At 43.0% G+C, this 72,089-nt stretch overlaps 1 protein-coding gene across 1 annotated transcript; it reads right to left on the reverse strand.

Moving 5' to 3' along the window:
• Positions 1–2,094: 2,094 nt before the first annotated feature.
• On the reverse strand, positions 2,095–39,459 carry LOC311228194 (uncharacterized protein; the record flags this gene model as incomplete). The annotated part of the gene is made up of 15 exons (XM_084314105.1): positions 38,501–39,459; positions 37,822–37,995; positions 37,500–37,673; positions 37,192–37,365; positions 32,984–33,157; positions 19,276–19,449; positions 11,538–11,711; positions 9,306–9,479; positions 8,988–9,161; positions 6,561–6,607; positions 5,117–5,744; positions 4,827–5,000; positions 3,057–3,230; positions 2,925–2,971; positions 2,095–2,624 (listed from the first exon to the last, which is right to left on the reverse strand). The coding sequence occupies exons 1-15, from the start codon at positions 39,442–39,444 to the stop codon at positions 2,095–2,097; spliced, it is 3,936 nt and encodes a 1,311-aa protein (XP_084170231.1). The 5' UTR covers positions 39,445–39,459.
• Positions 39,460–72,089: the final 32,630 nt, after the last annotated feature.

Below are 72,089 nucleotides of genomic sequence, written 5' to 3' on the forward strand. Positions count from 1 at the left end.
CCAATCCACCAGCTGCCAATCAGGGTGCAGCGTGAGCAGAGAAGGAAGTTATGATTTACATTTGATATACTAACTATCTATTATTCTCTTGGCTTTAAAATGGCGCTCACCACCTACAAGGCTTTAAAGGGTGAAGCTCCAAGCTACATTAGTGAGCTCAGCATGACCCCCTACTGCCCCAGTAGGGCTCTCCGCTCCTCAGACCAAGGGGTGCTCGACTGCTCGTTGTCCCCCGGACCAAACTTAAGACCAAAGGTGACCGGGCTTTTTCAGCCGTAGCACCTAAACTGTGGAATCAGGTCTGCCGATAGTGTGGAGTCCTTTAAACAGAGTCTTAAAACCTTTCGATATAGTCAGGCCTATAATTGATCATGTATTTGGTGTAACATTTGTGTATGTGGTTGTTTTTAATTAACTTATTGTAAAGTATTTTTTACAAGTTTGAAATTGATATTATATGTGATGTAACGTGTGACATATTGTGGTTATGTTATTTTGATTAACCTTTTACTGCCTGTAAAGCGCTATACAAATGTACCTTACCGTTTGGAAATGGCATTACATTTGTAAAGAATGCATTAGGACTTGTTTAGGACTGGAAACCCAACGTTTCAGACTTGTGACTTGCTTGAGACTTGCCAGTCTTGACTCTGGACTTGAGTGTAAACACTTGGTCCCACCTCTGGTATGTATTCACATAAACTTCACATCCAGCTATGAGTAGGTAAACGTTATGTTCATTCTGTTATTTTAAACGTGTAATTATGGGAAACTATTCTAGAAATAAAGAGATACTTGGGTGAAAAATACCAAATAAAACAAAGGTTGAAAGAAAATATATTTTAATCAGTCAATCACAAATATCATGAACGCTCAGCTGAACAACAATAACTGGATTCTGTCAATACACTGTAAACATCTAATTTATTACATTTTCAAAATATATGTCTTAAGTCTTAACACTTTCACTGCCACACACGAGATATCTCGGGTTTATTAATAGGTGGTTGAAAGCCACTCATGAGATTTCCCGGATTTTTTTTTTTTAGCGATCTTAAATCATATTGCATCACCCGAGCCTACCCGAGTATACCTGAGCGGCGCCGGCGATCATATGTGGAAAAAAGCGCCCCCTGTCGTCTCCCAGATGACATAATGGATTTTGGAATGGACTCAATGAAAATGGATGGGGAAAGAAATCCGGTACTCCACATTTTCCAGTCCACTGATGCAACCAAGCAGTACCAGCGTTCATTCAGGGGGCTCTGAGCCCCGCGGATTCATGTACTGCACTGTACACACGTTGGATCAATACACTTATCGATTTTTTCGAATGGTGATCAGGAATTGGAATATACCAGTTGGATACCATCTGATGTCAGGTAAGGAATCTATGTTATCAGTGTTAGGATAATCAGACTAATTTTGATGAAGATATAGGCTGTTTTGTGAAATGGGCTCTTTCGGTTTCAATGTAAAAGTCGAAGAGGAAATGAAAACGGCGATTATCCGTGCGCGGCCCGAATGTGCTTGCGTGCACGTATAATATTGATCATCTAGCGTTTATTTGAAAACGATTCATAAATAGGCCGACAAATAACAACGTTATGGAATATTACAGTAAAAGACGATTTTCACAGAATGGTCCAGAATGAACTGTTTTTTATCTCAAAACGAGTGCTTTTCTAAATGCTCTGAAACGGAAATGAAGTGATAAAAAACCAATCTGCCTTGACAGCACTGACTGGAAAAGCAGTCTTTGATAAGCGACGATCCCCTAAGCGATAATCTACCAACTCCATCTGACACAGGAAGCTACTCCATCTGACACAGGAAGCTACTCTATCTACTCCATCTGACACAGGAAGCTACTCTACCTACTCCATCTGACACAGGAAGCTACTCTGACACAGGAAGCTACTCTACCTACTCTATCTGACACAGGAAGCTACTCTACCTAACACAGGAAGCTACTCTACTCCATCTGACACAGGAAGCTACTCTACCTACTCCATCTGACACAGGAATCTACTCTACCTACTCTATCTGACACAGGAAGCTAGCTACTCTATCTGACACAGGAAGCTACTCTACCTAGTCTATCTGACACAGGGTCACAGAGTCAACCGAAACTATAAACCCAGGGTAGAGGGGCTCAGTGAATGTGCAGAGGAAGGTGTGTAGGTGGGTCAGTGTGTCAGAGGAGACTGTGTAGAAGGACAGAGTGCCAGCAGGACAGTCCAGATACACTGCTACTCTGGTAGAGCCAGAGGGGGGGGCAGGTATGGCTGTTCCTCCGCCATTGTGGTAGGCAGTGTATCCATCATCATGACATTCCAGAAACCAGGACTTATCATTAGCTCCAAGACAACAGTCAGCAGCCTCTCCTTTCCTTCCGATGCCTCGATATGTAACTCCTATACCAACCTCTCCTTTACGCTCTACCTCCCAGTAACAGCGTCCAGTCAGACCCTCTCTACACAACACCTGTGGATAGAAGTAAAATCTCTCTGGGTGATCAGGATACGACTGATGCTGTTGGTTCCATGTTACCGTTCTGTTCCTCTCAGACAGAGAGAGGCTGTCCTCTACTGTGTTTGGGTCCAGTGTGAGTTCACAGGCATCTGATGGAGAGAACATGACACGATTTATCACACAATACATCATAATCATCTTCATTCACATTAGAATGTTTAAAGTTGCATCAACCGTTTCTGACACGAGGATCATGTAGAAGATATGTGGTTGAGTCTACATGGTCCTCGTTTCAAAAACAGTTAATGCAGCTTTAACTTCATCAACAGAATAAACATGTTCTATTTATTGTATAATTGATCAGCTGAGCTCTTGTTATTAATGAAATGCCTCCATATCCTGAAGGGAAGCTCAGTCTGTAAATGTGCAGAACAACAAGCTCAACTTACATTTCCTGAGCCCTGGTTTCAACCTACACTCTCCACCATGGTCAACACTGTAGGAGAGGTAGACACAAGAGACCTTGAGACACACAAACACACACAGAACCATCCATTAACCCCTAAAGTACCACATCCTACCTGAGAGTCTCCAGTCTCCAGTGTGGATCCTCCAGACCAGCAGAGAGCAGCTTCACTCCCGAGTCTCCTGGGTGATTGTAGCTCAGATCCAGCTCTCTCAGGTGGGAGGGGTTGGAGTTCAGAGCTGAGACCAGAGAAGCACAGCCTTCCTCTGTGACCAGACAGCCTGACAGCCTACACACACACACACACACACACGTTCAGATACACAGGTAATAATATTTAACCAACACACCAAATGTACATATTTATTTTTATGTTTTTAAAATATGTTTTAACACATTCAGCGCCAAGGATGAGTTAACTCGTTTTTGGCCGACATGCGTTGAGCGCCAAGGACGAGTAAACTCGTTTTTGGAACCTTTTTTCTTTTATTCGATTTTTTTATTCATTACAGGTTCATGGACCTCGGTGTTACCATAGGAAATCATTCTGAGATCGCTAGAGTGCAATACCGGCCGCATCCTGCTAGGTGGCAGTATCACCCACACTTTGAAACCTTATTTCACACCGTGTGTTACATCTAATTTCCTCCGGTCAGATAACTTTGGTACAGGCAAGTCTAGCGGTTCACTCGATCACATTGGAACGGGTCCAGGACACTCAATGCATGCGTTGTGCCGGATTATGTCGGGGACCAATACTGGACCAATACTGGAAATCGTGATCAGACAATTAGAATATTCTTTTTGGAATACCCCCGATCAAAGGTAAGGACTATCTGACGTCAATTCCACCTTGATCCTACAATGATTTCATGTCGATCCAGCTGATCAGCGTGTGTGGTGTTCAAAGCGAATGCTATTACTGGCGATCAAAGCATCAAAAAACGACCCCCCCCCCCCTTTCATGCAGAAACATAATATTTATTATAATTTGATTTGGAAATAGCGTGTCCAGACGAGAAATGCCAACAGCGCGTATAGCAGAATTCACGTAGCGCTCTATAACTCAGCTTTTCAGGAATTAGCCCGGATCACTCCTAAACTATACAATACTCACCACGGGAAAACACGCAAACGTATATATGAAAAATCTCTTTTTTGCATGTTCGACGGGAGAAAGTCACTGTCAAATGACCATAGTATTGTCTCCATAGCTATAATATAGAATATAGCTCTCGAAACATAGTGACGCAGTGAAACTAGGCTATGGAAAGCTGTAGGGGTGGGAATCACCAGAGGCCTCACGATACTATCACGATAGTTGAGTCACGATACGATAGTATTGCGATACTAAATATATTGCAATGTGCTGAGTATTGCGATATTAATATTGCGATATATTGCGATTTATTATCTTTTTCAACTGCAAAGTAAAACTTTGTCAACATGTTTTATCTAATCAAATAAAGTTCAGTCTGTTCATCTCACTTCAATCATTTTTATTGCAGAACATGGTATTTTCTCAAGCAGACAGATGTAAACACTGTAATCTGTGTTGCATGTACCTGACAAACTGAACTGTTTGTATTACAGTCATATTCCAACTTAACTGAATGCACACGTGTGCGTGGACTACTGTACAATTACAGATATTGAAATGAATAATGCAACTTCCTTATACAAAAAAATATATATATACAAAATTAAAAGTTTACTTGGCGTCCCTGTATCGATACAGTATCGCCACGCAAAGTATTACGATATTACTATGTATCGATATTTTCCCCCACCCCTAGAAAGCTGGCACATTAGCTACAGGGATAAGGGTAATGGCTGGCACTGAAAGTGTTAAATGGTTCTGTTGAACTGGTCCAGGAACACTAACCTGAGAGTCTGCAGTCTACAGTGTGGACTCCCCAGTCCAGCAGAGAGCAGCTTCACTCCTGAATCCTGCAGGTCGTTGTTACTCAGGTCCAGCTCTCTCAGGCTGGAGGACTTGGAGCTAAAAACTGAGGCCAGAGCTTCACAGCATCTCTCTGAGAGGTTACAGTCACCAAGTCTGGATATGCAATAGAGATACAATTGATTATATTGAAAAGTGGTATATTGTTTATTAATACATAATAATAAAAAGCATTAAGAGAATACAATGTATTAAGATATAAATGTACCCACAGAGATATAGTAGAGGCTTTGACCACTGGCAGCAGCCTCAGAAGAGCCTCCTCTGAAGCAGAGTATGTCTTCAGCTCAAACACGTCCAGCTTCTCTTTCTGACACAGGGTCACAGAGGAGCCTTTACCCAAAACCATAAACCCAGGGTAGAGGGGCTCAGTGAAAGTGCAGAGGAAGGTGTGTAGGCGGGTCAGTTTGTCAGAGGAGACTGTGTAGAAGGACAGAGTGCCAGCAGGACAGTCCAGATACACTCCTACTCTGGTGGAGCCAGAGGGGGGGGCACGTATGTCTGTTCCTCTGTCATTGTGCATGGCAATGTATCTCTTATCATGATGACAATGCAGATACCAGGAGTTATCATTAAGTCCAAGACAACAGTCATCAGCCTTTCCTCTCCTTCCGATGCCTCGATATGTAACTCCTATACCAACATCTCCTTTCCTCTCTACCTCCCAGTAACAGCGTCCAGTCAGACCCTCTCTACACAACACCTGTGGATAGATGTCAAATCTCTCTGGGTGATCAGGATACGACTGACTCTGTTCTGCCCTTGTTACCGTTCTGTTCCTCTCAGACAGAGAGAGGCTGTTGTGTGCTGTGTTTGGGTCCAGTGTGAGTTCACAGGCATCTGACAGAGAGAACATGACACGATTTATCACACAATACATCATAATAATCTTCATTCACATTAGAATGTTTAAAGTTGCATTAACCGTTTCTGACACAAGGATCATGTAGAAGATATGTGGTTGAGTCTACATGGTCCTCGTTTCAAAAACAGTTAATGCAGCTTTAACTTCATCAACTGAATAAACCTGTTCTATTTATTGTATAATTGATCAACTGAGTTCTTCTGTTATTTTTTATTTTTATTTTTTTGGTCTTTTCCCCCCTCCATTTTCCTCCGATTTTCTCCCATCCCAATGTTAGTCGTATGCCAATTCCCAGTCCCTTCCTGGTCGCTGCGCACTTACCCCCCACAGTCAGATCATCTGGGAGAGTGGAGGCTACCACGTGCTTCCTCCGACACACGTCCAGCCAATCACCGCTTCTTTTCACCTGGCAGCGCGGATTCTCATCGAGAGGGCGTAGCGTGTGGGAGGACCACACTATCCCCCTCAAGTCCTATCCGCGCTTAGCAGGCGCCCCGACCGAACTGTAGGAGTCGCTGTTTACAACGACCCGGACCCACCCCGCCAGCTTCTCCCACCCTCTAATACAGCCAATTGTATTAGTGCAGACGGCCAGCCAAGCTGGTGACAACCCCGGAGCTGTGAGCTGGATTCGAACAGGCGAATCCAGCTCACAGCTCCGGGGTTGGTGACGAACGCAATCTCCGCTCGGCCACCTAACCGCCTTGAGTTCTTCTGTTATTAATGAAATGCCTCCATATCCTGAAGGGAAGCTCAGTCTGTAAATGTGCAGAACAACAAGCTCAACTTACATTTCCTGATCCCTGGTTTCAACCTACACTCTCCACCATGGTCAACACTGTAGGAGAGGTAGATACTAGACACAAGAGACCTTGAGACACACAACACACACAGAACCATCCATTAACCCCTATTATACAACGGCATGCAAATTTCTCGATTCTGATTGGCTGAAACAGTCATTTTACACGTATTTATTCTTCACAATTCCACGCTTCTGGTCCCAGGACCCACCCACAACCGAATCACATATCACTCCGCCGGATCACTCCGAGAGAAAACAAGATGGCGGACAATAATCTTTAACAAATGGATATGTTGATAGCGTCATAACGACTAAATATGAAGCGATTCTGTCACGGCGAATGTCTTAGTCCTTTAAACAATGTTGGATTATGTAATTGATGGGTCATGAGTCATTATAGAACAAAAGAAAAATCGCGCAAATTGATTGATTGATTAATTAAGTTGCAATTTTTTCCCCCTTCCTCTTCCTTGCCAGAGCTGAATGAATGAATGAATGAAAACTTTATTTAACAGATTGCAGAATGGGTACAATACAGTACGGCTCAATACACACAATTGTTAAGGGGATGCAGACCTGAGAAAGACGTTTGCCTTGTTTCCATCAGGGTCCCCCATTTTCAATTCATATAGACATTTATGACATACACAACATACATGACATTTATGGCATAGGGACATATAGGTATTTAGTACCGATACATTTGTGACAAACGGTATTCAAATATACAGTACTGTTACCCCTAGATCCTGACAGAGTATATACATATGATGGGGAGGGGACTGTACATTAGGAGGGGGTGGGTGGGTGGGAGAGAGATATACATATGGCGGGGAGGGAATATATACATGCGGTGGGGAGGAGACTGTCTATTAGGAGGTGGTGGGGGTTTTGGGCATTTACGGTGGCCAGTTTCGAATTGCAGCCTCCCGTAGGTGCTCTTTAAGAGCGGTTTGAATGTGGGTAAGGATTCACATTCCTTTACAGCTTTGGGTAGGGCGTTCCACATTGATGTGGCATAATTGCGAAACGTATTTAGTCCCTTGTTTGAGCCGAATCTGGGTTTAACATGATTTGTTGAGCTTCCTCTGGTGTAGTGGTTGTGGTATTCACTGACCTTTGGGAAGTATTTTGACATGTACATGGGTACCTTAGTCGTATAGTGTATCTTGTAGACCAGGCCCATTGCAAGTTGCTGTACTCTGTCGTCTACTCTAAGCCATCCTAGGTTGTCAAAGTGGGCAGGGGTGAGGTGGGTTCTGGGGGTAAGGTCAAGTAGTAGTCTGACCAGTTTGTTTTGTGATGTTTGTAATTTTGTTTTAAGCGCCTTTGAGGTGCTTTGGTACCATGAGGTGCACGCATAGTCGTAGTACCCTTGAATGAGTCCTGCCAGAGTCTTCAGGGTATTCTTGTTTACCAGAGAGGAGATCCGGTACAAGAATCTAGTTCGTTGGTTGACTTTTTTTTATTACATTGGATGCCATTTTGTCACAGGAAAGATTTGCCTCTAGGATGGAACCCAGGTAGGTAATTTCGTCTTTCCTTGTGACAATATTGTCACCCACTGCAACTGAGAAGCCGTCGGTCTTGCTGAGTTTGTTATTTGAACCGAAGCTCATCTCTCACATTGTCTGGCTTCCAGACACACTCACTCGGTCGCGCACACACACACACACAATGTCTTTGATTAATTGCAATGTTTTTTTTTAGAAGCATCTAAGAATGAAGTTCTATAGAAAGTCATCCCCTTAACAATTTTGTGTATTGAGCCGTACTGTATTGTACCCATTCTGCATCTGGTAATACAATTTTCAATCAATCAATCAATCATTCCAATAACCACTAACTTCATAATTAAAAACTAAAGAAAAGTTGGATGTGTTAGTTGGTTGGATGTCTTAGTTGAAAGGCAGTTGGATGTGTTAGTTGGTTCGATGTCTTAGTTGAAAGGCAGTTGGATGTGTTAGTTGGTTGGATGCCTTAGTTGAAAGGCAGTTGGATGTGTTAGTTTGCCAATAACACACAGTTGGATGTGTTAGTTGGTTGGATGCACTTCAAGCTGCTTCCACATGGAGGCAACTTCTCTCAATCATTCCAATAACACACAGTTGGATGTGTTAGTTGGTTGGATGCACTTCAAGCTGCTTCCACATGGAGGCAACTTGTCTTTTTTGTAGTTGTGTAGTTTTTCTGGCGGGTGTTTTTTTCAATAAATCTTCGATTAATGGGTTTATTGTATAGCAATAAGGTTGGATGAATGTGGCAGTTGTATAAAAGCATTACACCACTTGCAGTCATGATTTGTGAACAATAAACCATGCCTAGGGGGGTCTAACGACCACCCCTAGGCATGGTTTATTGTTCACAAACCACTCCTGCGCGTGATGTAATGCTTAAAAGTACCACATCCTACCTGAGAGTCTCCAGTCTCCAGTGTGGATCCTCCAGACCAGCAGAGAGCAGCTTCACTCCTGAGTCTCCTGGGTGATTGTAGCTCAGATCCAGCTCTCTCAGGTGGGAGGGGTTGGAGCTCAGAGCTGAGACCAGAGAAGCACAGCCTTCCTCTGTGACCAGACAGCCTGACAGCCTACACACACACATTCAGATACACACACATTCAGATACACAGGTACTATTATTCAACCAACACACAAAATGTACATATTTCTTCTGATGTTTTTAAAATATGTTTTTAAATGGTTGTCTGTTGAACTGGTCCAGGAACACTGACCTGAGAGTCTGCAGTCTACAGTGTGGACTCCCCAGTCCAGCAGAGAGCAGCTTCACTCCTGAATCCTGCAGGTCGTTGTTACTCAGGTCCAGCTCTCTCAGGCTGGAGGACTTGGAGCTGAGAACTGAGGCCAGAGCTTCACAGCATCTCTCTGAGAGGTTACAGTCACCAAGTCTGGATATGCAATAGATACAATTAATTATATTGAAAAGTGATATATTATTTCTTAATACATAATAAAAAGCATTAACCATTTCTCCGCCAATCACGCTGTACAGCGTTATTGCCCGCCATGCCCATTCTGCCAATATCGCTGTACAGCGATTTTGAGATCAATATTTCATTTTTTCACCATGGCATTCATAATTCATATATACACCTCCGACCCTGCAGCTGGACCCTACGGCTCAATACAACGACGTCTCAATACCACCGCCTGGTGGATGGTCGGGCGAGTTACACTCAAACAACAGGAAGTGGCTGCTGTGCGTAGATTAAATTCATCCGGCCATCAGACATTGTTGCAAGACTCCCGACAGACACTATGTACATAATGGATAGCTTTATAAACGTAATAATCGGTATTATTTCGGTGTTTATTGCGACATACAAACCGGAAATGGACCTAGGCGATCGACGTCCTATACTTGGGATATTTCACCCCCAGTCTCTTTGACGCACGGTAAGAGGACACTGACGTTATTTTCAGCCCAATTGTTTATTCATATCACTGCGATCTGATCAATATATCACCCATACTACATAAAGCATTTACTGACTATCACGGAATTATAAACGACCCCCCCCCCCTTTCATCCGCGCATGATGACGCATAACGTATACGATCATGTACAGTTGAATTTTTTAATATAGCATGTCTAGGGAATAGACGGCAATCGATAATCTATATATGCATTTAGGCCTATAACTCACGTTCTAGGAATTACTGCAGAAAACGATAAAAACATACTTATATTCTAGAAGGTATTTTTGTATGAATATATGAATGAAAAAGTATAACGTTCCTACATCCTGAACGATAGATAATTGATGTTGAATGGGCCATAGTAATGTCAATTTAGCAATACAATTTAAAAAGTTATAGCCCTGCAAAGAAGGTGAACATCTCCATAGACTTATAGCGCTGGCAGAGAGGCTACTTTGATGGATATAACCTCTGGCGGGGAAAGTGTTAAGAGAATACAATGTATTAACACATTGGACGCCAGACCTGAGATAAGTCGGGTTAACTCGCCATCGCTTGAACACCAAACCAAAAAAAGTCGGGTTTTGGTCGTTATTTCTTTTATTCGCTATTTCCATTCATAATCCATCCCTCCAGCCTGATGTTATCATTGGGAATGGGTCTGAGATCGCAAGCGTCCAATACCGCCGACTAACGCCTTACGGCCGGTATTGCACATCCTTGGAATCTCTCTGGCTCAGCCTGTACGTCGATCTAAAAAGTCCGGTCCGGGTTTTCCTAGTCGGGCAGTAGTAACGTTTATAACACATGGATTGGGGAGAATCAAGCACCGCCAATTCATGTTAATTGGTGGATTATGTTGGCAACACGATCGACATCAATACTTGGAATGGCGATCAGATAATTGGAATATTCTTTTTGCAGTACATCCTAGTCAAGGTAAGTGCTATATGGTATCAATCTTGCGTTGATCCGAGCATGCCTTCGTTGTGATCCGTGTGTCCTGTAACGTTACTCCACAACGTATGCCGTTGGTGACGATCGAAGCATAGAACCCCCCCCCCCACCCTTTCATGCATGCATGATGAAACATAATACCGATAATATAGCGTTGATTTCAGATTGATTGTTGATCCAGGTGAGGAATGGCACGGTTTCTAGTGAAATGCACTAAATGCTGCTTAGCAGCGTTTCCTGGGATTACACAGAATTACGCTAAAACTATACTCATATTCACCACGGTATAAAACGGGATTGTATGGATGAAAAAAATATTTATTTTTCACAAATTGAACAATAGATACTCCATGTCAAAATAGGCAATAGTTTTATATCCATAGCTATGATATTTAATATAGTTTTAGCCCTGCAAACACCGGCATGCAGCCCCATTCATTAAAGCGCTGGCAAACATGGCCATACGGCCCACAGCGACATCTGTCACTGAATGTGTTAAGATATAAATGTACCCACAGAGATATATTAGTCTTTGACCATCCATTAACCCCTAAAGTACCACATCCTACCTGAGAGTCTCCAGTCTCCAGTGTGGATCCTCCAGACCAGCAGAGAGCAGCTTCACTCCCGAGTCTCCTGGGTGATTGTAGCTCAGATCCAGCTCTCTCAGGTGGGAGGGGTTAGAGTTCAGCGCTGAGACCAGAGAAGCACAGCCTCCCCCTGTGACCAGACAGCCTGACAGCCTACATACAGATATACACACACACTTTTATATATATATATTACACACACACACATTTATATATATATATATATTACACACATTTATATATATATATATATATATATATATATATATATATATTAGAGGTGGGCATAGATAAATTTTTTTAATCTCGATTAATCTATCTGTAATCCTGGATTTAATCTAGATTAATCTAGATTAAAATGGCTAAATTTTTTTTAAAAAAAACCTGCAGAAGGCATTCAAAATATGTGTGTTCTACCCAAATAATGACCAGAAGTAAGTCCTTACTTTTTCTTTCCTCCTTATGTTTCTCAGGCCAGGTGGCCCATTACACCATGAGCCCATCTCCCGTTTCCAAAATGCATTACAGACTGTTTGAAAAAGCTGTTTTGCTATGATAATTGGTAATGAAATATCAAAATAATGTTCAATAAGATGTACTTGTGTTTAATAAGTTGTTTTATTCAGAAGTTAACACAAATAAATAATATTACCAGTACAGTATCTAGCACACTCTCAGGAGCAAAACAGAAAGAAGCATTTCAAACTTGAACTATGTGACATGGCTTGACTCAATCAGTCCAATCTCTATTTCTCCTTCTTCCACCAGTCACTCAGGCAGACCAGCTTGTTTTATGTAGCGGTGTCTACTTATGCCTATAATATTTTTCCCGTTGGGTGCCAGACAGGGCCAAACCCTGCCAATGCAAATCAACTGCTCCAGTGGAGTTGCTCAGTGGCCAATGGTGTCAACTGTGGTTGTACTGGGCAGCTCCCAGGTGTGAATGGAACTGTGTGAATGTGAAGCAGGGCGTTCCTGAAAAAGAGCATCTGTGCTCAGCGAACCTACCCTGGGTAAATAAAAGTAAAAAAATATATATATGTAAAATTTATTATTATTTTCTTTTTTTAGATTAATGCGTTAATTATATTATCGCGCAATACTAGTATCGCGTTAACGCTGTTACAAAGAATGAAATCAGGAATGTCCAATCGTTGCTTTTCTTTTGAATCAAATCTTAAGGTCCTTTATTTTCTATTAGTTACAAATTCTAATTCAGTTCAGTTCTTTTTCTTCCAGTTCAGTTCAGTTCAATTCAAAGTCTCTTTGCATTCTTTCAGTTCAGTTCAGTTCAGTTCAAAGTCCTATTACATTTCATTTCCATTTCATTTCATGCTGTGTGCTCGAAGAGCACGCCACCTATATTACACAGCTGGTTCTAATGATAATCAAAAACAATTCAGCTCAGCTGCAGTGTTTTGGAACACGTTGGCAGGAGCTGTCCACTCTTGCGTGGTGCTGAAAGACAAACTGCATTAGTTTTGTTGGCGAACAAGCATTGCACTTTCATTGTCAATAAAGAAAAATAAAACAAATAAGACAAAACGTTATCACCAATTAACTATGTGTGTGTATTATATTTTACTTTATGAGTCTGAAAGAAAATGTATATTATTTATAATAATAGTTGCAACAAACTCCGGCCCGATGAACACTGTTCATCAATTAATCTCAAGGTTATACAATAACTGTATTGGCCGCCTGATCATTTTCCTTCCTGGTAACTGTATTGAGCAACTTCTAGTTTTGCCATCACGACCTGGGAATACTTCATGTATCCTACCCATTTTCCAGAGTTGTCTTGGCAACATGTGTTCGTTTACCAGTACCACATCACCTTCCTTCAGTGGTGTTGTTTTCTTTGTGGAGGATGCGTGAGCAGATCTCAATTCCATCAGGTATTCACTTCTCCACCGATTCCAGTATCCATTGACGAGACGTTCTCTGTATCGCCATCTCTTGTTCATGTCCTTTCGAGTTCCTTGTTGTATGTTTGACTCTTTTACAGTCTGTGGTGGTAGTGTCGTCAGTCGGTTTCCTACCAGGAAGTGAGCTGGGGTTAGAGGTGCCACCTCGCTTTCGTGGTCCACATAAGTGAGTGGTCTTGAATTGATCACTGCCTCCACTTCAGTCAGAAAGGTCTGCAGTTCCTCAGAAATGCTTTTCCCACAATTCTTTTGAGGCTGGTCTTGACTGAACGCACCATACGCTCCCATATACCACCCCACCATGCAGCTCTTTCCACAATAAACTTCCAGTTTATCCGTTTTTCTGCAAAGAAGTCCTTCACTTGGTTGGATTTCATTGATTTCCATATTTCGTTCAAGTCCTGTGATGCCCTTTTAAATGTCTGTGCATTGTCTGAATAAATTGTTGAGCAAATGCCTCTTCTTGCAATAAACCTTCTGAAGGCCAAAAGAAAGTTAGGTGTCGTCAAGTCTGACACTAATTCTAAGTGAACAGCTCTGGTTACTGCGCACGTGAATAAAGCAATGTAGGCCTTTTTGTGGTCAGGTCTGACGTACAACGGCCCTGCAAAGTCAACTCCAGTCACTTCAAATGGTGCAGCTTCATTTGTCCTGTCCGTAGGTAAAGGTGCTGTTATTTCTTGACTGGCCTTGGTTGTAAACCTTTTGCAAATGAGACATCTGTTTAGAATCCGTTTAGTTGCTTGTCGTCCTCTTAGGATCCAGAAACGTTCACGTAGCTGTGTTAAGGTGTTCTGAAGTCCATTATGCATTACCTCTTCATGCGCATGTTTTATTTCCAGTTCTGTGAATAAGTCATGCGTGGGTAGAATAAACGGATGCTTTTGTCCATATCTGAGGCTTGATTTTTGCAATCTACCTCCAACTCGCATTACTCCATTATCCAAGAATGGGTTTAGATCTTTAATTTTCGAGTGCTTGTGAATATCCGTTCCCTTTTGCAATTCCTTCATTTCTTGTGGGAAGGCTCTCTTTTGCGTTTCAGCAATCCAGTATAACTCTGCTGTGTTCATTTCCACTGCCGTCAGTGGCCCTTGGCGTTTACTTTTATTGCGCGAGTTATGCACAAATCGGTTTACCCATGCAGTAATTCTGAGAACTGTAGTTAGCCTACTGTAATTTTCAAGCGGAATAATTGCAGGTTCTGTTAGGTATGTTTTCGTTTCGGTCACAACATGGTACTGTTTGACAGTCTCCTCAAGGGGCTCTTGTAGGCTATGCCCGGGGGTTTCCTTTTCTATTTGACGGGGGTCCGCGTCTCTTAGCCATTGTGGTCCATTCCACCATAAGCTCTGAGTCTTTAGGTTTTCCGCGGATATTCCTCGTGTGCCTAGATCGGCTGGATTATCTTTACCAGGACAGTGTCGCCAATCTTCTGGCTCGGAAAGCTTTTGGATTTCAACTATCCTGTTTGCAACGAATGGTTTCCACTGGTTGGCGGAGCCCTTTATCCAGTGAAGTGCGATTGTTGAGTCTGTCCAAAGGTAAGCTTTTATCGGTGTGTCTCTGGTGTCCGATATATATTTACAAAGTCTCGCTCCTATTAGAGCTGCTAATAACTCCAGTCTTGGTAGCGTCACCTTCTTCAAAGGGGCTACCTTTGTTTTGGCACATATTAACGTGCAGGTGCTTTCGTCATTCCCAACCGTGCGTAAATAGCCTACGGCGCAGTACGCGGTTTCACTGGCATCGCAGAATACGTGTAGTTGTCGCTCTGTGATTGAACTCGTGGTTCCAGTGTCGTAGGGTCTGGGAATTACCATATTCTTGACAGTTTGTAACTCTCCATACCATTCTTTCCATTTTGACTTTAAATCGGTGGGCAAGTCCTCATCCCACTCTAGGCCTCGTTCCCATGTTTCCTGGAATAGTCGCTTGGCCCTCACCGTGAATGGTGACAGGAACCCGATAGGGTCGAATAACCTGGCGGCTGTTTGCAGGACTGTCCTCTTTGTGCATTTTGTATTCTTTGATTCTCGTAGAATACTTGTCAGATCAAACATGAAATCGTCCGATGTCGTTCTCCACGTCATTCCCAGAACCTTGACTGGGGCATTCTGGTCCGATTTCGTTTCCTGTAATTTGTTCTGTAGTTCAGGTGAATTAGTTTTCCATTTACACATCTTCATTGCGGCCTTGTCCATGATTATTTTGGATTCATTATACAACTTGTATGCATCTTCTACTGTATCCGCTCCATTTATGAAATCATCCACATAAAGAGTTTCTCTTAATGCTTTTACCGTAGAGGGGTATGTTGACTCCAATCCCTCCAGATGATGTCTGATCGTTGCTGACAGCAGGAATGGGCTGGCAGTCGCGCCAAATGGAACCCTTGTCATCCTCATTATGCATTCATTATATTCGTTTTCATTCTCTGTATGAGGTGTCTTGTCTGTCCACAGGAACCTCAGTGCGTCTCGATCTGTCGGGTTTATTGAGATCTGTAGGAAGGCCTTTTCAATGTCCGACATGAAAGCAATTTTGTGTTGTCTGAATTTCAGTAGTACATTCAATAAATCAGGGTTCAAATTGGGCCCAGTTAATAGACAGTCATTAAGTGAGTCACTATTTTCATCATGTGATGATGCATCGAATACAACCCTGACTTTCGTCGTTGCGCGTTCCTCCTTCACAATAGCATGATGTGGCATGTAGTACAATGGGTTACCGGTGATATTGGTTTCGACTGGTTCAATGATTTTCTTCTCCAAGTAGTCTTTGATCACCTCATTGTATCTTGTGAAGAGTTTCCCATCATGTTTGAATCTTCTCATCAGACGTTGAAACCTGTTCTCTGCAATTCCGTAGTTGGATGACAGTTTCAAATTATCTGTGCGCCATGGTAGTTGCACTTCATAACGTTCTCCGTTGTGCGTAATGGTTTCTTTGAATTGTTTCAGAGCAATTTCATCATTGGCGCTCAACTTAGTTTCTAGTTCAGGGTTGATTCCCAGGGATTCTAGCTCCCAAAATAAACGTAACTGGTCAGACAGTGTTTTATTATCTACATTGACATGCATCACTCCGACGTTGGTTATAGTGCTGACGTGCATTGTAGTTACCGTTCCTTGAATGAGCCATCCGAAGCTGCTCTCGGCTGCCACTAGTCCATCTTGTAGTCTTTCAATCTTCCCAGAGACCACTTTCCAATAGTAGTCGGATCCGATTAATATTTCCACGTCTTGATTTTCCATTCCGTGGACCTTTACGTCGGCCAACAGCATTCCTTTTTCTTCCATCTCCGTGCGTAATGGCTCTCCGGGTACACTCATTAGTGACGTGCACACTTGTGGTGATTCCAGTAATTCAATTTCGATTGTTTGGCCATTTCTTACATCGGATAATTTTGCCCGTACTTTATTGCAATGCACTCGTTTTGGTTGTAGGCTGCCAAACGTGTGTAATTGTATTACCTCGGAGCCTATTACCGGTAGATTTAGTTTGCGTGACAATTCTGTCCTTATAAAGCTACGCTGACTCCCACCGTCCAACAGGCATCTGGTCAATTTACTCCTGGTTGCGTTTTGGCCAACCAACCACACTGTTGCTGTTTGGAGTAAAACATTGCTATTATTGCCCGAATTATATCTGACGGTAGTATCAGTTTGTAGGTTTGTGGGTTGTTGCGCTACGCGCTGTCTTGGTTCATAAGGGCGCATATCATGGGGTTGAGCGCATACTACTTTGTGGTGTCGCCGGCCACACTTCTCGCATGAAACCTGCATTTTACAAGTTCTGGCCATATGTCCTGTCCCCAAACACACAAAACAACGTCCTTGTCTTTTAAGGAATTCTCTTCTTTGTTCGACTGTATTTTCCGTGCAGTATTTAGATATATGGTTGGCTTTGTTGCAAAATATGCAGTTCTGTGGCGCTCCCGTATATAATGCAGCGGTAGACGCTCTATAGGCTGCGGTAGGCCTATGTCTTTGCTCATAATTTTGTTTGTCAATTTGTGGGTTCAGATCAATCAAGGTTGCCGTTCTTTCTCGGCTTTCAACTTCTCTTTTCAGGAATTTCATTAGGCCATCTACTTCCAACATGTCGTCTTCCTCTCTTTGACGGCTGAACGCGAGCGTTTGCTCTCTGGCACCATTTTCATTAGGATAGGGCAGAGTAAACTACCATACATTTCAGAGACGACTTGAAGCGCTGACAGACTTCTTACTTGTATTTCGATCTCATCATATAGTTTTCGTAGGGCGACTGTGTCGTTTGCACGTTTAACCGGGGTCAAGTTCAATAACTTATTCATATGGGCATTGATTAAAAGATCTTTTCGGCCAAATCTGTTTTCCAACATTTTAATCGCAGCATCATAATTTTTATTGGTTAATGCGAGACCCGTGATTGCGTTTGCAGCCCTTCCCGTGAGATAGGACTTTAGATAATTAAACTTGTCAGCCTTGCTGAGGTCTGGGTTTCTATGAACTGCCATGTCGTACTGGCTCCAGAACGTTTGCCATAGGCTAATTTCTCCGTTAAATTTATCAATGATCAGTCTCGGGAGTTTGACTGCAAAACCATATCCCTTGTTGGAGCACACTGATGAACGGTCATCTTCTTTTCTTCTCATAGCCTTTTTCAATTTGGTTTTACGCACACATATATCCTCTTCATATCGTTGTACACCCTGAAGTTCATCTTCAAAATCCTCTTCCTCAATTCCGTCTTCAATTTCTGTGTTCAAGGCTTTCAATGCAATTTCTTTTTCCACAAGCATGTCCAGCATTTCTTCATAATCCACGTCCACATCTTCTAATGACACTCTTGTCTTCTCATCTATCACATTGAGTAATTTTGTTATCGCAGTCCTTACCACACCTCTTTTCAGAAGTAGTTTCTTTAGTTGTGTCTTGGACATCGCTGCTGTAGGCATTTCTGTACATTCCCTTGATCCTTCTTTGTCTTCAAAGCACTTCTTTTCTTTGTTCCTCCCTGGTTTCGGCACCAGCTTTTGTTACAAAGAATGAAATCAGGAATGTCCAATCGTTGCTTTTCTTTTGAATCAAATCTTAAGGTCCTTTATTTTCTATTAGTTACAAATTCTAATTCAGTTCAGTTCTTTTTCTTCCAGTTCAGTTCAGTTCAATTCAAAGTCTCTTTGCATTCTTTCAGTTCAGTTCAGTTCAGTTCAAAGTCCTATTACATTTCATTTCCATTTCATTTCATGCTGTGTGCTCGAAGAGCACGCCACCTATATTACACAGCTGGTTCTAATGATAATCAAAAACAATTCAGCTCAGCTGCAGTGTTTTGGAACACGTTGGCAGGAGCTGTCCACTCTTGCGTGGTGCTGAAAGACAAACTGCATTAGTTTTGTTGGCGAACAAGCATTGCACTTTCATTGTCAATAAAGAAAAATAAAACAAATAAGACAAAACGTTATCACCAATTAACTATGTGTGTGTATTATATTTTACTTTATGAGTCTGAAAGAAAATGTATATTATTTATAATAATAGTTGCAACAAACGCAGTGCGTTAACGCCGTTAACGGCCCAGCTCTAATATATATATATATGACACACACATTTATATATATATATATATTACACACACATATATACACACGCAAGCACACACACACACAAAGTGAAAACCACACAAACACAGGTACTAGTATTTAACCAACACACCAAATGTACATGTTTCTTATTCATCTGATGTTTTTTTTAAAGATGTTTTTAAATGGTTGTCTGTTGAACTGTTCCAGGAACACTGACCTGAGAGTCTGCAGTCTACAGTGTGGAGTCCCCAGTCCAGCAGAGAGCAGCTTCACTCCTGAATCCTGCAGGTCGTTGTTACTCAGGTCCAGCTCTCTCAGGCTAGAGGACTTGGAGCCGAGAACTGATGATAACGCCTTACAGCATTTCACTGTGAGGCTGTTTTGTTTCAACCTGAAGAAGATTAATAGAACAGTAAAGAATATAATATAATATGGCTACTAGGGGTGGGGCGGTTCACAAAATGGACGGTTCGGATCACGGTTTTGGGGTCACGGTTTTGGGTTCGGTTCGATATACGTTAATTTGTATTAAAAAAAGTTTAACACTCAAATCTAAACATGCTTCATTTATTAAAAAAGAAAAAAAAGTTTACAGTGTTTACAGCCTTAAATAATGTTTGGCACACAAAGACCGAACTGACTACATTTGTCAAAGTATTAACTGGCAGCATACATCAAACTACCGTAATTCCTCTAATAGTAACCGGGTCTCAAATACAAGCCAGGGCCCTCATTCATCAACGTGTTCTACGCACAGATCTGTGCTTACCCTGTGCGTACGATCATTTCTAAGCAAAGAGTGGGATTCATCAATTTCGATTTGAACTTGACTCCGTGCTTACATCTACGCACAGGTCAGACCACACTTACCTGACGCCCAGTGGTAGAATATATTATTACAACAAGGAAATGAGCTTCTGTGCATAATAACACTGGCATGTTCTGTACGAACCGTAGTTCATTATAGTTCATTGTAAAATAGCAACAGTAGTGTAATTATGGTCAAAACCCTATAAATAGCATTTGGAATAATAGATCTTTCTCTCAGAATGAATGCAGCATGGTTTATATAGCGTTATCGGAATATACGGAGTGTAGGCTACTGACTGACTGCGCTCCGCGTAGCTTGATTGATTGATTGATTGAAAAGTTTATTAACAGATTGCAGAATGGGTACAGTACAGTACAGCTCAGTACATACAATTGTTAATTGGGGATGCAGACCAACTTTCGTCTTGTTTACATCAGGGTCCCCCATTTTCAATTCATCATAAATCATAAAGCTCAACTCGTTATTATTTTGCGCACAGACCGCCGAAACATGGGAACGTTTTGATTATATTTAAAAGGCTTTACGTTAAACGAAACAAGTGGAATTTCGAAGCTGTAAGCAGAATAAGTCATATGAATATAGTGTTCTTCCCCCTTTTTACTGTATAAGAAAGAATAGGAAACGCATTGCAATGACACCATGCAGATAGTGGACAGACTATGTATATGATGGGATTCAAGTTCGCGTTTTTGTTGCTCATAGGCATGCTGTCAGAGTATGATATCTTAATCAAACATTCTAGAACATTTGTCGTCACAGATCATGTCCTAATAGAACATAGGCTATGGCATGGATCGTGATATTGTGTGGACTGTAATTATTACTGTACCGGTACCACCCATTGTGACAACAGCCTTGTGAATCCCGCACACAAACATGATGGAATTCAAGTTCATGTATTGAAAGGCATGCCTACATCATACATGCAGTGAGATTCATTGTTCTTGTATATGCTCTCTATTATTGTTTATATAGGCTACCCAATACAAAATAGATTGTAGTATGCCTCTAGAAATCATATGCAGCAGGTAGAAAATTGACGGGAGATCCATCGCGATTTGGAATAGAATTGAGGAGAACTTTAATCCCTGGGTATCAATCAAACAACACGGGAAAAGGCAGTCATATTCCAGCGCGGTCTTTATTAGCCGACAACAAAATAGATGCCTCTAAAAATCATATAGCCAATCGAACACAACTAATAAAGGCATTCATATTACAGCACGGTTATAATGACACACAACCAACGCCAAACAGTGGTCAACGAACGGTCTTTATTAGTATTCTGAGCTGTCCAGGCAGAATTGCAGCAATGGTCTTAGGGAGCCGTTGATATCTGACATCACCGTTTACAAGTCCACCTTTTATTATTTATCCCATAATACGCGATAGTGTCTTCTTGGTTCGACAGCAGTGAACAATCTTCGTGGAGTTTCTCAGGGTTCCGCTCGGGTCAGTCCATTATTTCACATCCCATGGGGGGTGTTTCCTCATTTTCATGACCATATATGGATAATCATGCACGAGCATTGACGGTAGAACAAAGTGGTATTCATCAACACGGAGGGGCATAGAGCCTGCGTACGCACCGTGTGATGAATCCCGACTTCCCTGTGCGTACACTAGTTCTACATTCCGTGCTTACGTGTGGAAATAGAAATGTTCTACGCACACTATTGATGAATGAGGGCCCAGGTCTCTATTAATGGCCGGGTGCGCTCTTGAGCTAAGCAATTATAAGCCGGCCTCCTAATACAAGCCGGGTTACTAATATACTGAGCTGCATACTGAACTAGTTACTTGATTTCACTTTGAAAACGTTGAAATGACCAGTGACCACCTGTAATTGCACTGTTTACTATTTCATACAGTACTTGGTTTCAATAAATGAACCCAGTACATTTTACTGGGTTCAAACTGACACAAAATGTTGATTTATTCATTATGATCCGTTTGAAAATTTGAAATATAGGCCTCCCTCTTATACAGGCCTCCTCCTAATACAAGCCTGGTACCCGCTACAGTTGAAACAAATACAAGCCGGGGTTACTATTAGAGGAATTACGGTAACTAGGGCTGACCCCTATTAATCGATTAGTCGACTAATCGGTCGAAAGGGGCCGTAGTCAACTGGCTAACCTCTTAGTCGAATATAATAAAAAAATTAAAGAAAGAAAATTTATATTATTTTTATCCTTTTTTTTTCAAAAGAAAAGAGGCCTAGAAGCGTGGCTAACGCTAATGGCACGCATACCAGAGGCTAAATGCCTATGAAAACAGGCACAGAGGCACTGAAAGAGGATTTCACCCATCTAATGAACACACTATACTAGACAAATATCAAGATGTATCCATCAGTGGACCAATTGCATGCTTTTGCAGATGACAAGAAGCCTTCAGTCGACTCCTTCAGGCTTTAAGCACCCCCCACAGCCCAAATGGTATAAAAAAAAAAAAAAAAAAAAAGCTAAATTAAAAAAATATTATACTTTTTTTTTTGTCGACCAATAGTCGACTAACGGCAAATTTTGGCCAATCCTAGTCGACCATCCAAATCCTTAGTCGGGGACAGCCCTAAAACTAACACACACACACACACTGTACTGTTTAAAAACAACACTGCTCATGGCTCGCTGATAACAAACTATCATTACACATGGGCAAAACAGAGTCCATTCTCTTCGGTTCAAATAACAAACTCAGCAAGACCGACGGCTTCTCAGTTACAGTGGGTGACAATATTGTCACAAGGAAAGACGAAATTACCTACCTGGGTTCCATCCTAGAGGCAAATCTTTCCTGTGACAAAATGGCATCCAATGTAATAAAAAAAAGTCAACCAACGAACTAGATTCTTGTACCGGATCTCCTCTCTGGTAAACAAGAATACCCTGAAGACTCTGGCAGGAGCACTCATTCAAGGGTACTATGACTATGCGTGCACCTCATGGTACCAAAGCACCTCAAAGGCGCTTAAAACAAAATTACAAACATCACAAAACAAACTGGTCAGACTACTACTTGACCTGAACCCCAGAACCCACCTCACCCCTGCCCACTTTGACAACCTAGGATGGCTTAGAGTAGACGACAGAGTACAGCAACGTGCAATGGGCCTGGTCTACAAGATACACTATACGACCGGGGTGCCCATGTACATGTCAAAATACTTCCCAAAGGTCAGTGAATACCACAACCACTACACCAGAGGAAGCTCAACAAATCATGTGAAACCCAGATTTGGCTCAAACAAGGGTCTAAACACGTTTAGCAATTATGCCACAACAATGTGGAACGCCCTACCCAAAGCTGTAAAGGAATGTGAATCCCTGCCCACATTCAAAACCGCTCTTAAAGAGCACCTACGGGAGGCTGCAATTCGAAACTGGCCACCGTAAATGCCCAAAACCCCCACCACCTCCTAATAGACAGTCTCCTCCCCACCGCATGTATATATTCCCTCCCCACCGTATGTATATTTCTCTCCCACCCACCCACCCCCTCCTAATGTACAGTCCCCTCCCCATCATATGTATATACTCTGTCAGGATCTAGGGGTTACAGTACTGTATATTTGAATACCGTTTATGTCACAAACGTATCAGTACTAAATACCCATATGTCCCTATGCCATAAATGTCATGTATGTTGTGTATGTCATAAATGTCTATATGAATTGAAAATGGGGGACCCTGATGGAAACAAGACAAACGTCTTTCTCAGGTCTGCATCCCCTTAACAATTGTATGTATTGAGCCGTACTGTATTGTACCCATTCTGCAATCTGTTAAATAAAGTTTTTCATTCATTCACTCTGTTCATTCTATTTTTAAAATACGTACATTATCTGTCTACATTTATTTAGACTAACATTATTTAAATATTGAGTGCAACTGTGGTGGATTACGTAATTCGGTGAGTTGGAACCATCTATGGACATTTTAGCGTGTGGCACCTTCAGCTCCGGTAACATTAGGAGGAGATCATAACATCAACAAGCAGCACGAAAGCGGCAATAGTCCCGGTTGGAGTTAGTAAAACACAGTTGTATGTTAGCCTTCTTGGATGTTGAATAAACGCCTATCATTGTCTTTAAACACCCCGACTCTCATTCCCTCCTCTGCTAGCTAGTAGCTACGGTAACATTTCGTTGACTGTATTAGCTGGGGCTAGTGATAGGTCATTTGGTCATATTGCACAGGCACACCTGCGTTGTGATGTCATTTCCTGCCATGTCAATTACCTGCCAGGTGTATTTAACCATCTCCTTGAATGTATTTCCAGTGCTAGCCATACCACTGAAGAAGGACATTGACCGAAACATGTCTGCTTTTTATTCAGGCTGCCATTAAAAAACATTGAACCTGTGAGTGCTGGTCCGGCTACCCTGCTTTGATATACTGAACTTTATGGGATTACAGCACCCAGTGTGAGAACTTGTGAGCGCGGTCTAACTTGACTATACTGGGGCTAGTGCTACCATAGTTAAAACGTGCCTTGTGTTGTACAAACTGCTAACGCTATGGCAAGATGGCGTCTCTACATTTCGTAGCTCCATTTCTGCAGACCCCTCTCTGATTGGTTGAGCGAAGCCCCTCTCTGATTGGTTGAGCGAAGCCCCTCTCTAAGGTACGCGTAAGGTTATCGAGGTGCTCGCGCCAAGAAAAGAAAAAGATGCCGCAAATGTAATGCCGCAAATATAATGTTACGTTATGTTCGATATATTGAAGTATATATTGAATGTATAATACATTAATATGGCAGCAAATCTTACAAGACGCGTCAGCAATGATGAGCGTTTTCCCTGTACTCCGCCATGTGAATCTAATCTGGATGCGTACCCTGAACTTGTGGTAGGCCTAGACATTTTCAATTCATCGTCTTGTTTACATCAGGGTCCCCCATTTTCAATTCATGATAACATATATGACATACAGGTAGACAGATAGACAGTACTGCTACATCTAGACATTTATGACATACCAGATTTTGAACTTGTGGTAGGCCTAGACATTTTCAATTCATCGTCTTGTTTACATCAGGGTCCCCCATTTTCAATTCATGATAACATATGACATACAGGTAGACAGATAGACAGTACTGCTACATCTAGACATTTATGACATACCAGATTTACAAATACAGTACTGTTTGTGATACAAAAAGAGTCCAGAAAAGAGAGGTTATACATTTGACGTAGAAACTGTACATTGGAGGAGGTTGGGTGGGTGGGGGGGACTGTACATTGCTTCTTCTAAGTGTGGGCAGCTCAGGGGCACCTTGTAAACATCAAGCTGGTGTTATGAAGGTGTTCCCTGGGAACAGCTGCACTTTTCTGCCAGTTACCCCCAGCATGAAGGCAAAACTGTTGTATATTGCCACAGGAAGTAAGTAAGAGAAGGAATACAATTACTCTAGTCTGTAGAGTGTACCGGTATACTGTGTATGTACGTATACGGATATTAACACATGGGCCGGTTACAGACATGGTCTAAGACATGACAGTACTATCTAGAGTTGGTCCATTCAATTAACTATCTGATCCTGGACTTGGTCTAATCCATGGCTACGAAACAAACCCTAAATATTATCAATGAATTATTACTGTACATGCTGACTTTAGCTGGATATTCTATCCTAGATGACTACATCCATGACAGTTTCCTGGAGCCTCTGAACCCTCATGTGATGGGTGTATCCAGTGGGTCACAGGTCCTGGAGCCTCTGAACCCTCATGTGATGGGTGTATCCGGTGGGTCACAGGTCACTCCAGAGCTGAGCAACCAGACCACATTTATGGGAGCTGACGGCATTGAAGGTGGAGACTTGTTTTTTCAAAATTGTGTTCATTGTCATGGCCAATAGTCAATGTATTTATACATGCATTATAAATACAACAATTAGGTTGCTCAACACGTGGGATGTCCATTGGCAAGGCGTACCTTTAGGTGCTGACACCTCAATATATATACCGATATGCCTACTTTGTTTACTTGTTTTATTGCACAATGTCGTTCTATTGACAGGACCTAAATAACTTATGTACATATACCGATATGCCCTAATCTGTTTACTTGTTTTATTGCACAATGTTATATGTTATTACTATTGTATTATGCACATCGTTGCGGGCAAGACCACCCGCATTTCATTGTAAACTTGTATGCAAATAAACAACTTGTGACAAATAAAACTCTTGACTTGACTTGACCACCAGCCTCTCTCTCTTAAGGCATTAACTGGGTTAATTAATCTAAATGTTATATTGTAACTGTCTAGTTAGGCATTAACTGTGTTAATCTAAATGTTATATTGTAACTGTCTAGTTAGGCATTAACTGTGTTAATCTAAATGTTACATTGTAACTGTCTAAAGCATTAACTGGGTTAATCTAAATGTTACATTGTAACTGTCTAGTTAAGGCATTAACTGGGTTAAGTGGGGAGTGCGTCATGGTACAGTTACAGTAAGTGCGGAGTGTAAACAAGTTGAACGCGTCGCGTGAAATAACGTTATGTGAATAAACCTATAACGTTACAATGTACAGTTTCTGACAGCTGGCTGTGTTGTGAAATGTGCATAACGTTATGAATAAACCGCGAAGTCACGCGAAATAACGTTATACGCGAATCTGGAAGTACATTTCTTTTTAGCGTCTTGATATGATAACATTACATCCGCCTTTTACAGCGCGACGAGCTAAACCAATCAGAGAGGGGCTTCGCTCAACCAATCAGAAAGGGGTCTGCAGAAATGGAGTTCAATCAATCAGAGAGGGGTCTGCAGAAATGGAGCTACGAAATGTAGAGACGCGGCAAGATGTGTGTAGGCCTATGTAATGTTAATGGCTATGTTTTTAAAGTCGTAATGAAGATTGATTTATATTGTGCTTGCCATTTTTACACAAACTGACTAGCACCTGGCTGCAGTGCTGCTGCCTGCAGCCAGCGCTCACCTCTCCCGGCTCCGCCAAATGATTTTTTTTATTTGCGCGTCATCTGAACCGTACGATACACAGACGCCCCGAACCGTGGGGGTCGTACCGTACGGTACACGGTTCGAATGCGTACCGTCCTAGAGCTGCCGCGATTACCGCATTACCGCGGTATCGCTGTTACATCACGCCCACCGCAGAGTTAGGCTGAATACCGCATCACCGCTGTTTTTTATAATAATAATAAAGTACCCTGCTCTCGTTGGGCTTGCGGCTCTGCAGATATACCCTACTCCTCTGTCGAGGTTCCAAGCGACCCTATTAGGTACCAGAAAAGTCACGTGAAACACTGCAGACCACTGATTGGTCAGAAGAGAGACGCGTCACACGTTGGAGCGTCCTGCAGTGTGTTACCACCAATCGGCAAGCGCGTATTAGGTTTTTACTTCCTGAATGTCAGCCATTGATCAGAGCTCACAACACGGCTAATACGTTAGCTCCCGCCGGAGTGGATTACCGTCACTCCTCAGGAGTACTAAACGAGGCATAATGATTTTACTGCAACGAATGTTATAATAAAAGCCCTTCGTTCTATACACTTGTCTGATTGAAAACTTTATTAACAGACCGCAGAATGGGCACAACTCGGCACGCTCTGAGCAAAGAAAGGAACTGAGATATGAATTGAGTAATGCTTGCCTTGCTATGGTCCGGTAAATACGCTGATGTTATTGAACGTGTAACTATATAACGTTAATACCACAAAACAAATGCCTTTGTAATCATAAGTAGTAACGTTATAATAATAAGAAGAAGAAGAAAGGGTCGGGGGGGTAACCGCCGGGCGCGCCGCTACCACCCCTGCCCGCTACACAGAGTGAACGGCGCATGACCAGAGGGGAGACTTCGAATACGTGTTTCACTTTCAATAACGAATGCGTGCTTGCCGAATCCCAAACAATATTCATCCTCTAAAGATAGACATTTAGACTAGAGGCAGGCTATATGCTATAAAGAGTAGACTACAAAAAAATATATAAAATGCATTAAAACTTTTTTTTTGTGTGTAATAACCGCAGCTGTAGGAAATATTTCGCAAATTTGTGCGGTAAGGAAAACATCAATACCACGGCAGCTCTATACCGTCCCACTCCTAATGGCTACAAATACTGAGATGGCGCGACCCAGGTCAGTCGCCGTCTGTTTTGCTCCGCGAAGATTGTGCATACTTTATGTTTATTTTTAATACCTTTTTTATGAAAACTACACTGGCGGGGACGTCATACGACCGCCAGTCACTTATGGACCTAAACTCCGGACTGAAAGAGGAGTTTAGCGACACTTTATGCCAAGATTGGCCATCGGAGATCAGGCGGGACAAAGGCAAAGAAGGGGACAAAGGCGGCGGTGGGACAAGGAAGAAACACAGGGGAAGGAGGAGCGGAATCAGAATTAGGCTAAAAAGTTCTGCTTACCGACCGGCGAATCTATCCATTTTACTGGCAAATGTACGTTCACTGGAAAATAAGATGGACGATCTTCGGGCAAGGGTTCGATTCCAGCGAGAGGTGAGAGACTGTAACATCATGTGCTTCACAGAGACATGGCTGAAACCAGCGACTCTCCTTCGGACTCCTTCTCCGTCTTCCGAGCGGATCGTACAGTAGCCTCTGGTAAGAGCTCTGGAGGGGGTGTCTGTCTCCTCACAAACAGCGGCTGGGTAAGCCCAAAGGAGATTAAGATACTCTCCAGTTCATGCTCCCCGGACCTGGAACATCTGTCCATTCAATGTCGACAGTTTCATCTCCCCCGAGAATTTACCGCCATTATCATGACGCTAGTGTACATCCCTCCTCAAGAGAATACCTCCAGGGCCCTGGCGGAGCTACAGGGGCATCTCAACATCCACCAGATCAAACATCCGGACGCAGCCATGATAGTAGCCGGCGATTTCAATCAGGCGAAGAAAGTGATGCCAACCTTTTTTCAGCACATCGCTTGCTCCACCAGGGGAGGAAATACGCTGGATCATTGCTACACCCTGTTCAGAGCCGGGTACAAGGCAATACCGGCTCCGCCATTAGCGGGAGCCACAAGCACATCGGATCACGACTCCATCTTGCTCATTCCTGCTTACAGGCAGAGATCACGTGACGCTGTCGTGTCACGTGAGGTAAAGATGTGGTCCGACAAATCAGAGGCAGCGCTACAGGACGCACTTCATGACGTCGACTGGGGTATGTTTCAGTCTAGCTCCAGCGGATGCTGTTGTTAGCTTTATAGCAACACTAGCTGATAATATTGTCCCCACAAAGAAGGTGCAGGTTTTCCCAAACCAGAAACCGTGGGTTGACAGTACTATCCGAGCGGCTCTGAAAACTCGCACCACTGCTTACAACCTGGGCAGAGAGTCAGGAAACATGGAGTAGTATAAGGCTACAGTCTATACTCTGCGCAAGGTTGTAAAGCTTGCTAAGAGGTCATACGCTGACAAGATGGAGGCACAAATGGCACAGAATGACACAAGAGGCTTATGGCGAGGGCTACGGACGATAACTACTACAAAGTCAGTGCCCCCTCAATGGGGAGTGCCGACGCCTCTCTCGCGGACCAGCTCAACTCTTTTTACGCTCGGTTTGGTGCAGACAGTAGCGACGCTAGCTCACTGGCTAACGATGCCACTGACGCGCCGGCCGTCGTGGAGGGGGGGGGGCATCCGCGGGGGGGGGCGGGGGCACTCTCATTGACGGAACACAGTGTGAGAAGAGCATTTATGCGGGTGAACACCAGAAAGGCAGCTGGCCCAGATGGGATAACAGGACGTATACTTAAGTCCTGTGCTAACCAGCTAGCCCCAGTGTTCACCACCATATTTAATCTATCCCTGGCGGAATCCGTGGTCCCTGCCTGTTTCAAGGTGTCTACTATAATCCCGGTACCAAAGAAATCCTCCCCAACAGGTCTTAATGACTACAGACCAGTGGCACTCACCTCTGTGGCCATGAAATGTTTTGAGAGGCTGGTCAAGGATTACATTTGTGCCTCCCTCCCCAGCGATATGGACCCTATGCAATTTGCATACAGGCCAAACGGGAGACTGTGGTCTCCCAAGTACTGCACAGCACCCTCTCTCACCTAGACTGTCAGAAGGGGGGCTATGTGAGACTGTTGTTCATTGACTATAGCTCAGCGTTCAACACCATAGTCCCTGTAGGCGCCGTAATGGAGGTCTGAGTATTCTCATTCAGTATTATATTTATGTTGCATTATTAGTTGTACTGTCACTTTAGGTGGTGGGCGTGCTCACGGGGGTGTGGCGCTAATGGGAGTGTTCTTATAATAATAATAATCTTCATTTATATAGCACCTTTCATACACAGAGTGCAGCTCAAAGTGCTTAACAGAGACACGTCTTCTTTAAACAAGTCAAGAAGAAAGAAAAACACAGTAACACAGTAGGTCAATAAAAAAACAAGAATACCGTAGGTGTCCTGAGGCCTAACAAAAATAATGGTTTGTTTCCGGTTGCCGACCGACCCTGCCGATTTAGGTGCGACCCAATATATTTTATGTTTTAAAAAAATATATATATAAATAAAAAATAATAATAAAGTTTCATAGAAATCTTAGTCAAACCTTTAGTATTATGGATATTAAACATGCTGGCAGAGTACATGCATCCATGTTGTTGTGAACATTTTAATTAAATAAAGAAATTCCCTATCCATAGTCGCCGTGGGAACGAATAAAATAAAATTTCATTAAATAAATTCCCTACCTACCCATGGCCTTAACTGACAACCAACAGGAAACAAACAATATTTTCTTTTATGCCTGAGCCCCCTGCTGTATTCACTATACACTAGGGGTGTAAAGGTATGCGTATCCGTACCGAACCGAAGTTTCAGTTTATACCATACCGTACCGAACGGCTGTGTAGTGTACCGAACGAATACAACGGTATGTTAACCACTAACGACCCCCCACCGGGGGCTGTTTTTTTCACAATCTAATATAATTATTATTATTTAAAAAGAAATTTACAAGTCGATTATTAATTTCAATATAGAATATTCATTGACAGCCCTACAAGTACAATTAGTTACTGCACACTACATCACCCCTGAGTGGAACATGGAAAGCCAAACTTTCCCCCACTGTACTGAAAACCCGTACCGAACCGTGACTTCAAAACCGAGGTACATAATTACGTACCGTACCGTGGTTTTTGTGTACCGTTACACCCCTACTATACACACATGATTGTGTGGCCAAGTTCAGCTCCAACTCCATAGTGAAGTTTGTGGACGACACAGTGGTGGTGGGGCTGGTACTGGAACGCTGGTGCCAGGACAACAGCCTGCTCCTGAACATTGGTAAAACCAAGGAGCTTATCGTGGATTTTAGGAGAACACAGCAGGGGGACACACACACCACCGAGGATAAACGGGGCTACCGTGGACAGGGTGAGCAGCTTCAAGTACCTGGGGGTCCACATCTCAGAGGATCTGACATGGACAACACACAGACTCAGTCGTAAAGATGGCGAAGCAGCGCCTCTACCACCTAAGACAGTTAAGGAAGTTCAGAGTATCGGGGAAGATACTCCAGTCCTTCTACTCGGGAGCTGTAGAGAGTATCTTGACTGGAAACATCACTGCCTGGTATGGAAACAGCACGGCACAGGACAAGAAGGCCCTACAGAGAGTGGTACGCTCAGCTGAGCGTACTACGGGTATTGCACTACCACCCCTGCAGGTCTTATATAACAAGAGGTGCAAATCCAGAGCCTGCAGAATAATGAAAGACCCTCACCACCCCAACAACAGCCTGTTCAAGCTGCTGCGGTCAGGCAAACGCCTGCGAACACCAGCAACTAGGACAGAGAGACTTCGGCTCAGCTTCTTCCCCCAGGCCATCAGAGTCTTGAACACTGAACTCTCCACACACAAGCACACATGAGCACACACACAACACACACACACTGTATACGCTCACACACTAGCAGTCACTTTAACATGAACACACACACACACACACATGCTGCACACGCTCACACTCATGGTCACTTTACACAATGAAAGGATTTTTTTTTGGAATTCGAAGCTTCGGGGCCGAGATTCGATTTTAATTCGAAGCTTCAAAATAAAAAAATTAAAAAAAAATATATATGTTGTGGGACTTGTACAGCACTTTGTTCAACTTTGTCAGTGCTGTAAAGTTTAAACCTTTTTAAATCTTAGACAAACAAAACACTTTGCTTTCATGAAATATTGTAAGCCGTCATTTGAGGCTTTATAAAAGCAGCACAATGAACACAAATCTGTCAGTGCAGAGTTCGACCTCATCTTAAATAACAAACAGCATTGCTTGTTGTAGTTAACAAAGAGAGGCAGAGTTGATTTTGCACACAAAAAAATTTTTTTTTTGTTTTTTTTTAAATAATCAAATTTTATTTTCATATTCGAATCCCATGCCCATCGAACGAAGCTTCGAAGTATTTAAGACAGCCCAAAGGTCACTTTAAAAACTAGCCCCTTACGTGACTGCGATCTGCAAGCCAGGGGCTTTTGTAACCGCAGTCACTCTCAGCTATGCCGCTACCAGGCTCATATTAAGTACCAAGCGCTGCCTCTGAGCTGGGGGTGGGTCAAAAATATATCAGATATGAATTTCAAAGATACCCAGCGTACAATATGGGTTTAACACAGCGAGGCGCTGGGGTCTGAAAGCTCGGAGTTGCTAATAAACAGTTTAAATCATTGTTACAAAACGAGTTGTACTTACAGAGCGAGCCGTGTATGTCCGCCATTGGTGTCACAGCACATGCGCACCAGACCTAGCATGTCTTACCATGCTTTTATAAAACTCATGTACATATACCTGATATGTCTTTATTCTTATTACTTGTATTATTGCACAAATGTCACATTCTCATCCTATTGGATTCTTATTATTGTATTATTGCACAATCGTTGCGGGCAAGACCCCCGGCAAGACCCCCCCGCATTTCACTGTATACTTGTATGCCGTGACAAATAAAACTCTTGACTTGACTTGAATATGACGAGGAAGAACACAGACCAGAGAGAACAGCATAAATCTTCCATATAATATAATCATATAAGATCAACATGGAATAAAACAGTTTAAACTGACCTGAGAGTCTGCAGTCTACAGTGTGGACTCCCCAGTCCAGCAGAGAGCAGCTTCACTCCTGGATCCTGCAGGTGGTTGTTACTCAGGTCCAGCTCTCTCAGGCTGGAGGACTTGGAGCCGAGAACTGAGGCCAGAGCTTCACAGAATCTCTCTGAGAGGTTACAGTCACCAAGTCTGGATATGCAATAGAGATACAATTAATTATATTGAAAGGTGGTATATTATTTCTTAATATATAATAATAATAAAAAGCATTAAGAGAATACAATGTATTAAGATATAAATGTACCCACAGAGATATATTAGAGGCTTTGACCACTGGCAGTAGCCTGACAGCCTACACACACACATAATATTAAGGCTGTCAAAGTTAACGCGATATTAACGCGTTATCGCCCGATTCTATTAATGCCACTATTTTTTTTAACTCAAGATTAACTAAAAATAATAATAATTATTATAATTTTTTTTTACTAGACTTCACTCAGGTGTATTATTGATGCGCTCATTGATACTATGTTTGTTTCTGAAGTGTGTGTGTGTGTGTGCGTGTGCGTGTGTGAGTGTGTGTGTGTGTGTGTGTGTGTGTGTGTGAGATATAGAGAGAGAGGGGGGTGAGAGAGATGAGGAAGGGGCACGAGAGAAAGAGAGCTGGGAGAGTGTGTGTGAGAGAGAGGGGGATGTGTGATTAATCAGCCCTTGTGTGGGTGAATGTAACAAGTTCCTAACGTTTTCTTTCCCCTATTATTTCATGCACACTTTATTCATTGTTTTAAATTATTATTTTCTTTTAAGTTATTTTGTGCATCACTCTGTTTTGAATTTGATGCAAATTTGCAATGCATGAGGGTCATCCTTTTGTGTTAAATGGCTGCATAAAGCAAGCATTTGTTGACTCGCATGTTGATAAGAGTATTAAAACTTGGAACTTGAAAAAGATCAGTTTAAGGTAAAAAAATTAAAATAAAAAATGCGATTAATTTGCGAGTTAACTATGGACAATCATGCGATTAATCGAGTTAAATATTTTAATCGATTGACAGCACTAATATATATATATATTAGAGCTGGGCCGTTAACGGCGTTAACGTGCGGCGTTAACGCTATAATAGTATCGCGCGATAATATAATTAACGCATTAATCTAAAAAAAAAAAAAAAAAAAAAATGTTTTTTTTTTTTTTTTACATTTTTTTTTCTACCTTTATTTACCCAGGGTAGGTTCGCTGAGCACAGATGTTCTTTTCCATTCACACCTGGGAGCTGCCCAGTACAACCACAGTTGACACCATTGGCCACTGAGCAACTCCACTGGAGCAGTTGATTCAAGCCATGTCACATAGTTCAAGTTTGAAATGATTCTTTCTGTTTTGCTCCTGAGAGTGTGCTAGATACTGTACTGTACTGGTAATATTATGTATTTGTGTTAACTTCTGAATAAAACAACTTATTAAACACAAGTACATCTTATTGAACATTATTTTGATATTTCATTACCAATTATCATAGCAAAACAGCTTTTTCAAACAGTCTGTAATGCATTTTGGAAACGGGAGATGGGCTCATGGTGTAATGGGCCACCTGGCCTGAGAAACATAAGGAGGAAAGAAAAAGTAAGGACTTACTTCTGGTCATTATTTGGGTAGAACACACATATTTTGAATGCCTTCGGCAGGTTTTTTTTCTTTTTTTTTAGACATTTTAATCTAGATTAATCTAGATTAAATCCAGGATTGCAGATAGATTAATCTAGATTAAAAAATTAATCTATGCCCACCTCTAATATATATATATTATACACACTCACATATATCAGGGCTCGAAAGTGCGAAGGTTTTGGGCACATAATGCTCCCGAAATTGAATCTGTGCGACCTCAAAATATAATTGGGAGGATTTGTGCGAGTGCAAATAATTCTTCTGGTGCGACCTCCTCACCCCATCCCCAAACGTCCCTTTCTCTGTACATTCGCTAGTTTCTACACTCAGTTGACGGTGACCATTCTAACCAAGCCTTCAATCACTCCCTTTCGTGGCACTCCACAGAGACAGAGAGCTAACGCGTTAACTAGGCTAATTAGCATTAGCCCTTCGCAGAGTGGTTTGCCCAGAAAGTAACGTTAGCTACAGCTTCGTTAGCTACATATCTAGTAGGGCTGGGTGATTAATCGATATTATCGATAATTCGAATTAATGATTTGGGACGATTTTGAAAAACCAAAAAAATAAATCAACTTTTATTTTAGAAAAAGTGATGTTTGGTGAAAGTTAGATTTGCACTTTATTAATCCCAATAGGGAAATTCATTCTTGTTTGATGATCAAGAGGCACCTTTTATTTGTTTTAAAGGGGAACTATCTTATAAATGGCCTTTTTGAGTGTTTAGCATTGTTTCCTAGCTATGTGAACTTATATTAATATGATCTATGTCTCAAAATTCTCATATTGGCGCATTCTTCCAATTCTCCTCTCACAATATTCACCCTCACTGAACTGAGTCATTTGAAAATGTGATGATTTGTGATGTCAGAAAGACACCGCTGCATGATAATGGAGAGGTACAAGATTAGCTGCACACAGTTCTGCTGCCCAGGCTCAAAACGGCTCGAGATCTTGAGGTAGAAAAATGCTGTTTTTGAGGACTTGATTAGAAATACAAAACAATGAATAAAAAATATATATATATTACAGAGGTGTTCCATAGACTCACAGGAATTGTGTAAAAGTGCCCAAATAGTGAAAGAAATAGTAAAATAGTTCCCCTTTAAGTGAAGTTTGGTGAAAAAGCAGGTTATTGAACTATTAATCCCAATAGGGACACTCATCTTTGTTTGATCAAGAGTAAAAGGTTAAAGTGAAGATTGGTGATAATTAGGTTTGCACTTCAATCCCAATAGGGACATTCATCTTGGTTTGATACTTTTTTTGTGTTAAATAAAAACAAGCTTTTTTTTTGCTCTCAAGAGAAAAAAATCTATTAAAATCGTAAATCTGATTTAAAAAAATAATAATAAGGGATTTTATTTTTAGGCCATATCGCCCAGCCCTAATATCTAGTAAGCTATACAAAAAGAAAGTTTAATGTGACTGATCTAGTGAACTAGAATCGGAATATTCCACCCATAAATAGCCAATGTCAAGTATAAATAACGTAACGTTTTGACGTTAGCCAGCTAGCTAGTAGTACGGTGATATGTTGCCAATTGATTTAGGTCGAATAACATTAGCGAGATTGGCCTACGTTCCGCTACATATTCATAATCATGAAAGTGTAGTGCCGAAGGATAATATAGGATAGACAATGCTAAACATGTAATAAACATCAACTCAACGTCAACACAAGTTTGCCCGACAGGAACATAAACAAACAATATGGTCCGTGCGGAACCCTTATTCCCAACACATAGTTCCGTGTGTGAATTATGTTGAGCCACCACAAAAGATGAATTGTTTAAATGTATGTTTAATCCAGTAAGAATAGTACTAGGCTATATAACACACCTGTGCAAGTAGATTACATTTAACAAAACGTATTGCCCTTTTGACATGTAGCCTCCATATTCATGAACGTTTATTTTGAAGTATTTTTTATTCTGTACTTAGTTTGAAAGTGGTCAGACAGTTCCCTCTGTGTGTAATACAGACAGTCTTCACACATTCTTAAATAACACTTACAGAGAAGCTGATGTGCGTGTTTGTGCACTGTAATAAAAGATGTTTTGTTTAAAAAAGAAAATGTTATGTACCGAATACCGTGATATACTGTGAAACCGTGGTATTTTCGCCAAAGGTTATCGTACCCTCAAGATGTCATACCGGCACATGCCTAGTCTACACTACAGGCTACACTACAGGCTACACTACTATGTCTACACTATACTATAGTTTAAGGCTACTTCCACTGTTTTACTGCATTACAGTAGTTATATTGTCGTTTTTATCAATACAAAAAATCTATTACATATATATTGTTGGTGCTCCTTACATTTTGGTGGGTGGTCCTAAATCTTTGCTGGTGCTCCAAACTTTTTGAAGTTGGGAGCACCAGTGCTACAGAGTAAAAAAGTTTTTTTTCGAGCCCTGCCTATACACACACATAAGTTAAAACCACAGAGACACAAAGGTACTAGTATTTAACCAACACACCAAATGTACATATTTCCTATTCATCTGATGTTTTTAAATGTTTTTAAAAAGTACCACATCCTACCTGAGAATCTCCAGTCTCCAGTGTGGATCCTCCAGACCGGCAGAGAGCACCTTCACTGCCGAGTCTCCTGTGTGATTGTAGCTCAGATCCAGCTCTCTCAGGTGGGAGGGGTTGGAGCTCAGAGCTGAGACCAGAGAAGCACAGCCTTCCTCTGTGACCAGACAGCCTGACAGTCTACACACACACATTCAGATACACAGGTACTAATTATTCAACCAACACACCAAATGTACATATTTCTTTTTAATCTGATGTTTTTAAAAGATGTTTTAAATGGTTGTCTGTTGAACTGGTCCAGGAACACTAACCTGAGAGTCTGCAGTCTACAGTGTGGACTCCCCAGTCCAGCAGAGAGCAGCTTCACTCCTGAATCCTGCAGGCCGTTGTTACTCAGGTCCAGCTCTCTCAGGCTGGAGGACTTGGAGCTGAGAGCTGATGATAACGCCTTACAGCATTTCACTGTGAGGCTGTTTTGCTTCAACCTGAAGAAGAATAATAGAACAGTAGAGAATATAATAGAATATGGCTACAAATATGACGAGGAAGAACACAGACCAGAGAGAACAGCATAAATGTTCCATATAAAATAATCATATAAGATCAACATGGAATAGAACAGTTTAAACGGACCTGAGAGTCTGCAGTCTACAGTGTGGACTCCCCAGTCCAGCAGAGAGCAGCTTCACACCAGAATCCTGCAGGTCGTTGTTACTCAGGTCCAGCTCTCTCAGGCTGGAGGACTTGGAGCTGAGAACTGGGGCCAGAGCCTCACAGCATCTCTCTGAGAGGCTACAGTCACCAAGTCTGGATATGCAATAGATAGAATTAATTGTTGAAAAGTGGTGTATTATTTCTTAATACATAAGAAGAAGAAGAAGAAGAAGAAGAAGAAGAAGAAGAAGAAGAAGAAGAAGAAGAAGAAGAAGAAGAAGAAGAAGAAGAAGAAGAAGAAGAAGAAGAAGAAGAAGAAGAAGAAGAAGAAGAAGAAGAAGAAGAAGAAGAAGAAGAAGAAGAAGAAGAAGAAGAAGAAGAAGAAGAAGAAGAAGAAGAAGAAGAAGAAGAAGAAGAAGAAGAAGAAGAAGAAGAAGAAGAAGAAGAAGAAGAAGAAGAAGAAGAAGAAGAAGAAGAAGAAGAAGAAGAAGAAGAAGAAGAAGAAGAAGAAGAAGAAGAAGAAGAAGAAGAAGAAGAAGAAGAAGAAGAAGAAGAAGAAGAAGAAGAAGAAGAAGAAGAAGAAGAAGAAGAAGAAGAAGAGTAATAATAATAAAAAGCATTAAGATAATACAATGTATTAACATATAAATGTACCCACAGAGATATATTAGAGGCGTTGACCACTGGCAGCAGCCTCAGAAGAGCCTCCTCTGAAGCAGAGTATTTCTTCAGCTCAAACACGTCCAGCTCCTCTTCTGATGTCAGCAACACAAAGACCAGAGCTGACCACTGAGCAGGGGAGAGTTCTTCAGTGGAGAGCCTTCCTGAGCTCAGGTACTGTTGGATCTCTTTCACCAGAGAGTGGTCATTCAGCTCATTGGTCTCCAGTGAGAGACCCAGCAGGAAGCGGAGGAACAGGTCCAGGTGTCCATTCTCCCTCTGTAAGGCCTTGTCCACAGCAGATGTGTGTTTTACCAGCTTCGACCACCAGGAGGTTGACTCTGGTTCAGACAGTAGATTGACACCACTGTTCATGAATGAGAGAAAGACATGAAGAGCAGCTAGAAACTGCTGAATGCTCAGATGGACAAAGCTGAACACCTTCTCCTGGTGCAGCCCACTCTCTTCTCTGAAGATCCGTGTGAACACTCCTGAGTACACAGAGGCTGCTCTGACATCAATGCCACACTCTGTCAGGTCTGCTTCATAGAAGATCATGTGGCCTTTCTCCAGCTGTTCAAAAGCCAGTTTTCCCAGAGACAGAATGATCTGAGTCGGAGTGCTCTCTTCATTCCAGTGTGGATCTGTCTCAACTCTCCCATGGTACTTCTTATTCCCCTGTATGGACTTAAACACCACGAAGTGTTCGTACATCTCAGTCAGGGTCTTTGGCAGCTCTCTTCTCTCATCTGTTCTCAGCATGTTCTCCAGAACTGTAGCAGTGATCCAACAGAAGACTGGGATGTGGCACATGATGTGGAGGCTCCTTGATGTCTTGATGTGCGAGATGATTCTGCTGCCCAGCTTCTCATCATCTCTGAATCTCTTCCTGAAGTACTCCTCCTTCTGTGGGTCAGTGAACCCCCGTACCTCTGTTACCATGTCAACACACTCCGGAGGAATCTGATTGGCTGCTGCAGGTCGGGAAGTTATCCAGATGAGAGCAGAGGGAAGCAGATGACCCTTGATTAGGTTTGTCAGCAGCACGTCCACTGAGGTTGGCTCTGTGACATCAGTCTAGACCTCATTGTGGTGGAAGTCTAGAGGAAGTCGACACTCATCCAGACCATCAAAGATGAACGCAACTGTGAATTCATCGTAGCTGCAGATTCCTGCTTGTTTGGTTTCCAAGGAGAAGTGATGAAGAAGTTCCACCAAGCTGTATTGTTTCCCCTTCAGTGGGTTCAGCTCTCTGAACGTGAATGGAAACATGAAGTGTACATGCTGGTGGGCTTTTCCTTCAGCCCAGTCCAGAGTGACCTTCTGTGTTAAGACTGTTTTACCAATGCCAGCCACTCCCTTTGTCATCACTGTTCGGTTTGCTTTATCCTGTCCAGATAAGGCTGTAAAGATGTATTTACTTTTAATCAGCGTTTCTGGGCTCACTGGTTTCCTGGATGCTGCTTGGATCTGTGTGACCTCATGTTCAGTGTTGACCTCTCCACTCCCTCCCCTTGAGATGTCGAGCTCTGCGTACATCTGATTCAGAAGGGTTGGGTTTCCTTCTTTAGCGATTCCCTCAAACAAACACTGGAACCTCGTCTTCAACCTAGATTTGAGTTTACGACGACACTTCACACGAAGTGTTTCTGAATGAAGATAGAAAACAGGACATCAATTAATGAATTCTATGGTAGATTTGAGTGCTAAGCATTTTATACCTACATTAACTAATCTAGTTTTGTCAGAATAACCACTGGAAATGTCAATGTCTAACTGGGGAATATATACATTTACCAAGAATGTTTTGAATGTATACGACTGAATTCGGTCGTTAATTGAGCGTTAATTTATCGTCATCATTAGGGCACAAGTATCTTGTGTTTTATTATAATGTACAGTGATACAGGTGTAAAGTAGGGTCCTATGGAATCCACGATCGCAGAATCGCAGAGGATTTCACAGAATTCTGAATTATCGCGGAATGGTGTGGAATTTGCTTAAATTATACATAAATCGGTTTTCATATAAATCAATCTTCACTACGACTCTAAAACGGTGACGCTGCACGGTCTACTGCATGGAGTGATGAAATGACAGCTACCAAATCCATTCCGGGACAACGGAACGCAGTAAATGAGTCTCTTTCTTTCTCTCTCTCAGAACGCAGTGCTCGCTCCGTAATAGTCAGACGTGCGTCTCTCTCTCTCTCCCTCCCTCTCTCTCAAGTAGCCAAACGTTAGTCCAAATATCCAGTTTGTTTTTATAGTGTGTGTGCAGATGAGGTCAGAGGAGTTTGATAGTATTTACTGAGGATGGCCAGATAATGTTGATATTTAAACTTAAAAAATAATAATATTTAAACTTATATTACAGAGAGAAGCTTCAGCAAGTACAAAACGCTGCTGACCCGACAAAAGAGAATCCCTCACTCGAGGAAAACACAAAGCGCCTAACCATTATGCATCACAATGGTGATGTCAGCCAGAGATGGGGAGAAGCATGAACCTTTAAAGGACATCTCTTTCAAAGAGATTACATTCGTTTAATTCTGATTTATTTTAAACAAATTATTATTTTGTATTATTTAGTTATTGCACTGCACTGGCAGTTTAACTGCATTGAACTAAACAAAAAAAATGCATTGAACTGCACTGGCACTGTTGTACGGCAGATGTGCCTTTATTAAAGTTACCGGTAGTTAAAAACATAATTTTGTATTGTTTTTTTTGTGGTTAAACTTAAATCCAAAGGAAGAAATACAAGTTAAATACAAGTTAAACTAGCGAAGAAGCGTCTCTTACTGCTCTCCAGAGACATATCATCATATTAAACTAGTGAAGACAGAGTCTCTTACTGCTCTCCAGAGACATATCATCATATTAAACTAGTGAAGACAGTCTCTTACTGCTCTCCAGAGACATATCATCATATTAAACTAGTGAAGACAGTCTCTTACTGCTCTCCAGAGACATATCATCATATTAAACTAGTGAAGACAGTCTCTTACTGCTCTCCAGAGACATATCATCATATTAAACTAGTGAAGACAGTCTCTTACTGCTCTCCAGGGACATATCATCATATTAAACTAGTGAAGACAGTCTCTTACTGCTCTCCAAAATAAAATACCCGAAAGACTAGTAGTATAGGGAGATGTAGTGGTTACATGATTGCTGTTTCCGGCCATTTCTAAATTGTCTCGTTTAAAACAAATAAAGCATCAACATTTGCATGGTTAAAAACGATGGTTCAAACATCGTTCGAAAAACCCTGGCGAATGTTTGAATCCCAAAAACAGGCTTGGGGACAGCTCTAACTGGAGCTGAGCTGAATGTGTTAAAATAGACATAAAAAGTGAAGGATTGGACTTTGCGAGCTAACTGTAATACAATGTTATTTTTTACAATAATTTACATAACATCATAAGAAATTACTAATGTGTATGGGAACTGACAAAAAAGGTAATGGTAAAGGTAACACTTAAAATGTATTATTGCAGCGTCAAAAGGCGCAGTGAACATTTTTGGGTGCACCCAAATGATGTGCTGGTGCAACCAATGTAAAAAGTTAGTCTGGAGCCCTGCAAGTCCTTTCGACTGCAAACAATGATGGATGTAATTGTATTAACGTTATTGTGTGTTGTAGCTATGTTATACATTCTGAATGGCATTAACGTTAGTTGGGTACCGTCATTGTATTTAGTTGGTTAGCTATTTAGCTAATGTTGATGATAGAATTGAATAGCATCAACGCTAGCTGGCTACAACGAATTTTCACAAGCTGGCTTGAGTTCTCATAGCCGCAAGTAATCGATCAATCGATTACTCACGCCCAGCCCTACTATGCACACGCATCTGAGGGCCAAACACCCAGTAGAAGCAGCCACAGAACAATAAGGTACATACAAAACTAAGGGTGCAGAAAATGCCTGCTCTGTGTGCGTGTGGGCGAATTTTGAAGATAATTCGAATAGTGCCCAGTGATTTTCGAATAGCACTTTTGCTAGAAAGTCCCATCCCTACTACTAATATACCGTCTTTATACCTGTATCACTGTACATATTAATACTACAACTCTGTACATACATCCGATTAATACAACACACAGTAGAACTAAATTATATATTTTCTACCAAGTTTAATCACCTGTACATTGTACTGTACTGTTACATTTGCACTCTGGTTGGATGACTCTACTTGTGCTGTATAATGACAATACATTTGAATCTAATTTAAGATTCAGTTTATTATTAAGACCATGTTTATTCTATTACACTACTAATTATGGGTGTAATGGTACACAGAAGCCACGGTTCGGTATGTACCTCGGTTTTGGGGTCACTGTTCGGTACAACAGGAAAAAAATAGAATGATTATTATATATATATATTATTCCACCTAGGCTTGCCGCGGTAGTCAGTCAGTGATAACAAGTTTCAAGTTCAAGTTTCAAGTTTCTTTAATAGTTGTCATACAGAAGTACAGAATACTTTTATACAAAATGCTTCTTACTGTTACGCTCCAGAGACTGTGCAAGACAAGATAAGTATGAAATAAAATAACATAGTATAGCATGTAAATTAGAAGTAAAAAAAAAATGAGGTCACAGTGTTCAGTATAGACATATGTACAATGTTCGATGCATAATAGACGTAACTGAGTTACCATATAATATACTATGCAGTGTACTAATATACAATACTATATAGTGCAAAGCAGAAATGGGATGAGGTACAATTTAGGTACAATTTACAGTAGGTGTACGAGTTGTAGTGCAAATCCTTTATCAATAAATATAAAGTGTGTTTGTGTGATCTAAAGTGTGGAGAGTGGGTGCTGCAGTGTGTTGTTTGTTTAAGTGAGTGTGTGCGTGTGGGTGTGTGTGCTATGTGCAATTGATGGTTGTTGCATAGTGTTTATTGTTCGTTGAGCAGCCTGATGGCCTGGGGATAGAAGCTTCTTCTGAGTCTTTCTGTGCTCGCCTTAAGACTCCGGTATCGCTTGCCTGACCGCAGCAGTTCAAAGAGGCAGTTGTTCGGGTGGCTGGAGTCCTTGATGATTCTCTTCGCCTTCCCCCTGCACCGCTTGTTGTAAATGTTCTGGAGGGTGGGAAGCCCCCCTCCAATTGTGCGTTCGGCTGAACGTGTCACTCTTTGTAGTCTGCTACGGTCTTGTGCAGTGCTATTCCCAAAGCAGGAGGTGATGTTGCCAGTCAGGATGCTCTCTATTGTACATGAGTAGAAGTTCCTAAGGATCTTCTGACTGACTTGGAACTTCCTTAGGCGCCTGAGGAAGTAGAGGCGTTGTCGTGCCTTCTTCATAACACTGTCAATGTGTGTGGTCCATGTCAAGTCCTCGGATATGTGGGCTCCGAGGTACTTGAAACTGTTCACTCTCTCAACCGGTGCCCCGTCGATGCTGAGGGGGCTGTAGTCCTTGACCCCCGACCTCCTGAATCCTGAAGTCCACAATCATCTCTTTTGTTTTGCTGACGTTCAGGGAGAGGCAGTTCTCCTGACACCACTGTGACAGATTCTCTACCTCTTCCAGGTAGGCCCTCTCGTCGTTGGCAGAGATCAGGCCCACCACTACTGTGTCATCAGCAAATTTGATGATTGTGTTGTTGTTCTGCCGTGCCACGCAGTCATGTGTGTACAGGGAGTAGAGGAGGGGGCTCAGAACACAGCCCTGGGGGGCCCCTATGTTGAGCGTGATGGATGAGGAGGTGCAGTTGCCTGCTCTTACCACCTGGGGTCTGCCCGTCAGGAAGTCCAAGACCCACTGGCAGAGGTCATAGTTCAAGCCCAGGTCCCTGAGCTTGGCTATGAGTTTGGAGGAGACTATGGTATTGAATGCTGAGCTGTAGTCGGTGTCATTCTTGTGTTCAGGAATCCACTTGAGTAAATTAATTGCCTAGTGCCACCTCCCCCCACTGGTCTATACTTTCACTTCTAGAGTACATTTTACTTCACGTGAAGCAGAGACCTTGTTACACAACAATGGCAGAGGATTTATCAATATTTTGGATTTAAACACCGCAGCTTAACTGGAGGAGCTCAGAGGACCAGTCCAGATCAGAAAAAGCATGTTTGCGTTTTTTTCTCTCTCGAATCAACTGTGAAGGGAAAGTAGCGTTGGCACACGTTAGTGTGTGTGCATGTGTGTCTTTCCATTGGTTAACATTATTAGGCGAACAAGAAAATAATGAATTTTCAGCCTTGTGTAATGACCCTGCTGCTGTGTTACATTACAAACATATCATTCATGGTTAGGGTTGGGCATCGTTTGGATTTGAACGATTCCGGTTCCGATTCTCCATATCGATTCCTGTTCTAAACGATTCTCGATTTCGATTCTTTGAGGTGCAGGTCAAAACAGGTCACAGCTTATTTCGCAGGAGAATTTAATTTAAATTTTTTAATTTTAATTTTTTTTCATACTATTCACATTTTCAGTTGACTTGATACAGTTGAATTTGGTTGATGTAGTGTAACTAGGTTATTAATTAACAAACTACATTTTTTTTTTTTTTAAGAATCAAAATTAAGAATTGAAATGCAAATAACCAGAACCGGAAGTTAGGAACCGGTTCCTATTAGAACCGGTTTTCGGTGCCCAACCCTATTCATGGTTTTATTTTCAGCGACACCTGTAGTAAGGGGGAGGGGGGGAGGGGAGGAAACAGCCCAGTGCAGAGTGTGCGGTTAATTTGTTATGTCGGCTTGTCATCCTGCCTTTACAAGCTTCAACGTTTTATTCATCATCTAAATGTGGCAATACAAGCTTGATATTCAACGTTAAATTAATGACCTTCTGTTAGTAAGCCAGTGTAAAGTAAAGTAAAGATATTGGGCCTAATGCATGAAGCGATATAAGAACAGATTTTGTTCTTAACTAGCATTTCCTCTTACTTTGTTCTTACCTGGGATTCAGCAAAGTTTTCTTATTGTTGCTTTTTTCTCAGGCAAGAACAAATGATAAGAGTAGTCGAGAGCACTCGTACCGAAATAAGAAATTCTTACCCAGATGAGAAACATTTAAAAAAGCCTACCATTCATAATAATAATAATAATATATAAGATTTATATAGCGCTTTTCCTAATTCTCAAAGACACTTTACAAAACAAACAATATAATACAATACAGTTTTAGTAGATAAAATAAAAATATATATATAAAATGGTGAGAGAGGGGGGAGCTCCAGTAGCTCACCGCGTACCTCGAACGCTATTTCGGCGTCGGGGACAACCGTGCGCGTCACGGATCTGGGGTACACGAGTTCGACTCCCGGACTTGCCGTATTTTCTCAGAGTGTCTTTCCCCCAATCTATACCCCATTCAACCTGTATCTGTCGGTCATGCTTGACCAGAAAAAGCGATAAACGCTAAAAGAACCAGCTGACTGGTCAAAGTTTTAAAAAGAAAAATGGTGAGAGAGGAAGGAGTTCATGGGTTGAAAGCAAACCATTGGTCAATTGCCCCCAAAACAGTACCCCCAAATACGACTTTATAAACCCATGCTGAACTTTTCAATAATTATTATTATTATTATAACTTATTGCGTGCGTTCTGCTTCTGAAATGGATTATATATTGCTGTTAGAACAGTTAGATGCTGGCTGCCCAGGCCGTACGCATATAACGCATATTTACAACCTCTCCTCTCTTCTCTTCTCTGTATAGATGAAGATGTAGCAGTACTGTCTATCTGTATGTCATGCATGTCATGTGTATATGTTATGATGAATTGAAAATGGGGGACCCTGATGTAAACAAGACGAAAGTCTCTCTCTGGTCTGCATCCCCTTAACAATTGTGTGTATTGAGCTGTACTGTATTGTACCAATTCTGCAATCTGTTAATAAAATGTTCAATCAATCAATCAAAACTCTGCTCCACTCCACACCTAAAGTTCTGAGCGCACTCGGAGTTTTAGCCACGGACATTTCAGAGAGAGATGACATCTCGCACTATACAGTACGTATACGTATAAGTATAAATCTTTATTTGTCATCAGATTAACACACACACACACGCGATGAGCAACCCACAGGAACACACACACATGCACTGAGTCGCAAGTCGTGAGACGTGTGTGTGCGTGTGTCATTTTGAGATCGCAAAGCGCTTCCTGTTGAATATATCAGACAGGGATCAGATGGCGAAACTCGGCTGTTTTACACCAGCCTCATTCGCCTTATAAGGAAATGGTGGGCGTGTCTATATGCAAATGATTTTAGCGAACACGCTTTTGAGTTTAAGAATGAGTGGGATTAATCATGCAAATCTCCTGGGTACGCACAGATTTCGACGTTAAGAGCGGCTTGATGAATGTGGCAGTGGCTTTTCTTAATGTTCTCTTACCAGACAGGTAAGCAAGAATATAAGAAAAATAATAAGAGAGTATTGTTGAATGAGGCCCATTGATCATTTGTCAAATGTGCAACCCTAGTTTCACCTAGTGCCTGAGACGTATTCTTCGTATGCCTGGATGTATCGTAACGCCCATACCGTAAATTCACGTGACGAATACACGTACCGTTACACCCCTACTACTAATACACTATATCAACAACATCTGAGGAAAGTGTCAATTCAATCACAGATGTGAAACTCTCAGAAAACATACATGGTAAACAGTACAGCATGCAGAGCACTGGTCCCTTATAGAATCATCTGGAACTGAGAGACTGAATATGTCATGAGATCTGACCTCTCTTGTGACTGGTGTCCATCTTTGAAGTTGGTTTATCCATGGACCAGTCACTCTTTATGAACACACAGCTGGGTACAGGGGAGACTGGTCTCTCCTGATGGAATCTGAACAAAGACAGACGATCACAGATAGAACATAGATACACACTATGGGCACTTTGCCCTCGTCTGCAACCATACAAACTCTGACCTCTGACTCCATTGCCTACACCAGGGATCGGCAATAGGCGGCCCGCGGGCCGAAATGGGCCCGCCAGCAATAATTTCTGGCCCGTCAGGTTATTTTGAGAATATGATGTTTATTTTACGCGCAGGAAATATTCACTCGTCGTGACACCAGAGTGTCTTTGTGAAGCTATATCTATGGCTGTCACTATAGCCAATTGAAATGCTAGAAATGGTCACGTGGACTGGGAGAACCAATGGAATTTCACTTTCACTTCCGCGTTTGGGTGGACAAGTTGGGTGGACATTCAACGCGAGTGGACATTAACATGTTTCAAACATTAGCATGGATTTTGGAGGACCGAAGCAGAAACAATAATACGTCCAGGGCAGGACTGCCTGCATTATGGTGAGTGTTGCGTTTTAATAATAATAATACATTCGATGTATAATACACCCGCCGTGGTGCTTTAAATCAAATGCACCCTACTGATCTCGATTTATAATGCGAGCACCTGCATTAAAATCAATAACTGATCTGTTCATGTGTTATGCACTGTGTGAGAGGCACTTTATAATAGAAAAAAGACAGTGCAAACATGTATATGTCGTTTTTTTTGACAGAGTTAATAAATGTTCACCATCATTGGCCCGCCACACAATGGCTTGGGGAAAATTTGGCCCGTGGGCAAACCTAATTGCCGACCCCTGGCCTACACCCTAGGCTGTGTTACTCATTAAACATTTTGAAATATTAAATTGCAAATATAATCAATTGTTGTGGATTTTTCTGGTAAATTAATGGTTTAGATTAATCAACTAATCTATGCTTATTTTATGTCTGCACGTTATGCATTGCTCTTGATCTGCCAATTTTATGCCTGTCTTTTTTTTTTACTGCTGTGAAGCACTTTGAGCTGCAACTCTTGTATGAAAGGTAAGTTTGATTGAGGCATTTGTTTGCTTCATTAAAGTGTGTGGATTTATAAGTGTTCTCTAGTGCCCTTTGTCCGCTTTACGGTGGTGGTAAGTTAACCTCTTAAATTAACGGTTGTGGTGTCGCAGCTAAATGTTTCCCTGCACGCTGCCGTGTGTGCATTTCATTCCCCATCTGGTCTAAGCCCCGGATCTCCTACAATCCTAAATCCCCCCCAGGTGACGCCTGTGGCCAAATAACCACAAATATATGACTTTTCCCTTTAATCAATCAGGACTATTTTTTAATCAATAGAACAAGTATATATTTTTTTACAAAAAAAAACAGTAAATTATTCTCCCCCATTTTGCATTTACAACAAAGAAACTACTCGGCGCGAACTGGTCACGTGATGCCTGTATAGAGCACAGCAACACTTCTGAAATCATGAGTGGGGGTGAAAATTAATGAATGTGGATGAGAGCCTTGATGTAAGTGGTTGTAGCTACGGCTGTGGGGGTGCTGGAGACATGATCCAATAGAGAAAGTGCCGATCGACTTGAGATTGGTATCTCCGTGTTCAGGAGATTATTATGAAAGTATATTGGATCATCTATGGTAGCTACAACCACTTACGTCAAGGTTCTCAAGGTACCCATGTACTAAATGTCGAAATACTTCCCAAAGGTCAGTGAATACCACGGCCACAACACCAGAGGGAGTTCCACAAATCATGTGCAACCCAGATTCGGCACAAACAAGGGACTAAACACGTTTTGCAATTATGCCACAACAATGTGGAACGCCCTACCCACAGCCGTAAAAAGTTGTGAATCCCTACCCACATTCAAAACCGCTCTTAAAGAGCACCTACGGGAGGCTGCAATTTGAAACTGGCCACCATCCAAACCCCCTGTACTGTACTGTATATATTTGCATATTATCGTATATGTCACAAATGTAACAGTACTATTATGTCATGTATGTCCCTATGTCATAAATGTCATGCATGTTGTGTATGTCATAAATGTCACTATGAATTGAAAATGGGGGACCCTGATGTAAACAAGACAAACGTCTTTCTCGGGTCTGCATCCCCTTAACAATTGTGTGTATTGAGCCGTACTGTATAGACCACCGCAACACTTCCGGGATTCTGAAATCAGGGAGGAGATAGCGGGGGGGGGCAAATTAATGAATGGGGATGAGAGCCTTGATGTAAGTGGTTGCAGCTACGGCTGTGGGGGCGCTGGAGACATGATCGAATAGACTTGTATGCGCCCGAGTCTCCTGAACACGGCTCAACCAATTCCAAATCGATCAGAACTAAATCGGCCGAGCTAAAGTCCCCTTTTCAGCACCTACTCCCCATACGCATGCGCAGAATGCCAACGGAGTCTGAACGCAATAGTATATGCAACTGCAGAGCCGCAGAGCCAGCGGCGCTCTCAGGACCGGCGCTCTGGGGACCGCTCAGCAGCGCCACCCACCCAATGGCTGAATTGGAGTATTGCACTGTGCGGGCACAGCTGTGAGATCCGCGCGAGGCCAGATATCTTGCGTTTATTTAACAGATGCAGAACGGGCCGCTGGCCCTGCAGTTGCATGCTTCTCTCTGAACGGCGCGCGACCGCGTGAATAAATGTACACTGTACATTGGAATACTGACAAAGCCATACTTGGTACAACTGGGTTAGGACATTTGTAGGGGCCAGTTTTCGAATTGCAGTCTTATCTCCTGTGGGTGTTCTTTGAGAGTGTTTTTGAAAGTGGGTAGTGATTCACATTCCTTTACAGCTTTGGGTAGGGCGTTCCACATTGATGTGCACGTCTTCCTACTCCTACCGTTAACAAAACCATACTAATTACAATAAAAACTTAAACATAAATAAATAGTGTTCAGACAACAATATAAAAGTCATACTGTTCAATTTCATTTCATTTCAATGTTATCATTCATCCCACTCCTCCCCCCTAGGTTACTGCAGCTGAGGTGACAGGTATACCAGGTTAAACACAACCTCAGCTACAATAGTGCTGACTGTTTGTTTTCTATGCATTTCAGGAGTTTGGGGGGGCTGGCTCCCCAAAATAATTAAATAACATAACCCTAACCCCGAAATAAACAGGTGTCCCTTATTTCCATTAGTGAAAGATGGCAACCCTAGTCGTGTACTACAAACATATACATTTAACTCAGGAGAAAACATATGAAATAATAACAAAGTGTGCAATTATCAATTAAATCAAAATTAACCTGAAATACAAAACAACGATTCATACCGCGGGTATCAATCAAACACGTCACAAACAAGATGGCGTCTCCATGTGCCCGCTACACTTCCGCGTTACATTGAAATCGGGGAGGAGATTGCGGGGGGGGGGGGGGGGGGGGTCAAATGTATGAATGTGGATGAGAGCCTTGACATTAAGTGATTGCAGATACGGCTGTGGGGGTGCTAGAGACATGCTCGAATAGACTTGTATGCGCCTGAATCTCCTGAACACGGCGCAAGACATTCCTAATCGATCAGAACTAAATTGGCAGCGAAAAAGACCGTTTTTAAGCATCGATTCCCCATGCACATGCGCAGATTGGCCACGGAGTGTGATGCAACGCAACGCACATCCACCCTGGAATGTTCCATTAGAGGGGCATTAGAGGGGGTGTTGTGTTGTGAGAATGATAAGATAGAATTAAATATACAGTAAAAGGAATACAGTACAAATATACAGAAGTCTACAGTAAGTGTAATATTGCACAGTGTTGTGCATTTATAATCAGTAGCTTAGGCTACATAGTAGGCTAATGACAGCCTATTCTAGTCTAGCAGGTGCTGGTATAGACTAGTAATATTGATTTTCAGTCATCTATGAAATTTTTTGCCTAGATATATACCGTATATCTAGGCAAAAGATTTCATATATGTCATATATGTCATATATTATACGTCTATACCAGCACCTGCTAGACTAGAATAGGCTGTCATTAGCCTACTATGTAGCCTAAGCTACTGATTATAAATGCACAACACTGTGCAATATTACACTTACTGTAGACTTCTGTATATTTGTACTGTATTCCTTTTACTGTATATTTAATTCTATCTTATCATTCTCACAACACAACACCCCCTCTAATGCCCCTCTAATGGAACATTCCAGGGTGGATGTGCGTTGCATCACACTCCGTGGCCAATCTGCGCATGTGCATGGGGAATCGATGCTTAAAAACGGTCTTTTTCGCTGCCAATTAAGTTCTGATCGATTAGGAATGTCTCGCGCAGTGTTCAGGAGATTCAGGCGCATACAAGTCTATTCGATCATGTCTCTAGCACCCCCACAGCCGTATCTGCAATCATTTAATGTCAAGGCTCTCATCCACATTCATTCATTCATTTGACACAGGTTGAAGAAACATGGCTTGGATTCAAAACCAAATTCACAGCAATACTCAACAACATGGCACCCATAAGAACCACCAGGGTTAAAAATCACGCTGAGCCATGGATGCACACTGAAATACTGGCCGCTATGAAAACCAGAGACAAAAAATGCTCTGAACTTCATAAAAGTCAGACAAAGCTTTCCAAAAGCTCAAACAGTGAACTCCAAGCCCACGTGGTTGAACTAAAAATTCAAAGAAACAGACTAAGAAATGACGTAAACACCATGATCAAAACAGCAAAAAGAAATTTCATCAACGACAAAACTGAGGAAAACAAAAACAAACCCTGCGAACTTTGGAAATTACTCAATAATCAACTAGGCTGCAGTAAAAAACTTAAAACCAGATTCTCAAACATAAACATAAAGACGGACAACACGCTCATCACAGACAAGCTGGATGTAGCCAATTACTTAAACATCTTCTTCACAAACATAGCCACAACACTGGTAAACAAACTACCCTCCCACTCAGGGCATTATGGGGTAGAACACATAGTAGCATACTACAAAAACCTAGGGGTCCACAAAGACGACTTCAAACTTGAAATGGTAACAACGGATGAGGTACTCAAAAAATTGAGCGCCCTCCAACCTAACAAGGCCACTGGCCATGACAACATCCCCTCCAAATCCCTCAGAGACGCAGCAGCCGCCATCACCCCAGTCATCACACACATAATAAACCTCTCTATAAAACAGGGACACGTCCCCAAGGACTTCAAAATTGCGAGAGTGACCCCTCTGCACAAAAAGGGCAGCAAATTAGACCCAGGCAACTACCGCCCTGTTTCTATTCTTACCTCCATCTCGAAAGTCATGGAGAAAATAGTCTACGAACAGGTCGAAAAGTACCTGGCGGAAAAAAATCTAATCTACGAATTCCAATCTGGCTTCAGAACGTCCCACTCCACTGACACATGCCTCCTCTATTTGAACGACCACATCAAACAAGAGGTGGACGCGGGCAAATACTGCGGCATGGTCATGCTGGACCTACAAAAGGCCTTCGACACAGTCAATCACTCCATTCTGATTGACAAGCTAAAAGCAATTGGTTTTGTTAGCTTATCAGTGAGCTGGATGCAATCCTACCTGGAGGGGAGAGAACAGATGGTAGAGGTAAACGGTACTCTATCCCCCCCCTCACAGTGAGCTGTGGTGTTCCACGAGGAAGCATACTAGGACCGCTACTCTTCCTAATTTATGCAAATGACATGTCGTCAGCCTGTGACTGCAACTTGTTCCTGTTTGCGGACGACTCAGCCCTGCTGGTCTCTGACAAGAACAAGTTGCAGGTTGAAAAAACCCTCAGCTCGGAACTAGGCAAAATCTGCATATGGCTCGCTGATAACAAACTATCATTACACATGGGCAAAACAGAGTCCATTCTCTTCGGTTCAAATAACAAACTCAGCAAGACCGACGGCTTCTCAGTTGCAGTGGGTGACAATATTGTCACAAGGAAAGACGAAATTACCTACCTGGGTTCCATCCTAGAGGCAAATCTTTCCTGTGACAAAATGGCATCCAATGTAATAAAAAAAGTCAACCAACGAACTAGATTCTTGTACCGGATCTCCTCTCTGGTAAACAAGAATACCCTGAAGACTCTGGCAGGAGCACTCATTCAAGGGTACTACGACTATGCGTGCACCTCATGGTACCAAAGCACCTCAAAGGCGCTTAAAACAAAATTACAAACATCACAAAACAAACTGGTCAGACTACTACTTGACCTTACCCCCAGAACCCACCTCACCCCTGCCCACTTTGACAACCTAGGATGGCTTAGAGTAGACCAGTGGTTCCCAAAGTCGGGGTCGCGACGAGCAGCCACGGGTGGGCCGCGAGATGATTTAAAAAAAAAAAAAAAATTTAATTTAAATTTTTTTTGTCAGGCCACTGAACTTAGAAACAGGCCAGGACAGTGTTTCTAGTTGTATTCTAACATTCTATTCTATTGTATTCTAAAATGTGACTATATGGTTTTATATTAACTTAATAAATAAACAAAAACGAAAAATCTACTTATTTCAACGAACATTTCAAACTAAATAACAGATTATGCACATAAAACGCTGAAAACAACCGAAGCAACAATAGTATTTTAATGAGGCTATTATTATTATCATTATTATTTTGCAACAAGTTAGCCCTCTCATAAATAGCACATATAAATGAATAACTAACTTGAACTAACTTAATAGGATTGAAGTGATATTTGGCTTAAAAAATCGGTCACATGGCAAAAAAAAAAAAAAAAAAAGCCAGACGATGTGCATTGGGCCGCGGCTCTCCGACGCCTTATTTTCTGGGCCCCGGCCTGAAAAGTTTGGGAACGCATGGAGTAGACGACAGAGTACAGCAACTTGCAATGGGCCTGGTCTACAAGATACACTATACGACTAAGGTACCCATGTACATGTCAAAATACTTCCCAAAGGTCAGTGAATACCACAACCACTACACCAGAGGAAGCTCAACAAATCATGTTAAACCCAGATTCGGCTCAAACAAGAGACTAAATACGTTTCGCAATTATGCCACATCAATGTGGAACGCCCTACCCAAAGCTGTAAAGGAATGTGAATCCCTACCCACATTCAAAACCGCTCTTAAAGAGCACCTACGGGAGGCTGCAATTCGAAACTGGCCACCGTAAATGCCCAAAACCCCCACCACCTCCTAATAGACAGTCTCCTCCCCACCGCATGTTATTCCCTCCCCGCCGTATGTATATTTCTCTCCCACCCACCCACCCCCTCCTAATGTACAGTCCCCTCCCCATCATATGTATATACTCTGTCAGGATCTAGGGGTAACAGTACTGTATATTTGAATACCGTTTATGTCAGAAATGTATCAGTACTAAATACCTATATGTCCCTATGCCATAAATGTCATGTATGTTGTGTATGTCATAAATGTCTATATGAATTGAAAATGGGGGACCCTGATGGAAACAAGACAAACGTCTTTCTCAGGTCTGCATCCCCTTAAGTTTTCTAGACAATGTTGTCTCAATGTCAAAATTAAAGATTGGAAACAAATCTTCACAAGGACGCCTGCAGGAGAGAGGAAGCAGTTTTGCTACGTTTGTGGCACCCGTTGAGTTTGACAAACCAATACGAGAATCCTGTCTGCTATGTGAAGAGGGTCACAGTGTGGAAACATGTTTTAAAATGGAGAAGAAGCGGCATTGTGAGAAAATAGACTTTCTAAAAAGAAAGGGTGCTTGCTTTGGATGTTTACATGTCGGGCACATAAGTTCACAGTGCCATAGTAGGTTGTTTTGTAAAATATGTAACCTAAGACATCCTACCATTCTCCATATTCATGAAAGGGAATGGCAAGAACTAAGATCACGACAAGATGGCACACGAGATGAAAACGGAATGAGTCAAGTCACCACTCCCAAAACTTGTGGCCACATAGGGGCCGGAGCACAAAATTGCGTCTTGTCTATTGTACCTGTCAAAATCAAGGCAAAGAAAGGCAATACAGTCTTAGAAACCTATGCATTCTTAGACCCCGGCAGTTCATCCACCTTCTGCTCTGAGCAACTCATGAGGAAGCTCAACTTGACAGGAAGGAGCACTAGATTCCTGATGAAAACAATGAACCAAGAAAACTTCGTCAACAGTCAAGTCATTTCAGGACTGGAGGTTGCAGCACTAAACAGCAACACCTACATTGAATTACCTGATGTGTACACCCAACACAAGATGCCTGTGACTCGCTCTAACATCCCGCGACAGAAGGACTTATATGCTTGGCCATATTTAAACACTGTGGAAATTCCTGCTATTGACGCTGACGTGGAGTTGTTGATAGGAACTAACACTCCAGACGCAATGGAGCCATGGGAAGTGATAAACAGCAGGGGTAAAGGACCTTACGCTGTTAAAACTCTGTTGGGATGGGTTGTTAACGGACCATTGAGAGAAGGCGGTGACGGTGGGATTGGCTGCCCCACGGTCACAGCCAACCGCATTTCCATTGCTCAGATAGAAGAATTGTTGGTTGAACAATACAACCATGACTTCAATGAGAAATCAACAGCAGACAAGCCAGAAATTTCCATAGAAGATCTCAAGTTCATGCAGATTGTCAACACTTCAGCCGAACTAAAGAATGGACATTACTGCTTGCCATTGCCTTTTAGAGAGGACAATGTTGTTATGCCCAACAACCGCCACCTTGCTGAGCAAAGAGTCCTCGGCCTAAAAAGGAAATTAAATAAAAACCCTATCTTCAAAGAAGAATATACTAACTTTCTCAATAACGTCATAAGCAACGGCTATGCGGAGAGAGTGCCAGAGCACCAGTTGGAAGGAAAAGAGGGAAAGGTGTGGTATATCCCTCACCACGGGGTACACCATCCTAAAAAGAAAGACTTGCGAGTGGTTTTCGACTGTACAGCAAGCTACAAGGGAGTGTCACTTAACACCAAGCTACTCCAGGGACCCGACTTGACAAATTCCCTGCTTGGAGTTCTCACAAGGTTTCGCCTAGACTCTGTAGCAATTATGGCTGATGTAAAGGCTATGTACCATCAAGTCCACGTGGCAAAGCGGGACGTGGATTTCCTTCGCTTCCTCTGGTGGCCAGGAGGTGATCTAACACAGCCACTCACTGAATACAGAATGATTGTACACCTGTTTGGTGCAGTATCATCACCCAGCTGTGCTAGCTTTGCCCTCAGGAAAACGGCTGAAGACAACAAAGCAGACTTCCCAGTCCACGTAACGGATACCATCCAGCACAACTTCTATGTGGACGACTGCCTGAAATCTGTGTCCTCAGAGGCAGAAGCCATATCCCTGGTTACAGACCTTACCGCCGTATGCCAGTTGGGAGGTTTCCAATTGTTGAAGTGGATGAGCAACAGCAGATCTGTGTTGGAAACCATTGATGTTGAAAAAAGAGCCAAGAACGTAAAGGAACTGGACTTCGCCAGGGACAGCCTTCCTGTCGAGAGAACCCTAGGACTGCAGTGGTGTGCAGAAACTGACACTTTTAGGTTCAAAATGTCAGTTCAGGACAGACCATTCACAAGGCGAGGTCTTTTGTCTGTCGTCAGCTCAGTCTACGACCCTATTGGGTTTCTAGCACCCTTCACATTACCTGCCAAGATGTTGCTACAAACTTTATGTAAATTGGACTACAGTTGGGATGAGCGTATTCCTCAAAAGTATCAGTTACAATGGGTGGGGTGGCTAGAGGATTTGAAAAGACTCAGCACCTTTAGAGTGCCAAGATGCTTTCAACCCAAAGATTTTGGACAGCTCACAGGTGCCAGATTACACCACTTCTCTGACGCCAGCGAGAATGGCTATGGCACAGTTTCCTACTTGAGGCTGCAAAACAATAACGAGAAGGTTCACCTGTCTTTTGTTCTAGGAAAAGCACGGGTTGCTCCTTTAAAGAGTGTGACAATTCCAAGGATGGAACTGACAGCTGCAGTACTGGCAGCAAGAATTGACAGGCTCCTGATATCAGAGTTACAACTGGAATTGGAAAACTCGACCTTCTGGACAGACAGCACAACGGTGTTAAAATACATCAGAAATGAAACAAAGCGCTTTCACACCTTTAATTGTTGCTAATCGGATTGCTGCTATCAGAGAAGCTACAGATATCTCACAGTGGAGGTACGTTGACACAAAACGGAACCCAGCAGACGAGGCCTCCCGCGGGTGAAAGTTGAACACATTCTCACCTGCAGTAGATGGATCCACGGCCCGGAGTTCCTTTTCAAAAGTGAGGAAGAATGGCCTGTTAACATGTTGGATACAAGTTCCATCAACAGTGATGACCCAGAGGTCAGAGGAGAGGCCTCAGTTAACGCTGTCATCATCAACAGCGCACCACAAGCAACAAATCAGCTGATAACTTACTTCTCCTCATGGAACAAACTTAAGACCTCAGTTGCGTGGTTTCTTCAGCTAAGGAAGACGCTGCAGGTGCTGCTTCAAAGGAGAAAAGAACTACAAGCTGCTCTGTGCAGCACCGAGTTTGACATAACTCACAAGAACAAAGTGGAAGAGGACATGAAGAGTTTCAGAGCCACAATGGGTGGTCACACCTTATGTCCTGAAGACATCGACACTGCAGAAAGAGCCATCATTCAATACTGTCAAATGGACAAGTTCAGTGATGAAATCACTGCTTTAAAAGAAGGAACATCTGGAGTAAAGAAAGGCAGCCACATTTGCAGACTTGATCCAGTACTGGATCATGGACTTTTGAGAGTGGGAGGAAGACTTAGCAAAGGAGCAATGCCCGATGACATAAAACATCCAGTCATTCTTGCTAAAGGTCAACACATCACCACTCTCATCTTACGCCACATGCATGAACAGCTGGGACACTGTGGAAGGAACCACCTGCTTTCGGGACTTCGCAGACGGTACTGGATCACCAAAGCAAATGCGCCAGAAAAGTACTCAACTCCTGCGTTGTCTGTCGACGAAACAGAGGAAAGCTGGGCGAGCAAAAAATGGCAGATTTACCAAAGGAAAGGTTGCAAGCTGACTTTCCACCGTTCACAAATGTCGGCATAGACTATTTTGGACCATTTGAGGTATAGAGAGGCCGTGGCCTCATCAAACGATACGGAGTTATTTTCACATGCATGGCCAGCCGGGCAGTCCATTTGGAAATGGCCTACTCATTGGACACCAGTTCTTGCATTAACGCCATACGCAGATTCATTTCTAGAAGAGGCCAAGTGTCACACATTAAGTCCGACAACGGCACCAACTTTGTTGGGGCAGAACGTGAGCTGAGAGAAGCTTTAACTCACCTAAACCAAGAGAAAATATCAAACTCACTACTTCACCTTGGAGTAAAGTGGAGTTTCAACACTCCAGCTGCATCTCATCATGGAGGAGTGTGGGAAAGGGTCATTCGCATGGTCAGGAAGGTGTTGACTTCTGTTCTTCACCAACAACATTTAGACGATGAAGGATTACAAACATTCCTGTGTGAAGTAGAGGCCATATTGAACGACCGTCCCATTACGAACGCCTCAGAGGATCCAAATGACCTTGAACCTTTGACCCCGAATCACATTCTTCTGTTAAAGGGCAAACCTTCCCTACCACCAGGGCTCTTCAGCAAAATTGATTCTTATTCCAAACGTCGATGGAGGCAAGTTCAATTCCTCTCCAACCTCTTTTGGCACCGGTGGGTTCGAGAATATGTACCACTGTTACAGGAGAGACAACGGTGGACAAAGGACAAGAGGAACTTTGCCACAGGGGACATCATCATGATTGCAGACTCTAATGCCCCTTGTGGATCCTGGCTGTTGGGCAAGGTACTGCAGACCTTTCCTGACAGACATGGACTTGTGCGATCCGTGAAAGTTCAAACCAAATATAACATTCTGGAGCGACCAATCACCAAGATCTGTCTTCTTTTGGAAGCTGATTAGATTAGTAACCATTTTTTCCCTTTGGACATAGGAGAAGTTTCCATGATCATAAAGATCTACTTTCTATTGGACACTGAGTAGACTGAAGCCACTTTTCTATTACTGGGGGTACTAACCCTACTGGATTACACGAACTTTATGAACTACATGACTTTTGAACTATTGCCAAGATCTGTCTTCTTTTGGAAGCTAATTATATGATTATCTGTTTTTTCCTGCAGACTGCATGAGCTTTGAGCACTACGAGTTAAATATCAACGCGGACTACGCACTTGGCTACAACCACTTGCATGCATTGAATTGTTATATGTTTATATAGTATCAATTGGGGCCCGGAGTGTTGTAGCCAATTTAATGATTTTCTGTTTTTGTATTACTGTATGAAGGCACTGTGTCATCATGAAAGTGTTGACCAATTAGCAGGCAGTGGGCTCAGGAGGCGGGGCTCATGTGTGCTCAAGTGCAATCTATATGTATGGGTTCACAGGTGTGCAGCGGCAGGGAATTTGGGTAATATTCACAGGGAAGCCACACTATCTTTTTACCGTGCTCGTTTGTTTGTTTTCAGTTACTTTGCGTCAATTTTTGAGTTTATTTTGTATGCTTATATTTGTCCACACAGCAAGTAGTAATAAAACACTCTCAACAGTGACCAAGGAGAAGACATCATTTATTATCAACAAGCATCACGCGTAGGAAAGAGCTTCACCCAGTATTCCCTCACTGGCAACATTTTCTTGTTAGGTTGCCCTTACACTATCATTACACATGGGCAAAACAGAGTCCATTCCACAAAATGGCATCCAATGTAATAAAAAAAGTCAACCAACGAACTAGATTCTTGTACCGGATCTCCTCTCTGGTAAACAAGAATACCCTGAAGACTCTGGCAGGAGCACTCATTCAAGGGTACTACGACTATGTGTGCACCTCATGGTACCAAAACACCTCAAAGGCGCTAAAAACAAAATTACAAACATCACAAAACAAACTGGTCAGACTACTACTTCAAGTTCAAGTTTCTTTAATATTTGTCATACAGAAGTACAGAATACTTTTATACAAAATGCTTCTTACTGTTACGCTCCAGAGACTGTGCAAGACAAGATAAGTATGAAATAAAATAACATAGTAAAATTAGAAGTAAAAAAATGAGGTCACAGTGTTCAGTAGACATATGTACAATGTTCGATGCAGAATAGACGTAGTTACCATACAATATACAATACTGTGCAGTGTACTAATATACAATACTATATAGTGCAAGGCAAAAATGGGACGAGGTGCAATTTAGGTACAATTCACAGTAGGTGTACGAGTTGTAGTGCAAATCCTTTATCAATAAATATAAAGTGTAAAGTGTGTTTGTGTGATCTAAAGTGTGGAGAGTGGGTGCTGCAGTGTGTTGTTTGTTTGAGTGAGTGTGTGCGTGTGGGTGTGTGTGCTGTGTGCATTTGATGGTTGTTGCATAGTGTTTATTGTTCGTTTAGCAGCCTGATGGCCTGGGGATAGAAGTCCACCACCATACTTGACCTTACCCCCAGAACCCACCTCACCCCTGCCCACTTTGACAACCTAGGATGGCTTAGAGTAGACGACAGAGTACAGCAACTTGCAATGGGCCTGGTCTACAAGATACACTATACGACTAAGGTACCCAATACCCATGTACATGTCAAAATACTTCCCAAAGGTCAGTGAATACCACAACCACTACACCAGAGGAAGCTCAACAAATCATGTTAAACCCAGATTCGGCTCAAACAAGGGACTAAATAAATACGTTTCGCAATTATGCCACATCAATGTGGAACGCCCTACCCAAAGCTGTAAAGGAATGTGAATCCCTACCCACATTCAAAACCGCTCTTAAAGAGCACCTACGGGAGGCTGCAATTCGAAACTGGCCACCGTAAATGCCCAAAACCCCCACCACCTCCTAATAGACAGTCTCCTCCCCACCGCATGTTATTCCCTCCCCGCTGTATGTATATTTCTCTCCCACCCACCCCCTCCTAATGTACAGTCCCCTCCCCATCATATGTATATACTCTGTCAGGATCTAGGGGTAACAGTACTGTATATTTGAATACCGTTTATGTCACAAATGTATCAGTACTAAATACCTATATGTCCCTATGCCATAAATGTCATGTATGTTGTGTATGTCATAAATGTCTATGAATTGAAAATGGGGGACCCTGATGGAAACAAGACAAACGTCTTTCTCAGGTCTGCATCCCCTTAACAATTGTGTGTATTGAGCCGTACTGTATTGTACCCATTCGGCAATCTGTTAAATAAAGTTATCATTCATTCATTCACCCACGCAATCTCCTCCCCGATTTCAGAATCCCGGAAGTGTTGCAGTGGTTTTAACAGAACCAGACTAATTAATTACACGACGGTACTTTAGCTGTTCGACACAGGACAAACTAGTTATTATCACACACGTGAAAATTGCAGCACCAAAACTAAACCATAACTCACAATATGTAGACATAGCGATTCGAACAAGTGTCGGAAGGAACACCGAGAATGCTGCGTACCTGTTGTTGCTTGTTTCAGTCAGAGAGACCGCGCATGCGCACAGTGAAAAGCCCCTTATGACGCAAAAACAGGTGAAACCATTATATTTATATATTATATATATATTTATGTATATTCATTAAAATAAACTAAATACCAAACCAAAACGATTATATATAAACTCTAAACCCATTATAAAAAAACAAATGGGATTTCGTTTGGAGAATCACAGTAACTCAACATGAATGAATGAATGAATGAAAACTTTATTTAACAGATTGCAGAATGGGTACAATACAGTACGGCTCAATACATACAATTGTTAAGGGGATGCAGACCTGAGAAAGACGTTTGTCTTGTTTCCATCAGGGTCCCCCATTTTCAATTCATATAGACATATATGACATACATGACATACAGATAGTCAGTACTGCTACATCTATACATTTATGACATACCAGATTTGCAAATACAGTACTGTTTGTGATACAGAAGGAGTCAAGAAAAGGGAGTATATACATTTGACGTAGAAACTGTACATTGGAGGTTGGGTGGGGGGGGTTGGGTACATTGGGATATTGACAACCATACTGGGTAATTTACATTGGAGGTGGTTGGGGGGGGGGGGGGGCGGGGGGCACACTGTATAAACAAGTAACACTGTACATTGAGGGGGGGGGGGGAGGAGACACTGTACAAACAAACACAATTGTACATTGAACTATTGACAAAACCATACTAGGTAAATGACTGTACATTGGAGGGGGTTGGAATGATTGGGTTAGGATATTTACAGGGGCCAGTGTTGAATTGCAGTCTCCCGTAGGTGTCCCTTGAGAGAGGTTTTGAAAGTGGGTAGTGATCCACATTCCTTTACAGCTTTGGGTAGGGCGTTCCACATTGATGTGGCATAATTGCGAAACGTGTTTAGTCCCTTATTTGAGCCGAATCTGGGTTTGACATGATTTGTGGGGATTGATTGATTGAAAAGTTTATTAACAGATTGCAGAATGGGTACAGTACAGTACAGCTCAATACATACAATTGTTAAGAGGATGCAGACCTGAGAAAGACTTTCGTCTTGTTTCCATCAGGGTCCCCCATTTTCAATTCATCATATGACACACATGACATACAGATAGACAGTACTGCTACATCTATACATTTATGACATACCAGATTTTCAAATACAGTACTGTTTGTGATACTAAAAAAATCCAGAAGAAGAGTATATACATTTGACATAGAAACTGTGCATTGGGGGAGGTTGGGTAGGTGGGGTGGGGCTGTACATTGGAGGTGGGGGGGTTGGGTAGGGGGGGGGGGGCACTGTACATTGGAATACTAACATACATTTGACATGGAAACTGTACATTGGAGGAGGTTGGGTAGGTGGGGTGGGGTTGGGTGGGGCTGTACATTGGAATACTGACAAAGCCATGCTTGGTCTTTATTGTACAACTGGGTTAGGACATTTGTAGGGGCCAGTTTTGAATTGCAGTCTCCCGTAGGTGTTCTTTGAGAGTGTTTTTGAAGGTGGGTACTACATTCCTTTACAGCGTTGGGTAGGGCGTTCCACATTGTTGTGGCATAATTGCGAAACGTGTGGAAATTAATATAATCTAAAAACCAGGAAGTTAACCCCCAAAAACATCGACCGTGCCCACTTTGCACATTCAAAATAAAAGTGTATCCGTTTTAAACTACTCATTTGAGATAAAAATAAAAGTTTCTGTTTATAATAGAAAGAAAGAAAGAAATACAGGCAATACAAATTATAGTACAGTAGAAAAATATAAATAGGCAGTGTAAACAATATAATTGACTTGGAATATATGCGTAAATATATCCACATCTTGATTGATTGATTGATTGATTGATTGAAAATGTTATTAACAGATTGCAGAATGGGTACAATACAGTACAGCTCAATACACACAATTGTTAAGGGGATACAGACCAGAGAAAGACTTTCGTCTTGTTTACATCAGGGTCCCCCATTTTCAATTCATCATAACATATATATGACATACATGACATACAGATAGACAGTACTGCTACATACATGACATACCAGATTTACAAATACAGTACTGTTTGTGATACAAAAAGAGTACAAAATAAAAATAAAGAAGAGAGTATATACATTTGATGAAGAAACTGTACATTGGAGGAGGTGGGGTGGGTGGGGGGGGGGTTGGGTAGGTGGGGTGGGGGAACTGTACATTGGAGGTGGTTGGGTGGGGTGGGGGGGGATAACTGTACATTGGATTATCGACGAAACCTTACTTGGTCCCAAGAAGAGGGTCTTGTGTATTACTGGGTTAGGACATTTACTGTACATTGGAGGGGGTTGTGTTAGGACATTTACAGGGGCCAATTTTGAATTGCAGTCTCCCGTAGGTGCTCCTTGAGAGTGGCTTTAAAGACAGACTATGCTGTGATCTCTGGCGGACTTGTTGTCTTTATGGACAGGCTATGCTGTGACCTCACTGTTAGCCATATTCAAATTGATTTACTCTTAATAACTGTTAAACTAAATTAATGTGTGCAAAACAGTTTTTGGTGTGAGGCATTGTCTTTTGGTCCATAGTGTAATACAGTTGTTGTAAATATTAAAACACTGCTTTGACATTTGAAAAAACCCTCAGCTCAGAACTCGGCAGAATCTGCACCTGGCTCGCTGATAACAAACTATCATTACACATGGGTAAAACAGAGTCCATTCTCTTCGGATCAAATAACAAACTCAGCAAGACCGACGGCTTCTCAGTTACAGTGGGTGACAATATTGTCACAAGGAAAGATGAAATTACATAGGTTCCATCCTAGAGGAAAATCTTTCCTGTGACAAAATGGCATCCAATGTAATCAAAAAAGTCAACCAACAAACTAGATTCTTGTACCGGATCTCCTCTCTGGTAAACAGGAATACCCTGAAGACTCTGGCAGGAGCACTCATTCAAGGGTACTATGACTATGCTTGCACCTCATGGTACCAAAGCACCTCAAAGGCACTAAAAACAAGATTACAAACATCACAAAACAAACTGGTCAGACTACTACTTGACCTTACTCCTAGAACCCACCTCACCTTTGACTACCTAGGATGGCTTAGAGTAGACGACAGAGTACAGCAACTTGCAATGGGCGTGGTCTACAAGATACACTACACCACACAGGTACCCATGTACATGTCGAAATACTTCCCAAAGGTCAGTGAATACCACGTCCACAACACCAGAGGGAGTTCCACAAATCATGTGTGTAACTGAGGGGTACAATTCCCTGACTGTATTAAATAAGTATGGTATCATTAAACCACTACTGTCTTATGTACATTACTACTGGCCATACAGTACACAGGTATATGAGATGAACACCTCCACAATGACACGGTTCCACACAAATCTTGGTTAGAATAATATTTATTAGCAGCAATAATAGTATATTACATTACTTTACTTAGAGTCGCGCTTGTAAGGCGAAGAATGTGCGTGAATAAGTCAAGAGCGTAAGTCCAGTAGAATATTACGCAGGAGATAATGAATACCACCTGTATCTTAGGAACTATATCTATGGTACACTAGTAGGGCAGCGGGAGATACTAGTAGGGTCCTTCCGGTTGTAGGCCAGCAGGGGGAGGAAATGTCGGTAACGAAAGTCTGGGTCAACGAAGAATAGGGAGACTCCAGGTACAGGAGACAGTGCAATAATCTCTTGATCCGCAGACGAATAACAGCTATTCTCCGGCATGCAGCTCCGCATGGAAGAAAGCTAGCCAGCCTCAGGCGTCTTAGAGGCGGGCTCGACGTTGCTCCTCACAGGGTAAATCCCACACAATTGTGGGTGTAGACGATTCTCCGCTCCATCAGCTACAGGACCAAAGCAAATATAATCCAGCCGAAAAGGGCTATGCAGTCGTCGGGTAGGTTATCCAGTGTACATAATCCACACGGTCCTCGTCTAGGGCTCCTCGGATGAAGGCGCCAGGTTAAGCTGCCCAGCCTGGATAAGCACACTAGCTGGTACGAGGAAACGTTGGTGATGCTGGTCACTGTAGAACGGTAGCCGCACGATACACTATACATAAATAGACTATTACTGAATTAATAGAATAGGTCGAACTCGACGGTACAGCGTTAAACTCTGATACTTCAGCTATCAATTCGCACGCGGTCTCAATGCTCTATTTTGGGGCCAAACGGGCCCTACTTCACCGCACGTTGTATCGTGGGTGAGGCTTCACTTGGGTAACTCGAACTACTTCTGTATTCACCTGCGCCATATTTATACGTTAGGCGAACAAACTAGTACCAGCCTTATTCCTGTCTCGTATTCTTGCGCAGAGCCAGTCATGTCCAGGCATGTCTTTGGCGGTGACTTTGAACTAGACATTGGGGGTATGGCCTTGGCGCCTAGTGGAACGCTATCTAATAGGAGAACGAAATATTATGGTCTGTACTAGGTAAAAGGGATATTCCGTGTATATGTACAAAGAATATACAAAGTATATCAGACGATATACAAATATTATGCAATATATATCAATTAATAAATATATATATTCGGTTTAATCTGATCCTTCGTAACAGCCGCCTCCTAATTAGTCCCACCTAATTAGATAAGCAGAGACAGATTAACCGCACTGTCCACTACTCAATGTCCGTTGTGAGGGTAGGGCAATTCACAAAGTCAGTGGGTCATGGTCGTCATTAGGAGAGTCTGGGAGCCTTGGCAACTCTATCAGCCTCGCCACGGGTCGGGTGTATGTCCGCCCCTGGACGAGCACTTCTGCCGCTCTGACCTTTCCGTCGGCACCAGTGATCACGTTGCTTACGCGGCCGGCCGGCCACGCAGCTCGGGGTAGTGACTGGTCTATGGTCATGACGACTGTGTCCACTTTTAAGTTGTCCCCATCCTTGACCCGCTTCTGCCGGGCTGGAAGGGATGGTAGGGGGGTTAGGAGGAAGCGGGCCTGAGACTGCTTTGATCTGTGCTTGGCTGCGCCTCCACCTCATCCGTCTGTTTCTCTTGTTTGCTCTGTACCCCGTCTGAGGAGGGGCCGGTTACGGCCGCCCCATCAAGGAGTCGTTCGGGGTGCTGGGTTCGAGGTCAGCTACGTCTGGAGCGCAGCTGAGGGGGGTGGAGTTCCGAACTCCCTCTTGTGCCCACGGTTCTCTCACAGGCCTCTCGCTTAATGTCAATAGCCTCTCAACGGGCTGTACGAGGGAGTGGCCGGTGTCGCTCGCCTTTGTGTGTAGGCAGCGTGTAGACGTGGGTTGACTGTCAAGTCCGTAGAGGGGGCCCTGGAGCGTCCACCCCAGTCGGGTCTGAACCGCGACTGGGCATCCTTTGGGTCCGATGTGGGCCGCCTCAATTGGGAGAATGAGGTCCGCGTGGTCGGAGCCGATGAGCAGGGTCGGTGTGGCGCCGTCGATAAGCGGTATAGGTAGTTGACGTAGGTGCACATACTTCGCCATCAGCTGTGGGATGGGGTAGGTGTAGTGCGATAGGCCTATGTCGTGGCTGGTGAAGACGTTTGTAATACTATACTGCTTCTCGGGCTGGTCCACCGCTGCTATCGTGAAGGAGACCTTTTCACCTTTTATGGTCTTCTGGTCCCTTCTGATGGTGCGTATGGTCATGGTACCTTTGGCACCCCGCAGGCCCAACTGGGCTGCGGCGGAAGCGAGGAGGAGAGTCTTTTCAGACCCGTCGTCCAGGACGGCGTAAGTGTCCAGGACCTTGTCCTCGTAGCTCAGGAGCACTCTGACCACTTTGATGAGCACTCGGGGGGTCCCGCTATGCTGGTCAATGTGGAGCACTCCTGTTGGTCGGTTGCTTTGGATCGTCTGGGGTGGTGCCGACTCGCGGTCGTCCGAGTAGCACCGTGACTCCCAGTGTCTGCTGTAGCAGTCGGGACACCAGGGAGCGGTCTGGTGGATCTCTGGTACTGGTGCCACCGCCTCGGCATGGTACATTACCGCGACGGGCCCACTCTGTTGTCCTGGCTGACGCCTGTTGATGTCATGCAGGACCTCCAAGTGGGCGCCACCGCACCTGCTGCACTTCTTCTTCAAGCGGCACTCAGCTGCCATATGGCTGCGCGCGCAGCGGAAGCAGCGGCGGTGGTCCTTGATCCACTGACTCACATCGTCCGTGGTCAGCTTCCCGAAAGTGTCGCATTGATACAGCCGATGTTCCCCTTCACAGTACTGGCATTCAATCTTCCACTCCTCTTTCGTCGAGGGGGTGTTGTGGTTCTTGTGCTGCGGTACTGATTCGGATTGGTGCATAACGGTCACCGACCGGCGGTTATCATTTAATCCCCGAGGTCCTGGTCTTGGGCTTGGTCCACTCCATACGAACGTGTCCAGTCGTAAGCTGCTGACCTCCCTGGCGAGGAACTCAGACAGGTCTAGGAGGGATGCCTCTGGGCCGTTGGGGTCACGGTGGTCTCTCTGCCGCCGAAAACGCTCTTGTCGGGCAGGAGGGAGCTTCTCTAATATCCTCTCTACATTAGAGTTAGCGTACAGTTCGTATATCCCTTTTTCCTTTTGGGACCCCAGCATCCCTACCAGGGACTGTACCTTGATAGAGAGGTCATCCAATGCTCTGTTGTCTCTGGCTGGGGGGAGACGGTCGATGTCTCTTATCTCCTGTATCACGTAGTCCCATATGCGTCCATAACGTTGGTCGAGGGCTACTAGAGCCGCGGTGTATGGGGTAGTAGAGTTGGAATATGCCAGCGCTATATTGTGCGCTCTGGGCACCTTCAGGTGCTTGAGTAGGATAGCATACTTGTACGTTTCATCCGGTACATCGGACATCGTTGTCTCTAAGCACATTCGTAGCTCTGTGTACTGTGCTCGGTTCTCGTGTGTGAAGTCCGGGAATGTCGGTGTGCCAAGGTACGATGCCATGGATGGCTGGCACATCGGTGAGCGTTGGGGGAGAAGTCTCCTGGGCGAGTCTCCCCGTGCGTGTCGTCTTGGGCTGGTACTTGGTGGGTACCGAAGGTCGGGTACCCAGGTGCTGTTCCTCGGGGCTGGCGGTGCGTCAAACTCACCCGTGAGTTGAGTCGGGGGTTTGTAGCGCAGTGCCTCGGGGCTGACGTCTGGGCTGTACTGGACCTCCTGGTCCAGAGTAAGTTGCTGCTGGTCGGGGCTGTACTGGGCCTCCTGGTCCAGAGTACGTTGCTGCTGGTCGGCTTGACATTCCTCCTCTTCCTCTTCCTCTGCTAGGTCCTGGAGTCTTCTGTTCAGTCTCTCGGCGTGGTCCGGTTCTTCCCGGTTGCTGGGTCTCGTATGGACCGGCCGGGGAGGGGGTTCGGAGACGTGGACAGGATCCTCCTGTTGGCGGGGTCCCGGGTCGCTTGGTCGGGTAGGGGAATGTAGGGCTGGGCGATATGGAAAAAAATCATATCGCGATAACGATATGATAATTTTATTTTATTTCTCGATATCGATAATTATCGAATTGTTATAAGTATAAAAGAAATTAAAAAAAATTTAAAAAAAACATTTTTTTTTTTTTTTTTTTTAAACAACATATGTATGTTTATTTTGCAGCAATTCTTTGTCATTGCCGCCATCTTTAGTGTTACATCCCCTCACACTCCAGTTCTCAGGCTGCAGCTGGTTTAAAAGCTAAAGTAAACCGGCTTCTCTGCTGGCTGTGGCTCCAGAGGAGTTGAACAGTTCTGGCTCTGCTAGTTTATTTTCGATCTTTTGGCGCTTTTTTGGTGGACAAACCACCGCACATGTGCACTGTGACTCGTGACTGGAGTCTAGTTCTGCTAGCACACATAGCCTACTGTGTACAGACGGTTTCAAAATGTATTTTAAATTAGAAAGCAAACAAAATAAATGGACAAGAGAAAAAGAAATCTGAATTTGGTCAGTATTGTCATTTGGACAAGCAAAGCCATTACTTTAAGTTGCAGGCAAGAAAGACAAGTCTGTCCACTGTCTCTGGTTTTAAAACTGCCCTGTTGCAGGTAAAAAAAAAAAAAAAAAAAAAAAACGATTTTTCGATTTTTTTTTATTTCGATATTCGATATCGATTATTAAAATATATCGCGATATTTATCGTTATCGTTATATCGCCCAGCCCTAGGGGAATGTGTCCTAGACCCTTGTCGTGACGATCTCCGGGAGCTCCGTGCGGAGTGAGGGGGTGTCGCCATGGCAATCAATTTGTCCATCATCTGTGCCTGCAGCCGGTCGCGCTCTGCCTCGCGCTGGGCATGGGCGGCGTCGCGCGCTGCTTCGCGCTGGGCATTGGCGGCGTCGCGCTGCGCATTGGCGGCGGCGTGCTGCGCTTCGGCGCGGCTTCTTTCAATGTTCTCTTCCATCTGAAGGCGTCTGGTCTCCAGTCTTATGCGGTCGTCTTCACTCCTTTGTTGCGCCTGGAAGCGCTCTCGCTCGGTTGCAGAATGTTCGCGTTCACTGAGGGCTTGCGCTTGGAGTTGCGCGTGAAGGCGCTCTCGTTGGTCTGCAGCTCGTTCGCGCTCGGTGGAGGCTGCCAGGGTGGCGATGAGTGCCTGCGCCAGCATCTTGTCCGCTTCGCTGGGGGAAGACACAGGCGGAGGTGATCGGCTTCTGGCAGTGCTCGTTGGAGATCCGTTCTCCTGTCGCGCTCCGAGGAGGTCCATCTCCTGGGTGTGCGTCTCTTCTGGTAGTGGGTCGGGTTCCGTCCCTGGAGCGCTTTCTTTCTCCTGGAGCTCTCCGGGGACTGTCCCGTTGGCGTTGTCGGGGGGTAAAGTCATGTCATGTCCCTCCTGGTCCCCCCCGTGGGCTTGGTCAGTTTCGTTAGAACCCACTGGGGTCTCTACTGGCAGGGTCGCCTGTTCGGTAGGGTTTGACATACTTTTACAATCCGCTTTAGTTATTTTATCCGCATTTAACTTCTTTTTAAAGCTAGGTATTGGACTGACAGCGTATGCCTCTAGATAGGGAGGTGGCTGTCATCTGCGCGTCGGGCGATCTAGCTTAGGAGAACCGTTTGTGGAGTGTTCATCATCGGCCATGTTAATATTAATATTATATTAATATTACGCTAATTACCCTCCGGCTCGAAGGACCAATTGTAACTGAGGGGTACAATTCCCTGACTGTATTAAATAAGTATGGTATCATTAAACCACTACTGTCTTATGTACATTACTACTGGCCATACAGTACACAGGTATATGAGATGAACACCTCCACAATGACACGGTTCCACACAAATCTTGGTTAGAATAATATTTATTAGCAGCAATAATAGTATATTACATTACTTTACTTAGAGTCGCGCTTGTAAGGCGAAGAATGTGCGTGAATAAGTCAAGAGCGTAAGTCCAGTAGAATATTACGCAGGAGATAATGAATACCACCTGTATCTTAGGAACTATATCTATGGTACACTAGTAGGGCAGCGGGAGATACTAGTAGGGTCCCTCCGGTTGTAGGCCAGCAGGGGGAGGAAATGTCAGTAACGAAAGTCTGGGTCAACGAAGAATAGGGAGACTCCAGGTACAGGAGACAGTGCAATAATCTCTTGATCCGCAGACGAATAACAGCTATTCTCCGGCATGCAGCTCCGCATGGAAGAAAGCTAGCCAGCCTCAGGCGACTTAGAGGCGGGCTCGACGTTGCTCCTCACAGGGTAAATCCCACACAATTGTGGGTGTAGACGATTCTCCGCTCCATCAGCTACAGGACCAAAGCAAATATAATCCAGCCGAAAAGGGCTATGCAGTCGTCGGGTAGGTTATCCAGTGTACATAATCCACACGGTCCTCGTCTAGGGCTCCTCGGATGAAGGCGCCAGGTTAAGCTGCCCAGCCTGGATAAGCACACTAGCTGGTACGAGGAAAGGTTGGTGATGCTGGTCACTGTAGAACGGTAGCCGCACGATACACTATACATAAATAGACTATTACTGAATTAATAGAATAGGTCGAACTCGACGGTACAGCGTTAAACTCTGATACTTCAGCTATCAATTCGCACGCGGTCTCAATGCTCTATTTTGGGGCCAAACGGGCCCTACTTCACCGCACGTTGTATCGTGGGTGAGGCTTCACTTGGGTAACTCGAAATACTTCTGTATTCACCTGCGCCATATTTATACGTTAGGCGAACAAACTAGTACCAGCCTTATTCCTGTCTCGTATTCTTGCGCAGAGCCGGTCATGTCCAGGCATGTCTTTGGCGGTGACTTTGAACTAGACATTGGGGGTATGGCCTTGGCGCCTAGTGGAACGCTATCCAATAGGAGAACGAAATATTATGGTCTGTACTAGGTAAAAGGGATATTCCGTGTATATGTACAAAGAATATACAAAGGATATCAGACGATATACAAATATTATGCAATAT

Source organism: Notolepis coatsorum (genome assembly GCF_963971535.1).
Source record: "Notolepis coatsorum genome assembly, chromosome: 5".
NCBI lineage: Eukaryota > Metazoa > Chordata > Actinopteri > Aulopiformes > Paralepididae > Notolepis > Notolepis coatsorum.